Source organism: Aedes aegypti, unplaced genomic scaffold, assembly GCF_002204515.2.
Source record: "Aedes aegypti strain LVP_AGWG unplaced genomic scaffold, AaegL5.0 Primary Assembly AGWG_AaegL5_hic_scaff_1824_PBJ_arrow, whole genome shotgun sequence".
Lineage (NCBI taxonomy): Eukaryota > Metazoa > Arthropoda > Insecta > Diptera > Culicidae > Aedes > Aedes aegypti.
The window spans coordinates 143,397-210,219 of NW_018735295.1; the positions used below are offsets into that span (position 1 = coordinate 143,397).

The 66,823-nt window shown below is 38.4% G+C and overlaps 2 protein-coding genes and 1 long non-coding RNA gene across 6 annotated transcripts; all 3 read left to right on the plus strand.

Moving 5' to 3' along the window:
* Positions 1-3,972: 3,972 nt before the first annotated feature.
* Positions 3,973-5,116, plus strand: LOC5567134 (pre-mRNA-splicing factor Syf2). 3 transcript variants are annotated; one of them, XM_021856567.1, is made up of 3 exons: positions 3,973-4,070; positions 4,142-4,196; positions 4,304-5,116. In XM_021856567.1, exon 3 carries the CDS (start codon positions 4,306-4,308, stop codon positions 5,014-5,016), a length of 711 nt encoding a protein of 236 aa, XP_021712259.1. In that variant the 5' UTR covers positions 3,973-4,070; positions 4,142-4,196; positions 4,304-4,305; the 3' UTR covers positions 5,017-5,116. The 3 variants fall into 3 exon arrangements, with proteins under 3 accessions (XP_021712259.1, XP_021712257.1, XP_021712258.1); XM_021856565.1 differs by lacking the exon at positions 4,142-4,196 and having other exon boundaries at positions 4,014-4,070; XM_021856566.1 differs by lacking the exon at positions 3,973-4,070 and having other exon boundaries at positions 4,175-4,227.
* An 8,449-nt stretch (positions 5,117-13,565) lies between these two features.
* LOC5567135 (pair-rule protein odd-paired) lies at positions 13,566-52,852 on the plus strand. The gene is made up of 2 exons (XM_001651512.2): positions 13,566-14,522; positions 50,992-52,852. Exons 1-2 carry the CDS (start codon positions 14,045-14,047, stop codon positions 52,182-52,184), a joined length of 1,671 nt encoding a protein of 556 aa, XP_001651562.1. The 5' UTR covers positions 13,566-14,044; the 3' UTR covers positions 52,185-52,852.
* A 6,497-nt stretch (positions 52,853-59,349) lies between these two features.
* On the plus strand, positions 59,350-60,149 carry LOC110680781. Of its 2 annotated transcripts, XR_002502986.1 has the most exons (4): positions 59,350-59,509; positions 59,644-59,797; positions 59,858-59,970; positions 60,035-60,149. It is a non-coding gene; the product is annotated as an uncharacterized LOC110680781 (long non-coding RNA). The 2 variants fall into 2 exon arrangements; XR_002502985.1 differs by having other exon boundaries at positions 59,350-59,797.
* Positions 60,150-66,823: the final 6,674 nt, after the last annotated feature.

The window sequence follows — 66,823 nt, forward strand, 5'->3', positions numbered from 1 at the left end:
CATCTCAAGCGCCGGACCCTTCAGGCATTCTTGCAGCCACACCAAGTTCTCCACATCGGTGTAGCCGCAAGCTTCATTTGATGCTTGATATGTCCCGAAAAACAGTGGCCATTCCTCTGGTTTTCCGGAGAATGTGGGTAGCTTCTTACTAATACCGCTTCTGGCAGCCAATTGAAGCTTTGTCGGCCCGCATCGTGGCTGGCTCAGCCCTTGTTGACTTGAATTGTCGAAATTACGCTTGCTCTTGCCTTGTGCAGCCTTTTTTCCTATTTCGATCGTCGAACTATTGAATTCTTCGCCGGATCCACTGTTTTCGTCTTCGGAGTCAGTATCGGTATCGTTTTCTTCATCGTCGTCATCGTTTTCGGAGTCATCATCGGATCCACTGATTTGTGCAGTCTTCAATACCTTCACGTTTTGCTCTGTCAGTTTTCCGATCTCCGGATTACGCAGTGGTGTTCGATTCACTCCGAGTACAGTTTGCTCAGCGTCGCTACCTTTTTCCATTTTATGCTTCTCCGAAGAACTTTTTAGTTTGGCCATCTCATTATCAAGGCTCTTCATGCTTAATTCGAACATCTGTTGCCGGGCTCTCATCCGTTCCAATTGCAATTTTCGTTCTCGCAGAATCTCTTCTTGCAACAGCCTTTCTTCTTCTTCTTCCTCTTCACGCATCTGCTTCTCTAACATCATTCGTTTTCTTTCTACTGACCGCTTAATTTCATTTTCTTTCTTCTTCAAGATCATTTCCGCTTCCAGCTCCTGCTCCATTCGCTTTTGGCTCTCCTCCATCGCTTTGAGCTTTTGCTCTAGATTGAGCGCGTCGGATTTGACGCTGGAACGGTCCGACTCGTCACCATTCTTTTTGGCACGACTCGTCTTTTTCTTCTTCTTGGCTTGCTGACATTTGTCATCGGCGCAGAACCACTTTTTATCCAATTCAGCGTCGGAAGATATTCCAACGCATCGGATGTGGAACCACTGTTGACATCCATCACATCCGATCATCCGCTCGTTTTCAGTGGACACATCGTCGCAAGCTGCGCACGGGGTTTCGGTGAAGTCGAGATTTGCATTTGGATCGGTCATGGCGCTTCAAAGATTAATCCGAGCTTGGTTCAAATATTTTTGAGGTTGTTCGGATTAGAACCAATTCCTTGTAGCAAACACCTTTATTTAGTGGCAGCTCAAACTAAAAGTATAATTTTATTAGTTATTTCACCAAACTCTTTTCCAATCTTACTTACAATATTTGGTTTCTCCTTTACGCCCTAGACCACTTCCGTACAGCTTATCTTCACTTCCAACTTTCCAACTTCTTCGCCTACTTTCGCTCCTAATACATCAAATTCATGTTTAATATTTTCCTTAGTTCTATCTATAAGTTTACTTACGACTACCACAGAGTAATTTACTTCAATTTTCTTCCCTTCTAGGATACCGTCGATGCGAACTGGGTACTGGATACAACGATTTGGAAACCTTCAACGAATTGAAACAATGTTAATAAACTATACCTGTTTCATCTAGCTCATCAATTACTGTGTCCGAAACTACTTCAATTTACGAAATTCACTACCAAATATGCTTTAAATTTAATTAGCCGGAGCAACCAACTTCTACGGGTATTTCCCAATGGCCGTTTGTCCTACTCTTATTTACAATAGTCTTCAATCCATCTTTTTCTTATCACTACTATCTCTCCTTCCCCATTCAGCCTTAGAAGGCGAACGATGCAATTCGCTAATAACAGAAAGGTATGCCCAAATCGCGTTTCTGCTTTTTGTGGTATTGGTCAGCTACACTGGGCAACGCGCGGTGTTAACACTAGTGGCTTAACTCATTAAGATGATTATAGAACAAAGCCACACCCCGAATTTTCAAGAGCACAAGTCCTGAGAACCAAACAGCGCTATTTACAGCGAAAACTATTTTTGTTTTAAAATTTCGGTTTCATAGGGCAAATTTATGAATTTCAACCCGATTCCTTGTGGCGAATTTACATAAGGGGTTCCTATGTTTATCGATAGTCCATTTCAGGGACGAAAATACTCAATCTACCCTCGCCTACATTGATACTTGCTGGGTAGAATCTTCGTTGATTTTTATTTGTTTTTATCCTCGCCTTGACAACACAACAAAGATTGGCAAAGCGCTTGCCGCAAGATTGTCAGTTTCCTTTTACCCTGCTGATACTCAACCGCATTATGATCATCGGAAGCAAAAAATGATACTCATTCTGGACAGCTTGACTTTTTTACATTCCGGTTCGGGAAGTTGTAATTTTTGCACAAAGCACAGTAAAGACGCGTCAACATCATCGATTCCGTGCATCGGATCGTTCATTACCCGTAAAGCAGCATATTTTTTAATTAGTATGAACCTCAATGATAATCAATTTTCTAAAACTGACACTCTTCTGCTTCTGATAATCAAAAACACCAGCGACGTACGGGCATCGTTGTTTGTTTTATCATCTACTTATGTGCCATCTTCATTGGTGCAATCATATTGGTGGTGGTGCGGTTACTTTGATGGTGGCATAAATGTCAGTGAATTGAGTATAGTGAGCATGATTTTTTTCGTCCCTGGTCCATTTGCCTGAGTGCACTGGCGCGATCCGGTTTGGTGGCGGTGCGACAATATATTGTTTTTGAATTGTATATTCAAACAAGAATAATGTTGCTTTGCCATTCAATAGGGTCCTAAAGCCCTGTCCTAATTTTAGTGCTAAACGCTTAAGTTTAGGCCAAAAACACATGTTTACTCAATTTTTTTTTTTCGTTGCTTAAAGTCCGAAAAACATTTTTTTATGTTTCTTTAGATTTTTCACACCCCTTGGCTTAAACTCAAATTTTTGGGTATATTTTGTTTTCCGTGTCCCTTCCGAAATGTCAGATAGGAACAACCCCAGTGTTAAAACTAAAACCCCTGTGGTGTTTTTGTCGACTAAGCGAACGTCAAACATGATCAAAAGTGTCAAGGTTCATTCATCGACCCAATTTTTGAATTAAAGTTTAAACATGATATAGCCCTTATTTGAGCGGGAAAAATTGCTAAAGAGATTGCAGTAACATGCTCTTTCGTGTTATTAAATAAAAACAGGATTTCATTAAAAATTTTAGACCCAATTACAATACGCTGTATTGTATCCAACACGTTATATTCTCGCGTAATCTGGGATACCGCCCTAAAAACCATTGGTAACCACGTGTGTAGCTTGTTGTTTCTGAGCAAATGAACAAATAGGCAATCAAACCAACACCACCGGCAGGTAGATAATGATCCTTTCTTCACCATAACTTTGTTAAATAACGTGTAAATCCATCCAAATACTCAGAAACACCGAGCTACACACATGGTTACCAATGGCTTTTAGGGCGAGATCATAAGTTATGCGAGTATTGTAAATTAATAGAGGTCCCCAAGCCAACTGCCACGAATACCAACGCACAATCAATCTTACACAAGTCGATTTCCTCAGAATGAAAACGTATCGATGTTTGTTTGACGTCATTGAGCTTTCGGTCAACGGCAGTCCAACAAGGAAGTGGTTGTTTTGCAGCAATTCTGTTTATATTTGGATTCTCACAGCAAACAAAAGCAATGTTGTGACAGTTCTCACAGCAAACAAAGAAAATTTTGTCAACATTGCACTACTACGCAGGCAACTGGATTGGTCTATGGTTTATTACATTCACTGAATGGTACGTTTTTATCCGGGTTTGCGTGGGCGGGCTAAAATTGGCTCAAGAGCAACGTTTCTGAAAAAAGGCCCTTTCCTAATGTTTGTCCAGATTTGTTATACCCCGGTCAACCAGTCAGTGATTTCGATAGCGATCGATATAGATTCGTTTTGAACCGTTAGCGATCGCCATCATTGGTCAAAGATCTATAAAGAATTATGAAGACTGGTTGGTCGGGACGATTTTCCATTCATGTGACGTAATTTTTAAAAACTCCCCTATCTGAAGCTGGATCGCGTTCGCAGCATCGATTGTAAATGTCAGCAGTGGCAGTGCTTTGTTTTCTGTTTTGCTCGAATAAATCGACGACGGAAATTTTCATTGGTACTAAATTTTTCAGTTTCTTATTTATTTTACAAATTAACGATTAATGTCGAATTCGTTTTTGAACCTAGGTTGGAACTGGCGCAACCCGTTCTGAATCACAGTTTCAACCCCAACCCGATTCAGGTTCGACCGAACTACAATTTACTTGACATTGGTTTGTTTATGTGTTGATCACCGACCCAGTTCCTAAAAACGAAAACGACATAAAATAGTCTCGTTTAACCCGCCAGCAATGTCCGACGCAACGTCGCAACCCTCGTCATCAACGGCACCGAAAAGCTTTGCCGAAAAACATGCCGAGCGAATGGAGCGCTTGAAAAAACTTCACATGCAGCGGAACGAAGCCCGGAACTCGAACCATCAGGAAGTAATCGCGGAAGACGAAAGGAAAAAGCTGCCAGCCAACTGGGAGGCACGGAAGCGGCAGGCAGATTGGCTCATCGATGATAGCAAAGCAAAGGCAGAAGCGGAAGCCAAAGGTTTGGACTATAATCGGGTGAAATTGATGAAAGTATCTGCAGCAGAAGCGGAACGGTTCGATAAGCTGAGATCCAAGAAAAAGAATGCCGATCCCGGATTTTCGGATTATGAAGCCCAGACGGCCCGACAGTACAATCGGTTGGTTAAAAACATGGAACCGAGAGATCTGATCAAGTATGAAGAGCAAAAGGAAAGATATGGTGATGCGTTCTACGGGGGACCAAATGTGGTTCTGCAAGGACTTCACAAGGACACTCCGGTGGCGATCGACAAAATGGTCAAGGATCTCGAGCAGCAGATCGACAAACGGAAGAAGTTCTCGCGCAGGAGAACCCACAACGACGATGCGGACATTGACTACATCAACGAGAAGAATGCCCGGTTCAACAAGAAGCTGGAACGATTCTACGGGGAGCACACGGCCGAAATCAAGCAGAATCTGGAACGGGGAACGGCCATCTAATTGGCGGGGCTTGGGCTTTTAATGTTAGTTTTAAGGATTGTGAAGAAATAAACGCAGCATTACTTGTAAATTTAAAATAAAACATAAAAGAGAATAACAATCTCAAATCTACGTAGATATATATCACAGTGGTCCAGATTAAACAAAGAAACGCAAAAAAAAAACGCATTCCAATTGAGTAGTTTATTTAGTGATGAGAAATTGTAGACTTTTGTAGTTTGACTAAAAAAGCACATTTTTCTCAACAAAGCGCACATTTATTATACTTCAATGTAAGAAATTTGATATTATAAAAAAGGCGATTGTGTATAAGCCAAACGAATGTATATATATATATACACATTATCTAATAATGCTAAGACGAAAAAAATATATTTATATATCTCCCAATGGTTGTAGATTATTTATCAGTAAGATATGAAATATAAAACGTTGCATTGTAGAGGACTAGTAAATGTATCAGTCAGTCAGTCGGACAGAAATGTGGTATGAGGTTGCGATCAGAGCTATTCTGGATCAGTGGAAAATAGAGATGAGTGACTCGCTTAAGAATCGTTCAAAGGAATCGACTCTCCACGATGAGTAAATGAATCACGGTTCTTTTTAAAAGAGTCTCGATTCACTAGCACTGTAAGTTTTCGGATTTCAACTCGTACATTTCCCTGAAATAATAATTATGGTTTTTTTTGTCGACCAAATCTTCTGATATTCTGCAGTAAGATGCGCTTATATGGTGTAAATTTTGAGCGTAAAAGATTGCATAAACCCACTTAAGACGAGTAGGACAAAGCTGCCGAAAGTATAAGTCACCCTATTCACTTTTATGAGTGAGGAGTAGCCTATGATTCGTTCATAAAATTGGACCATTTTGCTCATCTTTAGTAGGAAATAAAACGTGTAAATAATTTGAATTAATTTTAATTTATAAAGTTATCTGAAATCCTTACTTATTCTCTACTCCATTCATTAGCTTAAAACAACATTTATGAATTCAACAATATTTTTTTCTTAACTTTCCAACCAACAGTTATATAGAAATTGTAGAACGTTTTCGATTTCTACTTCCTCCATTTTTTTTAATGTATTATAGAAAAAATAGCTGATTGGATGGATAAAATAACATATGCGTTTACAGGTGACAAAAGTAAGAAATTATTCAAAAAGTTTCCCCCGGTCAACTTTTGAATTTCAATCTTAAGCAAATGCACAGATTATTCGACCGCAATTGGGTCCTACAATTTTTAATGAATTCTCGCATAACTTGTGACCTCGCCCTAAAAGCCATTGGTAGCCGAGTGTGTAGCTCCTTGTTTATAAGCAAATGAATGACCCAGGATAAAATCTATCACCACTGGGAGATAGAGGAGGATCTTCTCTTCATCGTATCGTATCATTGTTGAATGACGTGTAAATCTATTCGTTTGCTCGGTAACAACAAGCTACACACTCGGTTACCAATGGCATTTAGGGCGAGATCACAGGTTATGCGAGAATTCTTGTTTTCATTCAATCATACGAAAGAGCATGTTCTTGCAACTACTTTAGCATTTTTTTTTTTCCAACTCAAATAACGGCTAGAACATATTTAAACTTTAATTTTGAAAATGGTTCCAATTATGAACCACAGACAAACAGACGTAACACATAGAACAAATCTCGAGTCACGAGGACATGTACGCCCAATGCTGAAATTAGTGTGTTTGGATGGCGGTAGTGTGTAAACGTCAAACGCGAACAAAAATGATTCGAGCGCTGCGGGTGGCGGATTGGCCATCTACCATATTTTTGAATCGACCGTTCAAAAGGGTGTAGTATCCGGACCTACTCAAATAATCACTTTCGGCCGATTCCGCCATCGGCCGAATAAACATGAGCTGGGTTTGAACCAGCACAACCATCCGCGACAAAATCGTTCATTAATCTAACTCCTCGAGTTCTCGACCACGCGATAACACTCCAATCGTTTTTTCGCGCTCATTCTCTTTTGAACTGTCAATCAAAAGCACGCTCAAAAGATATTCCTGTCAAATATATTGTACACTGACAACAAATCGTATACACTGAAATAAATACATGATACAATATTTTTTTCTTTACATACATAAATTCTTAACATATCAGCTCTAGCTACCACAAAGGGTTCATTCACATATTTCATGACGCTGAAAATGGCAATTTTTGACACCCACCCACCCCCTAGTAACGCTTTTAATATGAATATTCTACAAATTTTGTATGAGCCGTAACACCAGCAGAACACCCACCCACCCCCTTCAGCGTTATGAAATTTGTGAACAAGCCCAAAGGTGGTCGATGGACAATGATTAGAATGTGACGTCTGTTTGTCTGTGTATGAACCTTGACACTTGTCTTTTGATCATGTTCGACGTTCCCGTTGACGACAAAAATGCCACAGGGCTTATTGTTTTAACACTGGGGTTGTTCCTATCTGACATTTCAGAAAGGACACGGAAAACAAAATATACCCAAAATTTGAATTTAAACCAAAAAGTGTGAAAAAATCTCAAAAATCGTGGAAAAAATGTTTTTTGAAGTAAAATTAACGAAAACCATTTGAAAATTAAGTAAACTCGTGTTTTTGACCTAAACTTAAGCGTTTGGTACTAAAATTGGGACAGGGCTTCAGGACCCTATTGTTGAAATATTCAAGAATGCAAGTGGGAACACAAAATCACATTTTCCCAGCAGAGATAGTGTTGGAGGTTACGTCGACCATGCAAACGTGGGCAGTTTAGGACATTGCATGTGTTTCGTGCGACATGCACGAAAATACTCTATCCAGCTTTTTACGAGCGCTAATGGCTGCTGCAAATAGGCTCGAACCAGAAAGCGAGCCTGTTTACGGCAGCCATTAGCGTTTTACTCTGAGACGTTTTACTTTAATTCGACCCTGAGACGGGACTCGCGAAGACGGTCTTCTTTTTCTGTGATTGCTGAGTTTTTTTCTTATTCCACTTTGTGTTTATACGAATCACGCGCAAGCCGTTCAAATCCTCACATGAACCTCTCAGCAAAAAATGATTGACTTTGCATCACATCGAATCATAAATAGCCGTTTGAGTAAAATTTCATGCCAAAAAACGTAGCAGACATTAGAAATAAATAATCTTCTGCTTAGATTTATCAGCAACTTTGGAAAAAACTGCTCCGCTGACTGAAGTTTTTAATAACAATTTACTTTGAACACAATACTTTTCACTTTATCAGCCATAAAAACGGTGGGCTGCATTTGACGTTTCGTGAGAGGGGAATAGGCCTATTCAAATGACGTCTCAAATCAGCTGATCGGGAAGCACTTTGACATTTCTTCTATAAAAATGACAGGCCCGTGTTAGCACCGGTCCTCCACCGATGTAAACAAATGCATAGACGGATCTGTCACATGAAAAGGCCTATCTGGGCTGCATATGACGTTGATATTTCTAGCGTAACATTTGAAAAGGGCCTATCTGCAAAACGTAAACATTGAGAAATTCTCAATTGAAGATTCCGTACCATATTTAAAATTCCTATTTTAAACCCATTCGCATTTTTACTAGTTTCATACCTGTGTTCGACACCCATTAAAGTCTGTTGCGTGGCCCATTATGTTTCTAATCTCAAATAACACAACAACTCGTAAAAATTGTTGAATTCAAACATCATCGGCAGATAGGCCCTATTATGAATCTTCAAACCAGTTAGGCCCTTTCAGTTAGGCCCTTTGATTGAACATGGTTTCAGTTAGGCCCTTTAATAATTTGCTAATTTTATTGATTTTTGAATTGGTTTGCATAAATCTTGAACAAAATTTAGCGATTATGTGAATAAACACTATATAATAGCTAAATATTGGAAATTTTCGGTTGAAGATTCAGTACCATATTGATTATTCCTATTTCAAACCCATTCGATTTTTACTAGTTTCATACTTGGGGAAGATCCAAAAATGACGTCCATCGTTTTTCGGGATTTCTAGAACCCTTCTACCACCTCTGTCACGCTTTTTCTAATACCCAATCCATGCACTGTCACATTTTCGTACATCCCCCCATTGGGGGAGGCCCCAATTGATGGACGTCATTTTCTGATAACCCCTTGTGTTCGACACTTATAATGGTCTATTACGTGGCTCACAACGATTTGAATTTGAAATAGCACAACAACTTGTAAAAATAGTTCAATTCAAACATCATCCGCAGATAGGCCCCTTAACGAATTTTCAAACCAGTTAGGCCCTTCTTGAATTTGCTAATTTTATTGATTATTGAAGTGATTTGCATAATTCTTCGACAACATTTGATGATTATGTGAGGAAACAACACAATATCATACAAGCTAAATATTGGAAACTATTCTATACAAAATCAGCAACATATTGATTATTGATTTTTTAAACCCATTCTCGAAAACTTATTCATACAGACTCAAGTCAAAAAAGTATACAAACTTACTTTATCGATCCTACGTGTTAATCAGGCGGAATTCTACACGTACCGCTCTGTACCAACTCAACTTTTCACTTTTAGAACGTTTAATTTCCGGATTTACAAAACGACGAAAGTAAGATTTTCAACTTTCGCAACCTAACCACTACTTTCGCCGCCCCGCTGTATGGAGAGACAAAGTGACTTAACCACGAATCAAAACAAAACACTACTTGAGCCGATTTTACACTGGTAGAAAAACGTCGAAAGTAACTGAATGAAACGGCTTATCATTTTCTTATAATTATTTTTGTGGGAAATAATAGAAACTACCTAGTTTTTGAACGTGAGCTGGGTGTATGCAAAATTTGAGCGAAGTACACGGCAAAAAAAATGTTAAAAAGGTGATTCATTTTAAAACAGTTTTAGAAGATAGATTGTAATTTTTCCTTATTAATTTTCTCAAAACCGTATAAAAGTTACTTACGTCGATTTGAAAAAGTAATCGAGCATTAACTTTTTTACTAGTTTTATACTTGTGTTAGACACTCATTATGGTTTATTACGTGGCTCACAACGATTTGAATTTGAAATAGCACAACAACTTGTAAAAATAGTTCAATTCAAACATCATCCGCAGATAGGCCCCTTAACGAATTTTCAAACCAGTTAGGCCCTTTTTGAATTTGCTAATTTTATTGATTATTGAAGTGATTTGCATAATTCTTCGACAACATTTGATGATTATGTGAGGAAACAACACAATATCATACAAGCTAAATATTGGAAACTATTCTATACAAAATCAGCAACATATTGATTATTGATTTTTTAAACCCATTAACTTTTTTAACTACACGCAGAGAAAACAATTTTGATTTCAAATATATTCTGAATCATAACAACAAATTTTCTGTATTATTTGCCGGCTTATAATAGCCTTTCATTGTTTTAATTACTGCTGATGATTTAGTTCAAAAATATTTATTGTTGAATTTGACAGCTGAGTGTAACACGGTTCAACAAAATATTTTTTTTGATTCAATGTATTTTTCTTTTGAAACAACAATATTTTTGCATTAAAATAAAACTGTACTGTTTTAAAACAAAGTCTCGCTGTTTTTTGCTTTTATATTATTTTTATTTGAAATAATAACATCTTTTGTTAGTCCCAGGCTCCTCTTTCTTCATTTTGTTATTATTTTGAAATGAAAGAAAAATATGATTCGGAACGCTTAATTTATTTACATTATTCATTAACATCTTCTAGGTACCTGCGCCACTTTACAAATTATGAGATGAAATTAGCAGCTCAATTGCATTCTACTAAATTAGTATCCATGTTAATGTAATCTTGTGTGTAACTGCAATCAATAAAAATAGCTAATTAGAATCAACATTCTAGAAAAATTGGTCATAACTTACCAAGAATGGTTTTGATAGTTTTTTCAGATGTTCCAAAACGGTTGGCTTAACTTATCTTGATGAAATTTCCTCCATTTCGAGTGTTTCAATAGATATTTCTGCGTCGAAAATTTTCACTTTTACATCGTTCAGAGCAAAAAACAAAAATGGCGGGTCACTAGACACACAAACAATGGAGATAATTGAAACAAACAAACCTTACATTTGAAATGAAATGTGTTTTTGTTGTTTTAAAAATATTTCTGATTGAAAATGCTGTCCGTAAATTCAACAATATTTCCAATTTGTTTTAATAAAAATCATTGTTGTTTTAACGCAATTTATTTAATTACAACAAATTGAAAGTGCTTGTTGAAAATAACAATAATAATCATTGTTTTGAATTGATGTAAAGTCTCTGCGTGTAGTTTTATACTTGTGTTAGACGCTCATTATGGTTTATTACGTGGCCCAGAACGTTAGTAATCTCAAATAGCATAACGACTCGTGAAAATGGTTGCATTCAAATATCATCAGCAGTTAGGCCCTTCAATGAATCTTCAAACCAGTTAGGCCCTTTCAGTTAGGCCCTCCGATTGGACATGGTTTCAGTTAGGCCCCTCCAGTTAGGCCCTTTTATTAAACATAGTTCCAGTTAGGCCCTTTTGGAATTTGTTGATTTTATTGCTTATTGAAGTGATTTTCATAGTTTTTAAATAAAATAAAGCGAGAGAAAAACAATGTAATAGTTAAATGTTGGATATTCTCGGTTGAAGGTTCAGTACCTTATTGATTATATCTATTTCAAACCCATTCACTTTTTTACTTGTTTTATACTTGAGGGCCTTCCTTAGCCGAGCAGTTTAAGTCCGCGGCTACAAAGCAAAGCCATTCTGAAGGTATCTGAGTTCCATTCCCGGTCGGTCCAGGTTTTTTTCGTAATGGAAATTTCCTTTACTTTCCTAAATATAGAGTACCTTCGTACTTGTCACACGATATATGAATGCGAAAATGGCAACTTGTCAAAGAAAGCTCTCAGTTTATAACTTGGAAGTACTCATTGAACACAAAGCTTAGAAGCAGGCTCTGTCCCAGTGAGGACGTAATGCCAAGAAGAAGTATAAGAAGAATTCTTGCAGGGCTGTTACAAAAACAAACGAATTTGTTTTTGTGAAAATTGCGACTTTTGGAACTCGATCCTCAACTAGAGGCAACAAATAAAAATTAACAAATAAAAATTAACAAATAAAAATTAACAAATAAAAATTATTCAAAATTTTTAATGAAATTGATTTTTTTTTTCAGGATAAAAAATCAGTTTTTCAACTAACTTCGCATTAAGATTATGATAAAACTAGTAAAAAAGAGAATGGGCTTGAAATAGGAATCAATATAGTACTGAATCTTCAATAAAGAATTTTTAATAATCAATGTTGATTTTCTCACATACCTAATCGATTGATTTTGATCTAAAACTTTGAAAATCACTTCAATAATCAATAAAATTAATAAATTACAAAAGGGCCTAACTGGAACTAAGTTCAATAAAAAGGCCTAACTGGAGGGGCCTAACTGAAACCATGTTCAATCAAAGGGCCTAACTGAAAGGGCCTAACTGGTTTGCAGACTCGTAAAAGGGCCTATCTGCCGATGATGTTGGAATTCAACCATTTTCACGAGTTGTTTTGTTATTTAGGATTTAAAACGTTATGGGCCACCTAGTAGACTATCATGAGTGTCGAACACATGTATAAAACTAGTAAATAGGAGAAAGGGTTTGAAATATGAATAATCAATATAGTACTGAATCTTCAATAAAGAATTTTCAATATTCAATGTTGATTTTCTCACATAATCGATTGATTTTGTTCTAAAACTTTGAAAATCTATTCAATAATCAATAAAATTAACAAATTCCAAAAGGGCCTAACTGGAACTATGTTAAATAAAAGGGCCTAACTGGAGGGGCCTAACTGAAACCATGTTCAATTAAAGGACCTAATTGAAAGGGCCTAACTGGTTTGAAGACTCGTAAAAGGGCCTATCTGCCGGTGATGTTTGAATTCAACATTTTTTACTAGTTTTTATGTTATGTTAGATTTAAAACGTTACGTGGCCCAGTAATAGACTATGAGTGTCGAACAAAAGTTTGAAACTATTAGATAGCAATGAGTTTAAAATAGTAACAATTAATATGTTACAGAATCTTCAATCGAGCATTTCTCAATTTTCACGTTATGCTGATCACTATACAAGGGCTAAATATTGAAAAATATGAAGAAAAATTAAAAATGCACGAAAGGGCCAATCTGATTTTGATCGAAATTTTCAGTTAGGCCCTTTTATGACCAGTTAGGCCCTCTTAGTTTTATCATTTTCAGATAGGCCCTTTTAAATTTGAATAAAATTACCATTAATAATGCATTTTGCATGCCCGTAAGAGTATGTAGGAGTAATTTACGTAAAAAATGATACGAATAATGAATAATCAAGTTTGTTTACATTTTGCAGTTAGGCCCTTTTCAAATGTTACGCTAGAATTTTTCCTCTTCGCGAGTCTCTCTCAGATTCGACCAGGTCAGTGCCCGCACACTTGACGGTATGAACCGGAGTGCGTTCGCAAGTTCATTTCAAGCCAGCTTTCTTGACATCGACGTCAACCGATTTTGAGCGCGAAACGAATCAAAACATCTCACTCACACATTAGAAAAAACCCGAAGAAGCGAAACGATTCCCCTTCGTTCGCTTCGCGTTCATTCAAAATAATCACACAACAGAACGAAAAGAGAATCACGCAAAAATTCGTTTGTGTGTTGAGGGCTTGTTGCGCAGAGTTCAATCGCAAGCGGAGCAAAGCGGATCGCGTCTAGTACCGAAAAGTTAAGCTGTCGAGTGCCGGAGTTATGTGGTTTAAAAAAAATTAAATGGATGCCACCAGCAGCAAAAGCAGCGTCTTTTCAGTTTCAAATTTGGATTGTCGCTGCGCGTTTTGCCGCAATCCCGTGCAGAAAGGAAATTGATTGAGTGCTAATAACTGAACCGTGAAGCCGGGAGTGATTGTTAATAAAGTTTTGAAGTTAAAGTTCAGTGCGATTGAGGAGAGGATTTTCGTTTGTGTTTCGGAATTGGGTAGGGCAAAAGTTTTGGTGTTGAACAAAGAAGAATAGAGCCTGTGGATATAAGCAAAGTGCGCAAAAATGGATACACCGAAGCGAATCAAAACCATTTCCTCGCCTTACTTTGGAAGCCCTCCGCCGGCCACAAATCAAACGGTGCTGGGTCAGCTTTTCTCCCACGGAACACCGGGAGGAGACAATGGCAAACATCAGATGCAGCATCAGTGGGGCAGCGGCGGATGTTGGCCACCGTCTTCCCACGACTCGCTAACCAGTCCTCCGTCGACGTGTAGCTCGCCGGATGTGCTCGTGGCCAAGTCCCTAGCGGCCACTCCGACAACCCATGGAAGCGGCAGCTGGAAGCATCAGCAGCACAATTCCAGCAGTGGCTGCAGTTCGGCGGAAAAGTCCGAAAACAAACGGGGCCGGCCGAGATCCGAGGCGCTGACCACCCTGATGGTGGAGGGCTCGATTTCTCCGTCGGCCATCAAGTGCCGCTACTGCAATCGGGTTTTCCCGCGGGAGAAATCCCTCCAGGCGCACCTCCGGACGCACACAGGTAGGGGGAGAATAACTTCTTTTTTGGATATTGATTCATGATACAGTCAACTCTGCGTGACTCGATATTGAAGAAACCGTCGAATTAGGGAGATATCGAGTTATAGAACACAAAATCAGTGTAACTGCGGTTCAAGGGAGTTATTGAGGTAGCCACGAAAGCCAACACTCATCTACCCTGAGCGAAAATTTAAGTAGGGTGATTAGGGGCATAATGAACACACGGGAAGAAATGGACACCCCTTTATACTTTACCCCTTATAGAATGTGCATATTTCATTAAAATTTTATACACTTTATGAAATCTGTATTGTTTATGAACTGTTTGACGGTATAAAAGCTTATGGTTTACCTCAATTATCTTCTGAAATTTGATTTTTTTTTTCAACTTCATATTGGTTTATAAGCAAGACGATGGAAGAATCTCATTTTTGAGCAAAGTAACTAACCTTCTTCTTCATCTTGGCAAACGTCCTCACTGGAACAGAGCCTGCTTCTTAACTTAGTGTTGTTATGAGCATTTCCGCAGTTATTAACTGAGAGCTTTTCTTTGCCAATGTTGGCTTTGCTTTGTAGCCGCGGACTACAACCACACGGCTAAGGAAGGCCTTAAAAGTAACTAACCTAGAGGTGTTTTTCTTGCTAATGTGATAGAGGAGGATCCCTTTTACTTATCAGAATATTTGACATTCAATATTGAAAAAGTTTTTACAAAATTCCACGAATGTGTTATTTTGCCCCTATATCTCTTTACCTTTTATTGCCATTTTATGGGCTTAAAATGAGTAATTACTGAATGTGTACATCATGCTCCTAATCCCCCTACGAATTCAATAAGACAACGCTGATTACTTGATTTCTTGACGGTTTCTCTCTTTCATGAAATTAATTCTTATGAAACTCAAAACGTCCGATATTCACTAGAAATTCTTGTTATTATTAGGAATTTTAAGAATATCTTCATTTTCGCAAAATAAAAAAGGGATTCGCTAAAGAGTTTCATAATTGATATCAATGACTGTTTATTGGAGTATCTTATGACATTATATCAATTCATATTATGAACGCAATGATCGATGGAAGTTCAAAACATTTTCTTGTGAGTCCCAGCTTTTTCTTATGTCTTTGAGAAATTCCTATGTAATTCATGCGTGTTTTTTGAAACGCACTAAGCTTATTTTACCGGTATCTGTAAATTTCACCATAATCTCAACAACTGAACGGTTTGGTTACATAAAACACCGGAATTCCGTCGAAATTTTACAGATTCCGGTGAATTTTTACCGTAAAATTCACCGTACTCCGTCAATTTATTTTACCGAACTGTTCAGCTGTTGAGATTTCACATGAATCCGTAAAATAATTCAAGTGTGAAGGCAGCCAACTCATTTCACAAGTGTTTATTTATTTATTTATTTATTTATTTATCCTATTTTATAAAATTGTCTTATGAAATCCAATGAGTCAAAAAATGTCTAATTTTTGAAAAATTGTTCAATATTTCGTGAATTTCATAAGGCAACGGGAATCATGCAGATCTAGTGTATTAATCTAAGAATTGTAATTGTAATTTATTTATCATACGTGGGCCTATTAGTTTACTTTTACACAAGGTCAAGGAAAGAAAAACGTGATCAAAATTACATTGGAGAACAAATCGAATAACAATCAATATGCGTTATGAACTAATGAAACAGAATTGTTCGAAATCATGCAAAAATCCGAAGATTCCATTTTATTTTCAGCACTTTTATTAACTTTGCCAACTTTGGCCAAACTGACCCACTTTCCCATACTTAACAACGATTTGATGAAGAGAAGATCCACCTCTATCTCCCAGCGATGATAGTTTTTATCTTTGACCATTCATTTACTTAAAAAAAAACAGCTATCCACTCGGTTATCAAAGACTTTTGTGGATGAGAATTCTTGCTTTCAACCAAATTTTCCAGTCACACGTCTGACTTTAGAAACTTGGTCTCTATTTTAACGCAAGTCTCAAAAACATCATTCTTTTCCTCTTTCTCCTTCCATTGAATCCTAGTCATGATCCTGGTGTATAGTTCTAGAGGCTCCAGAAACACTTTCAGAGACTCCTCCGCAATTTCTCTCCAAGAATTTCTTTTCAAATTTCCCGAGCTTCTAGCTTCTTCTGGTGATTTCTTCTAGGTTACTCATGAATTCCTCTAGAGATCTCCCACAAACATTTTCTTAGGAATCCATCCAGAAATTCCTTCAGATTTTCTTTAAGACCCATGTTTGTTGGATTTCCTATTCACATGGGACATGGGACGTTTATGCGTTTATGAACAGTACTATTCTTACAGGAAAATCCTCAAGGTGAATTCTAGAATTTTTGAAGAAATTCGTAAAGGGATTTTTTTTTTTTTGAAACTCTACAAGAACTCCTATCGAGAAGTTCATACGCCGATTTTACCAAATTACTTCTTCCAAACATTTTTAAATGGACTCCTTCAAGTATTCATCAACGGTTCGGCTCAGAAATTGTTGCAGAATCCTTCCAGGGATTATTCCAAGAAATATGTAAAGGGCTCTCCCTAGAGTTCCTTGATTAACTCACCCAGGGGTTGTTCATTAAGTTCCGTCAAATTTTTGTCCTAGGAATTTCTCCACCATTTCCCTGGCCTGGATCATGGGGATTGACGGTGCCAAAGTGAAGGTGCACCGTAAAATAATATCCGTTTGTATAAAATATCACCTTCCCAATACTTTGGCACACCTCTAACGGATCATGATTTATCATGAAACGGCTGCTTGCAGGCTGAGGATCTGTTAATATGTTTCTGCATATTATCAGGAACTCTTCAAATGGAGGGACCGCCAGGGCTCAGTAGTTACTTATGCACCACTACTTGTAGTTGCAGTTTGTTAGATGAATTGTAGCATCCTTTGTACTAATCGGTAATGGTGGATAGGTTTCGAAGCTAACGCATGATCCAACTTTTTGTTATGTGACTTAAAAGTGAGTATTCGGTGAGTTTCTGTGTAACATTCGTCGTTATAAAATTAATGATTGTGAGGGTGATAATGATACTTGATGAATTGCATAGTGATGATGAACTGTTGAAATTGCATTTGAAGTGATTGTGAGGGTTACAGACATAATAATAACAGTATGCACTTATTTCTTTAAACAAAAACACTATTGCATAGTTCTTTACACTTTTACAATGACAGTGTTCATAATAACAGCGAGTGCAATAGAAGTGATCGAAGTATTTTTTTGTTACGGTCGTTGTGATAATTCGTAGTTCAATTAAATAGTAAAAAAATAAACATCCTTCAATTATTGGTAATAAAAAATTGGTATGAAAGTGGCGTGATGTAATATTGGTGAAACTTTCAGCTGTGATAGTGGAAAGTGATAACGAAAGTTCATACAAGATAATCTGATATAGAAGTGCTAGTGTCAAAAACAAAAGTGACGACAGCAAAAGTGAGGCAATTATGTGACAGTGAATAATAAAATAAAATGGGGAATGGGGACCTTTTAATAAAACTATTTCGTTCTTCACTTTAACCACTCTAGTAACATTTCAGGCCTTATCATAGTTTGATAGTAGTCTGAACTACTAGACTGCAAAACTACGGTAAGGGCTGATTGCTGCTAGGGTACACAGTGACCATTTGAGCAACATTGCTTAGGAACGTCTGTGTGATGAACGCAATAGAGGCTTATAAAAGCAAATGCTGGGAAGGAGCTTAGGGCAGATTAAAAGTGCCAGTACTACCCCTATCGCTACCGACAAAAAAAAAAAAAAAAAAAAAAAAAGGAATTTCTCCACCATTTCATCCATCGACGATTTTCTTTTGCAGTTTTTCCAACACTTTTTTTTGAATTTATGGACGAGATTGTTAGAATATGTTTTAGAAAAAATACCAATTGAATATTAACACTTCACTTCACTCTTGCAAAAAAAAAAAAAATACCAAAATCCCTAGTAAGGCGAGAAAATACTTTTTAACTCTAATAATGTTGCTTATCTTGACAGATAGGCCTATTAGTAATTTTTTTCTCAGTTCTTCCAAGCAAACACACATTCTACATGGATTCTTCCCAATTTCATTTAAGGTTTCACACCAACAAATATTACAGCTTTTATGCCGACCATGTTGTTTTATCCGGAATTTTCTAGAGATATTGGTGTAAATCAAATCCATGTGCGGGAAATTTCAGACGCTCTAATGAATTTGGACGCTTCAAAAGGTCCCGGCCCTGACACGATTTCACCAATATTTATGAAAAATTTAGCAAAAGAATTTACAGCGCCATTGTTTTGGCTTTTTAATAAATCCCTTGAATCCGGAATCTTCCCAAAAATATGGAAAAGCTCATTTTTAGTGCCTATCTTTAAATCTGGACGAAAATCTGACATACGTAATTATCGTGGTGTTGCCATTATCTCTTGTATTCCAAAAATTATCGAGTCAATTGTCAACGAAAAACTATTTCTTCAAATCAAAAATAGAATTACTGACACACAACATGGCTTCTTCAAAGGACGCTCGACCTCAACAAATTTACTTCAATTTGTTGACTATTCATTGAATGCAATGGACAATGGAAACCATGTAGAAGCTCTGTATACGGACTTTAGCAAGGCATTTGATCGCATAGACATACCAATGCTACTTTTCAAACTAAAAAAAAATGGTATCGAGCCAAGACTGCTGAAATGGCTTGAATCGTATTTAACTGACCGCCAACAAAATTCAAAGGAAACAAATCAAAACCAATTCAAGTCACTTCGGGTGTCCCTCAAGGCTCTCATTTGGGACCTTTTCTTTTTATTATGTATGTAAACGACATTTCCTTCATTTTCAATAAACTCAAAGTGTTAATTTATGCCGATGACATGAAGCTCTACCTGGAAATAAGAAATGAAGAAGACATCAATGTATTCCGCAATGAAATAAAAAAATTCTACATATGGTGCAAAAAAGCCTATTAGAACTGAATGAAAAAAATGCAACCTAATATCATTTAGCAGAAAAAGAACAACACCACGAATTTCAATTTCATTAGGAAATCAAAATGTGGAAAAATATGAAAGAGTAAGGGACTTAGGAGTAATCTTAGACTCTAAGCTTTCTTTCGTAGACCACTAAAATACAATAATTCACAGGGCTAATAAAATGCTAGGGTTCATAAAACGCTTCTGCTACAACTTTCATGATCCATACACAATTAAAACTCTATATATTGCATATGTAAGATCAATCATGGAATACTGCAGCATTGTATGGTCTCCTTTCTCAATGACACACAAAGAAATATTAGAATCTGTACAAAAACAATGTCTACTATATGCTCTTCGTAAATTAGGTTGGACATCATTTCCACTTCCACCCTACAAAGCACGCTGCATGCTTATTGACATACAAATTTTGAAAGAGCGGCGTGAAATCGCAAGAGTTTCATTTGTAAATGATATCGTTTCGCAACGTATTGATTCTACAGAAATCTTATCAAAATTAAATTTCTACGCTCCTTCTAGGCAACTACAAAATCGTAACTTATTCTTGACGAATCATCATCGAACAAATTATGCCAAAAACGGGCCTCTAAATCAAATGATGGGAATTTACAATCAACATTGCGAAACTATTGACTTTACCATGTCTCGGCAAAATCTAAAAACATTAGAAATCGCAACACATAAAATAAAACAAAATGAAATTAACATTACTTACACTACACTTTCTTTTTCAATATTTTTTATAAATTTCATAATTTTAGTATTAAGAAATAAAACAAAAATATGTATATGTAAAATGTACTAGTCTACGTCGGTTGACGAAAAATAAATAAATTGACATTTAAGACTCTAATCATACGTAAAATACAGGAGTAATCAGAATAGCACTTAAATGACAAATTATTCAAAACAATTTCGACTAGACACTATTAGTAATGACTACTACACTACTATTTCAAACAAATTCTGATGGAGCTGCTGATTTTCACAATGCTTCCTTTTCTCAAAAGCAAGGGAATATGGGTACTTTTCAAAAATTACCACGTCACAATAAGAATAAAAAAACAGTGTTCATGTGGGCACCATAGCCTAGTCCGTCTGAGTATTGGTCCTTGAGGAAATTTGGCAAAAGCCAGACCGAGGGTTCAGCCTTGACAAGTTAAGCTGTTAGGCAGCTTCAATTGAATGCCATACAAAAAAAAAGACAATCTACCATGACTTCTTCAGGAATTATGCAGTTCTTTCAGAGATGCTTCCAAGAGTTTATCAGGAATTTGTACTGAAGTTCCATCAAGGATAACAATAATTTGCTAAAAATTTCTAAAAATAGTCCCTGGCAATTCCCTGGAAAACATTCCTGAATAAATTCTTTGAATTAATTTCTGACAGATTTTTGAAGTGTCATGGAGAACAAATCCGGAGGAAATGTTAAAAAATCTGTGGAGCACTCTTAGACAGTGGCGATTGCCTAACCTCAAATCTACCTGCTCCACGATTAGAAGTTAGACAAAAAGTCAATGTAAAATTTGTTTCGGCCTAATTATGTTTTTGTTTATGCTTAATTTACTATCTTTTATCAAACACTATGTCATACGTTATGAATACGGTTAGAAATTTTCAAGAATACTGAACATGAATCTATCACAATTCTGGGTGAGATCCACAGAATTCTGAGCAGGATTCCACAAGAAAATTGGGCAGAATTATCACAAATGTAAGTACAGAATAACCTGAACATAATCTAGTATCATTTCAAACATTACATTCATTTCTTATATCTATGTGTTCTTTGTTAGGCAACACTAGTATCCTGATTGGGTAACTAAATTAAGCTATAATTACCGTTTTGTTACCTATAATTATAATTTTTGTTAACAACATATTAATTTGGCCAGACTAAGAAAAAAATGTTTTTGAAAAATGTATGGGAAACCTGCACTGCGTATACGTCAAATACAAACTTTCAATCCATATTATGTTGGAAAAAGAACTGAGCTGAAACCATTTTTTGTTATGTAAATCTCGTTGGTCAATAAAGGCCACCAGAATCAGTTTCGGCCAGAGGCTTAGCTTCGGTTCCTAAATTGACCAATCACATTTATTTCTAATGAGAGTGGCCAAATTAGGAGTATCCTGGCCAAATTAAGTGTATGCGAGTTAAAATTATAAGGAAAATACATTATTTTCCCCTTTTTTTAATCGATTCGGATACAATGTTTTGTCCAGATGTTTCATGGTGATTGGCTATGTAAAACGGTGTATAATCCACTATAGCTACGATAGGCGTATGGCCAAAATCGGTGCTTCTGCCCTAATATATTTATTTGACATTTGTTCCAATGTTTCACTTTGGATTATTCTAACAATGTGTGATGGAAAATTATCTTTTTTTACGAACACTGCAATCATGCTAAACACGGTCGAATGCTTTTTCTTTTTCTATTTTTTGAGAAAGAGCAAGACCAGTTGAAAAGCCGTCAGATTTGTTGGAACGGGTTCAAAATTGATGATTGAGATTTTTTCCGGGTTCAAAATTGGTACACCTTGGCATTTTTCTATTTGCCCGGAAAATATACCAACTGAAAACATTTGTTAAATTTATCAGCAAAGATAAGCTACTCTCTGGAAGTTCCTTGATTAGCATGTAAAAAATGTCACCATCGCCAGAGGCCTTCATATGTGTTAATAGCTCTCGCTTTTCCAAATTAATCTCCCAAGAATTGTCGAAAACGTTTTCTTGGTTGATAATGATTTCGAAATCCTTGAGTAACTTGGTTTTTGATTGGACTAATGAGTGCTTAATTAAATTGAGTTCCCTTTCAAATTGCATAGCAAGTGCAGTGCAATACCGAAAATGGCTGTTGTGTTTTTTTTGTGTTCAGTAGCTTAACCCTTTCTTTCCCACGACTTTAAAGACTTTTTCGTTTCTATAAAAACGTTTCATGAAACGTGCTTGAACAAACAATGATGATAATCAATAGTTGAAATAATTAGTTGACTATTGGATTAATGTGATCTGATGGCTAGATCTTGCTAAATTATCCAAAAAAACATCTAAACCAACTTGTCACCGAATCATTTTTATTTGATCAAAAGCGTAATTTTAAAAGGATAGATATGACCTCCTTGGTACTATATGCAGTTTGTCTTAATAAATTTCCGAATTAGCGAATAGTGTCCTATAAGCTTTCTTTCTTATTAAATGCACGGGACCGAGAGTAAAAATCTTCCCTACACTGGAACCATCTTCAGCAGGGCGGAGAACAAAAGGCCTTCTCTTTGCTGCTACGCAGCCGCAGCAGGTTTTAAACACCTGCTTCGGTGGAAAACAGAGGGGCCCCAATTTTTGGAATTATTCGCCTCTTTTCGACCTCTGCTTGGTCTTGGTAGTCTTTTCCGATGTCCATTCGTAAATATATGGTCGACGGTTTTCGGTTGGTTCCCTCTTTGTGGTTCCTCCTTCGTTCTCTGCTGCGGTCATCATCGGTTTGGCTCGTACGATTTTCATATACCTACCTACCTACCTAACCTCCGTTGCCTTGCATATGTAGCCAGTAGGAGTTTAAACTCAAGATAGAAGGTTTTTCATTCCTTGGGTTCATGGATGAATGGGTCTTCCTGTTGTTGCACAATGTTTTTTTTTCAAGCTAGTTGTTATGCAGAGTTGTAATTTACAGATCAATAGATAACTCAACCTGCTTTTTATTAACTTTTAAACACCATATTTTTATGAAACTTTAAATTACTTGGTCGGGTGTAGACTTGCTGCAAAAACTAGAATTAATTGAAATTGTATCGACGGTCAAGGGTTAACTAATAAGAAGACTAGGTACCGTTTTTGACGAGCATGACAAATTTCGAGCATGCCTCATATTCCAAACACTTGACTTTAAATAAGTAAATCACTCGAATTTCTTCATAGAATGGACAATTCTATTAGATTTTGATTTATTCATTTGTAAAACTCTGAAATTAATAAATTTTGACATAACAAACATACTTTTATATTTGGTAGTATAAGTTATCTTTCCTGTTCACTTGGAAAACGTCAGACTTATCCCTCGTATGGAACCCTCAAACCCTGGGGACATGGAACAAAGAGAGCCTCTCAGTATTAGATAGGTCATTTTGGAATGTTACGTGAGAAGGAGTTTTCGCACATCGTTAATCCGGTTCTCATTAACATTCGCACGTGTTTGAAATAAGAACCCATTCTTCCAATAACGATAGGAAATCCTCCTTCAAACTTTTTGTACCGCCACTCATATATACCCTCAATTTCAGCCTTGGTACATACGTCGACGCGCATAACTCGAGCCTCGTCCATGACCAGCGAGAAATTCACCTAGGCAAAATGGAAATCACACACGGATGCTTTCCGTAGAAATTATTACACCCGAAAAACAGCGAATCAAAAATACATGGAAAATAAACAATGAAATAGAGAAAAAAAAACGGCAACAACAACAATCACAATTGGACTCATCAGCAGAGGCAGAAAACTTATTTAAAAGCATCGACATGTGTAGATGATCATCTTTTTACGTCCATCCGTTCGTTCGTTCATTTTAATTCGCTCGCGTTTATATGTAGAGTTGGGGGGCTTTTCCGTGAGTTATTGCTAGTTTTTTTTTGTAACATAATTCGGCTAGCCGTAATAAGCTTTAATTGTCCGGTATTGTTTAGATGTTGACTTGCGCAGATTTTGATTACACTGCAATTTAGCAATCCCTGATTCGCTTTTGCGTTGCAGGGATTAAGGAATTGAAATAACCCTATGTACATAATTTTGTTTCATGTCGTTCATTCAAATGTCGTTTTCTTAAGAAGACTGTTACAATAAAGACAATTACACAAGTTCATTCCCACTAGTACTTGTGTGAGGAACGTCACTATTTGAGCCCTACAGGATGACGAGGTTTCGTATCAAATGTTTGGCTGCTCAAGTAATTACCGTAAATTCTTGTGTTTTACTAGGCAAATTGCTTGTAGTTGACAGTAGCACAGTTCATGTCTTCATGGCTGAGATTTGGTTTCGGATTCCGATTCCTAGCGGTCCCTTTTTCTGAACCAACTTGAAATTAACAACTCGGAAATCAATAAAATGCACACGCATTTGTTGGCACAAATCAATCAAATGTCACAAACCATGTGCTTCTTCAATGTGTATACATTTGTAAGGTTCCAGCCAATTGCCATAGGGAATTTAGCACATTTTTAAATGATTTAAGGAAATTATTGGAATTATTGGTTAAATTCTTGATGATGTTCTAAACGGGAATTTCGGAAGAAATCCAAAGGAAGTGAATTGAAGCATTATAGGATAAATTCTTGGAGAACTTTGGGTTTCTTGAGTAAATCATGGAAGCTTTTTTGAAGAAATTCTTGGTGGTAATTTCTGGTATGTAATTTCTGGACTAATCCATCTTGCAGGTATTTTGCGCGAAATTCTCGGAGGAATTCCTTAGGACGTCGGTAAAAGAATCACTAAACGAACTTCTGAAGAAATCTTTGGAGTAATATCTGAAGGAAAATTTGGATAAATAGCTGAATTATTCTCTGATCAAGTTCCTGAGAAAAATCATGAAAAAATCATATAGCAATACGATTTGTAATACTTGTCTTACAGTCACAAAAAAGTCTTGCAAATATTCTTCGATAAATTCCTGATCTAATTCGCTGAGGACTCAAATTCTTATCTCGTGGTTTCAGTTTCCTTTTTTCTTTTCTTGGTTTCTGTTTTTTTAGTTTATATTTGATCTCTTTTTGGATTCTTTTTTGTTGTTTTAGTTTCCTTTTTCATGCATTAGATCTCAAGTTCTTTTTTTAATACACTCAATCGCTTTCAGCCCTAACATCAAGATCAGCAGATGTTGACACGAAGAGAGATGAACTTTAAGCAGATTAAAAAGGCCCAAACCTTTGACATTGGATATCAACATATACCTAGAGAACATTGAAATGTGGAAAATCGTCTTCAATCAAACATTGCTCGGCAGGCCTTTCCTGCTCTGCGTTGGTTTCTGAAGCGGAAACTAACGTTCATCTCCAGTTCATATCAATTTTAGCTTCCTGTATGCTTCTTACGAGCTAACAGCTATTGATCTTTTCGAACAGCTGGTAGACTGTATTGGTGCAGTCCACTTGGCTAGACTAAAACAGCCGGGGAAAATTTTGCCCAGGAAAACATCGATCTCCTGAAGCACCCCAACAGCACATTGCTTCCTCTTTCTCATTGATTGGCCGACGACGGGGCCGGATCATCGAGAAATGGGGATTTTAAAACCACTTTGGCTTCGATGGTAAACCTGTGAGGTGGGCCAGCAGCGTATAAACTGCTTGACGTAAGAAAAGTGGCTTGCGAATGGACGCGAGAAGAAAATTATTCCATTTCGCGGGTCCATCATCATCATCATCATGCATAGGCCTTAAATTCAGCCCCAAAAACCTGCGCCATACAAACACACATACAACTCGCACAATACAGAGACAATTGGCCGATTGGATGAAGCACAAGCAAGAAGACAACGGCGATCGTGTGGATATTTGCTGATTTTTAATAGCTACCGGTGTTACGCCGTCCGTCGATCGATCCCCAATCGCTGTGCAGATGGAGAATATTGTGGAAGAGAATCCTAGCTCAACATGTGATATGGTCTTATATATAAAATGGCACCAAGGGTTCTGGTATCTTGTATTACCAATTTGAGTATTGAAGCATACTTTAAATCGTACGTTAGCAATTTGACGTGAGAAATCCTTAAATTTCGAGTTTCAAATCTTTTAGTTAGTACGTACCTGGGAACCATTTTCACATGTAACTCCATCACTACCGCTCTGAGGGATCCTCTTTCGCGGTTTTTCGTCAAATTTGAGCGGCCTTTGCGTTTTGATCAACGTTTGAATGTGTGTATATAGGAAAACCTCTAACATTACGAACCAGGGACAGCAATCATATGCTGATTAATGACGCGCCACGAATGTGCTGCGTTAGATGGTTTTGTACGCGTGTGAAGGATTGGATTGGAGCTTTTTAAATTAGAGGTGGTTTAAATTATTCTTTTTTGGCGTAGTTGGTGCGCAGCTGGTCGATGAAAGTTGGGTGATTCGCTTAGCTTGTGTATGAAAAAAGGGAACCGAGAAATTTCTTGTACCTCCATATCAAGATTGACCAAGTTGCGCATGTTTATCTCGATTTCTAGATTTATTTGTTTTGCTACCACAGCCTTGCTGTTTGTCACTGTACGAACAGGAATAGGTTTAATGAAGAGCGGCATCATCCTCAAACAATTACTGGAGAATCTTTGAAGAAATTCCCGAAAGAATTTGTTGATTATTTTTTAAAAATATACCTTGAAAAATTACTGGTTGAAAAATCCCCGAACAAAAATCAAGTCCTTGAAAAATCGATGAATTCTTGGAGTTATTTCTGTACACACTTAGATTAAATTACTGGGGTCGGTAAAATTTCACTGGGTTTTGGAACTACCGAAAAGGTCAGTAAAATGAAAACTGTCGCCACGCGTAATTGAAAAGAAAATTTCACCATGTTTTATTTTTTATCGATATATGATATAAAAAAAAAGCTCTCTGCAAAATTTCAGTATAAAATCTCTGTTTTTCGATTTCTGACATTATTTTTTAGTTTACTGACTTTTTCGGTAGTTCCAAAACCCAGTTATTTTTACCGAACAGATTGAGTGTGTAGGTAAGGGATAGTGGGGAGTAGCCGATTTCACTTATAATATGAGCCCACTTTACCAGTCAGACACATTGGCCTCAAACTAACGTTTGCAAAGAAAGTGTTCTTGTGATTGCTAGTGCAAACGATCACCGCATATTTTTCACTGTTTTGGATATTTGATTTTTGGAGTGTAGATTTACGTCCTATTTTAAAAACAGGTACTTGTAATGCAAAGTAGCTTAAAATGCAAAAATAAAATTTTGTATAAATGTTCATGTGTTTATTATAAAAGTTGTTTTGAACAACTATCATTAATATTTCTAATGTGAAGAGCTTCTAATCTCCATTATCGGAGAGTTGAGGCTATCTGTGACATTGGAATCCAACTTCAATATTGCATCAAAACTATAAAGGAACAGATCTTAGGAAAAAAGTAGCAAACAACAGTGTAATAATTTTTACATTTATGCACTAATAAAAAACTTAAACTAAAAAGAGCCGAAACGTGCCTTTCAAAACGTGTGTAGGCACAAGTCAGCCATTGTGACGGCCATCTTTGGATTCCGTGATGTTTCACCCTAAATAGTTGCTAAGGATTCTACATTCTCTCAGAGACACCACGGGCCATAGGCCGTTCCACAATAAAATTCTCTCTTTTTCGCTCTTCAATGTGATTTCTTGCTCGTTCAGTGATGATTCACTATTAGGCATTTCACGGTGAAATTCTCTCTCTTTCACTCTTCAACAAAACTTGAAAACAATGGTACCAGTACCTGTCAACTTTGACAGGTACTGGTACCGTTGTTTTCACATTTCCCGAAGGAGGGAAAGAATACTTGAAAATCCGAGTATGAAATTTGCGAATTCTAGTAAAATCCTGCAAATCCGATTGCAAAACATGAGAAACCGACTGGAATCCTTACGATCCCGCCTGGCATCCTTGACTAGAATTCTTGTGAATCAGACTGGGAAGGTGGGAAATCGGACTAGAATCCTAGCGAATCTGCCTGGATTCTCGCGAATCTGACGAATCTCGACTGGAATCCATGAAAATCCGACTAAAATTCTAGATATTCTGACTAGAATCCTTGTGAATCTGACTGGAAAACTTATGAATCCCACTGAAATCTCTGCAAATCCACCAAGAATGTGAAACTTATGAAAATCAATGCAAATCTGACTGGAATCTTTGCAAAACGCACTGAAGATTTTACGAACACGACTGTAATCCTTGGAAATCCAATAGGAACCCTTGCAAATCTGATTGAAATCGTTACTAATCCGACTGGACAGGTTAGGAATCCGACTGTAATCTTTGCACATCAAACTTAAATCCTTGCGAATCTGACTAAAATCTTCGCAATTCCGAACGGAATTCTTGAGATTCGAACCAGATAATTTGACGCAAGGATTCCACTTAAATTAGTAAGGAGGAATCCTTGCGAATCCTACAGGAAACCCTGCAAATTTCATTAAAATTCTCGCGAATACGGCTAGAATCCTTGAGATTCCGACAATACAAGAATCTCACTGCAAACCAGAATTCTACCAAAATCTCAGAATTCTCCGAAATCGCTAAATTCTTACGAGGAATCGAATATTACTTGAACTTCTATCAGTTTTCAATAATTACATAAGTTTCCGGATAAGTTGCTATAATTTGTGTAACTCGAATGTGGGCACTTGAGTTTGATATCTTCCACCATGAATATGAAACATGAAAAGTAGTGAAAGATAGCAAATCCAAGTGCCCACTGGGGCGAACCGAAAAATAGCTTTTCATATGACTTTTTCGCGTTATGCAAAACCTTCTTGACGAAAGAACAATAAAAAATCGAACCCTTGAAAAAGACCTCAATCGGGATGAAACGTCGGGAAATATTTCAAAACCTTGTTTTCAATTCCTACCAAGACTGCTAAGTCAATTTTTCCCAAAGATTAGATATGTTTTATTATTACACAACGTAACAGAAATGACAATTTTGCCTGTCTCGCGGATCAAATTATTTGTCTCTAGTAGATTTGGGGTTGCTGTATCTGATGCCGTTCTCAGAAATGTTCCAGCACGTCACAATTTTTAGTTACAGGTCGCCAAAGTTGTACAAAACAGTGCACTCGTTTCTTTGATGTTTACATAAAACTTGAAGTATGATTTATCGAACTTATTTTTGGTCTAATCCACCAAGCATGCGAGATATGAATTTAACTTTAATAGCGGTATTTTGGTGCTTGAGACTAAAACGTGTTCCGCAGTGTTGTTTTGACTTATTTTCCTTTTTTTTGCTTGATGTGATTTTGGTGCTAAAGTTCCTCTGAAGATTTTACACAAATCCTCCCAGAATTTTGTTCAGAAATTACTCCAGAGAACACTCAAGGGATGTTTATAGGAATTTGCTCCTGGGAATCCATCGCAACTACCTCCAGTAATTTTCACAGGGATTGCCCTGGAAAATAAATCCAGATACTATTCCAGGATTACCTCCAGAGATTTTTCCAACAATTGTTCCACCGATTTCACCAATATTTAATCTAACAGATCTTCCAAATATCCCTAAGGCATTCTTTCATAAAACCCTCAACGATTTAACAAGTTTTTGAAGAGATTCATTAGGAAATGTTCCAGGAAATCCGACAAGAATTCCTCAAAGTTCCTTCTCCATGGATTCTTCCATGAATTCATCCACGGTTTGTATCAGGTATTGCTCGAAAATTCATCCAGGGATTGTTCTAAGAAATCTATGAAGACCTAGGGATTCAAGAAGTTGTTGTTTTTAGAGATCCTTGTAGAAGTTTATCAGGAATTTCTACAGTTGTTTCGTTGAAGAATAATGAGGAATTTGTTTTAAAAATATTTCATAATTTCTTTAGATATCCCTTTACAAATTACTCGATACTGCTTAGGGAAGTTTAATAAAGAATGTCTGGAGGTCTTCCAGAAAGACTTTTAAGAGAAGTTCCTGTTAGGAGTCGTAAAAAAACCTACACGGCAATAATGGAGGAAATGCTGAGAAATCAGTGGAGGCAGAGGAGTTGATTTCCTCAAGCCATCTTGAACGAAATTGCTTAATTTGATTCTGAAAATGAAATTCTATAATAATCTTTGAAGTAATAACTGAAGGTAACTTTGGGCAAACACCTTAATAAGTTCGAAAAACTTTTTGAAAGATCTTGGAAAAATGCTTACTTTAATACGAAGAGTAACACTTGTTAAGTGAACAACTAGATAGATGAGTTCAAATTCACGTAAATAAAGCTTAAAAAACTAGTACATGTCGTATCGTTACGAATAATGTATTATCTTAAGGACATATAGGAAGGAATCCATGTCATGGCAGTAGACATGGCTTCCTAACACATACAAGCACATTTGTGTACCGTGACACAATTTATCTAAATTTATAGCCCTTACCTGTAATTAATCGTCGTCTAACTGCTAACCAAACATAACAGTTTATTCAGATTCCTGTTTTTACTTTTAAATTGATCACTTGCTCCCTGAATCTCCTAAACCAGTGCTTCCCAAACTTTTTCAACTTTCGCCCCCTTGGAGGCCAATATTAATCTGGAATCGCCCCCCTGATATGTGATTCAAATATTTTAATAAGGACAAAAAATGTCTCCGACTCTCATATTTAAAAAATCATATTAACATAACTATTATGTACATTTAAAAATATGTTCTTAGATATCGGTAACCTGGGCTGTAAATTATAATATCGATTTTAAACATATCTTGCGTACATTACAGGCTACTGATTTAGTCGGTAAAAGTCTGGTCCAGTTTCAACTTAACAAATGTAATGTATTCATAGACGCCTTGTGACGTAGTTGGGGGCAAAGTTCTCCAAAACTGAACCAAACGCAATGTTTTCCTTTTATTTTTGCATGCATATTTTATATTTGGGTGAACTGCAATGATTCTGTTCGCAATTATTCGTTTTTGAAAAATCTCATCCCGTGAAATGTGATTTATCTGCTATTTCTAAAATAACTGGAATAATTTTCAGAAATTGTGAGTAATAAATGCCTGACGTTTCTAACGCTTTTATTAATCCAATCCAAAAACCCTGGAAATTATATGAAAATTCAGAATGTTTTTCATCTCAATTATCAATTCAATTTATCAAAAGAGTGTTTTTCTAACACCAAGAAAAACTCAAATTTTTCGGACGTTCTGGAGGTATAAATCCAACGCATTTTCGCAATTACTTCAAATCTATTTATAAAAAGAGTTTTTTTTTTGTCATTGGCATCGTTGGAACGCAATTTTTGTAGGCTAAATTTTCCTTTTTTTAATAAAATGATCACAAATGGTACTGTAGATTTTTTTTTGTAAAAAGCTGGTTGCCAGAAATATTGACTTCCAAACCTTAAAGTTCACATACAAAAAAAAAGATCCTTATATATATTGGGCACCTGCAAAATCTCTTGAAAATTTCAAATGCTGACCATTCCATTATTTAAAAAGCTCAATGAATAACACAAATATTTTGTGTTTGACAATCATGTAATGTTGTCTATAATAATTTTAAAATGACCATGATTAGAGATATAACGATCTAAGGTAAAATAGTTCAGAAAATATTTATGTTTGGAATTGATTAACCTTCAGATATGTGTCCTCCAAAGGCTATGAGTAATTATTTTCAAATGCTCCCATGTTAGCTTTTTCGCCCCCTTTCTGGATTTTTCGCCCCCCAAATTCTGTTTTACAAATTTTCGCCCCCTTGAGGCTGAAAATCGCCCCCAGGGGGGCGAATTCGCCCACTTTGGGAATCACTGTCCTAAACCGTGCTTGTTTCTTACACGGAGGGCGGAGATTTCTGCGAATGTTTACATTTTCACCCGCGGGACACCTGTTGCTGTATGCTTATACTGTACAGTGTTGTCAGAATCGATAGATGGTGCGCATAGCTTATTTCTTATGTCGTTTTCATATATCTTGAATAAACAATAAAATGACTGGCAACCATGGCCTAATGATGTGTTTTTCACTAGCACATGTGCATGAAGGCACACATATACTTTAATACTAATATTTTTGGATTCAACGGAGTTTCACCTTAATTAGAAAGGTTTTCAGCCCTCGTTAGATGCACCTCGAATGAGTAATGTAAAAAAAATAGGTGTTCATAGATAAGGTACCGTGGGGTAAGGGGATACAGCAAAATCAATAGTCAAATTCATTGTTATGTATAGCTAACGTGAATAATGTAACTCAAACTTTTTTCTGTGGATAACAAATAAGGGACTATTATATTTCAAATCGTCATTTATTTCGAATTTTCTGGTTGTTTTGTATTGAGTATGAGAGACTTAAAAATTTGCGCCAAATGATCCACTTGCACCACCATGGTGGGGTAAGTGGATCACCATTAAAAAAAATCTGTTCTTGAAACAAATGCAGTGTGATTATGTTTAATAAGAATGGTATTACCCTCGTTCAAGTTATTACTGCTAGTAATGTTACATTTTAATACTTTAAAATTAAAAAGTATCTTTATTTAATCAAAATATAATAAAAAATATGTATATATTAGTTCATACTAATTTGAACAAAAAAAAAACATTGTAACTAGAAAAATTTGGAGAAAATTCATCCATTTATACGCATAAGTTATACAGAAGTATTGAAGGATTATTCCTAACGATGTTTTCGAAAAACACTTTTGATTTAAAAATGTTAGTTACATTTACTTCTAAATAACAAACTGAAATCCTTCTATTTTATTTATGAATATATGTTTATCATCTGTCTAGAGCAATTTATATGGTCAAATAAGGTACGATACTATGCTTTCGATTGGAAAATTAGTATATTTTGCTCTTTTACAACTCAGCTTAGATAAACCACGAAAAGCTTCGTGTGAATTTTGAAATTATTATTTTTTCTTATATTTTTTTATACCCAAAAGGTTAAAAAAAACTTGGTGGATTAATTCAAATTTTCTATGGTCAATTTGACAAATTCAAGCTGGGAATGGAACATAATAAAGAAAAACAACATTTGCGGATATTAAAGCTTTTTAAAATTCTCGTAAGCAGTCTGCCAATAAATGATAATTATGCTTGATCCACTTACCCCACCCCATTAAAAAGTAGGGGTAAGTGTACCATGTCCAATATATTTGTATTTATTTATAAAAATGACATATTTTTCATTGTGATTCATTCAATTAGAACTGATATGCTCACCATGTGTCGAAAAAAATAAAAGAATGCGATTTTAGACAGAGATACAATGGATTTTTGATTGATGGAAAACAATTTTCAAATTAATTACTTTTTGCAGCTAACAAGTTTGTTTGTGTTAGTGTACGTGTAGTACCAGTTTTGTAATAGTATCAGTGTGGGCGTAAGAATATAACCTAAAACGAAGCAATGGTGCGAAAACATTCAACATATTCAAGTATTTATGCTTTATATTGACAAATGATCCACTTACCCCACTGATACACTTCCCCCACTGTACCTTATATTTCTGGCTGGATTCCCTGAAAAAAATCTCATCTCCTGATTCCTGCCTAAGTTATTATTGTTTGTTGTATGGTATTATTTTGTTCACGCTTGGTCAATTTTTTCAAGCATGTGGTCTCTAAAGTTCTTATTCTTAAGACACTTAGTCGCTAGCACCTCTTAGGATCAAACTCATGTTCTTCGGCTTGGTAAGCCTGTATCAGAAACGGATGGTTGATCAAATTGTTGTTCATAAATGAGGGTTACGTGTTTTACTTCACTAGCATGATAAACAATCCTCGAACATCTGATAGCAATAGTTATCCCCTCGATATAATCAGAGCTGTAGCAGTAGACAATAAACAGACTCTCATGATGTGTAATTATCGTTAAAGAGAGTGATATGGGAGAGATTCTCTCAATTCTTTCAGAATTCAACTCTTGATTTTAATGCATTAATGAAGTGACTCAAAGTATCTAGAAGAAATTACTTGTATGGGGATTTTTTTCTAACATGATCAAACAGATAGGAGTCATTGGATAAGCAATCAGCTTTGTAACGTTCTGTTTCTTCTTAGGCATTTTCAGCATTAACAATTCAAATTTTTAAATCAAATATTGCTGTGCTTCTTAGTAGAATTAATCTGATCTCATCTACCTACTATGTAGTTACCATCTAGGTTCAGGCCCGGAGAAATCTTTTCCTCGGTCACCGTTTGCAGTTTTTGGCCAAGGCTTACGCGATCTGCGCTTTTTCGCGTTCCTTCCGTTACCCTGCTTCTCTTCGCTTTCTTTCGCTGTTGTAGCTTCTTCCATTTCACTCCAATCTCCATTTACATCCGCTCGGCTTTAATTTGCCAATGATGGGTTGCGAAATTTCGGTTTTCTTCATCTTGGCTTCCCCGGGCTTCTTAGCCTGTTGGTTGGTGGTATTTTCCACCGTGTCCAATCCAGATACGCGCATATATTTCTTGTTAGATTTGAAGTGGGTAAGAGAAAACGGGGACACGAAAGCAGTTAAATACCCGGTTGTTGTTTGGTGGTTGAATTTTTGTTACGTTATGTCGTGTTTTTTTTATCATAGGTGACCACGGTGAATACGGGAGATGTTATTCCAGCGGACAGGTTATTCGGGATCAACGGGCGGGAAGAGCTATTAAATTATTCATTAAATCACTTCTGTGCCATGATTGAGAGTTGTTAAGCTACCGGCTTCTGGTGCGTATCGAGCGAATCAACGTGTACTTATCAACAGTTCGCAATTCCGAAAGAAACCCATAATTTCTGCAACAATTCCTGGCCAATGGTCAGCCAACACGGCCAAGACAGTATGGGCATTTTCCTCGCTTCAGTTGAAAAAAAGAAACAAATCCACTTCGTGGCAGGAAAGGCGGCAAAAGGCATAGAACAAATATAAGAATAAATTCGCATAGTGAAAGAGCAAATTAAAACCTATGTGTTTAATAAGCCGAAAGAGCGGAAGAGCAAGAGCGTGGAAAGCTCAACAAAACCTATGGTCAGCAGCGAAACCGCACAGAACAAAATTACAAGCGCAGAAATTAACCCGAACATGCACGGGATCAGCCAAGCCGAAGAAATTCTACAGGGCTGGTAGCAGGTCTCTTTTTCAATGTAAGTCTCTAAAAAGTCTTTATTGGTAAAGGAAGATCTCTAAAGTCTCTTTTTAACGATTTTTTCCTGATTTGAATTAAGTAATCATGAATTTGTTCAGAGATTACTTTGAAATTTTCCAAAATGCTATACTACATATTTCTTAAGGAGTTCTTTCGTGAATTCATATACGGTTAATCTTAGGAATTGCTCCAAAATTCTTCGAGGTGTTATTCATGGAATTCCTCAATAAATCGATCAGTGATTCATCATTGAGTTCCCACAGAAATGTATGTTTTTTCTGAAAAATTCTTATATCTCGTATTGTTATATTCTATATATACCAACCCTAAATCCAAGATCCTAGCCCGAAGCCACGCCACGCCGCCGCCGGAAGGTTAAGACGAGCGGAAAATAGAGAACTCGTGTAGTACTTGGCAGCGTTGGTTACGGACCAAGGCAATATATGCGAGTGTGAGTAGAGGGCACAGAGGGAACCGGAGCCAGAAGAGAGCGATTTAAGCCATTTAATGAATCTGCTGCATTTACGCCTGACCTGGCTTGTGTGTATGAAGCTACGGACGAAAAAGAGTGGCAAAAGAACGACCGATTGAAGAATCGACGTAAACACATCCAGCGGCAACATCAGCCTGTTGCTTGCCTTCTTCGTCGCAGAGTGGTTTTCTTCGTCGCATGTTACGGTGCCACTCTTTATTGAACCCTCCTCTCTCTGGCCGGCCCGCTGGCGAGGTAAAGCTCGGCGCAAATCAAGGGGACCAAAATGGAATACCAATACATTGGGAATAATGCCGGCAGTCGAGAAAGAAGCACATACGTATATCGTATTGGAAACTTTGAATGTTGGATGGAGCGAGAGTTACCAGATGTGAATTTAGCAAATTAAATCAACCTTCCGGGGAAAATTATCTCATAAACAGCTGAAAAGCTTTTAAACTTCCGAAAGTGCCCTAGAAGTGCTCCAGCCAAACCATATGAAACCTTGGCTTAGTGGGGTATATATGTGCAGGTTGAAAGGCAAAATTTTGTGTGAGTGGTTTGTGGAACCTGCGCATAATGCGGTTTCACAGAATCCAGTCAATTTCTTTATTTCGCTGGGTATTACTGATGCAACTCGAATATGAAAGCTTTGTTTTCCATATGAAACTCTATGACATTTAAAAGCCTTAGGTCTTGTTTATGCAGTTAATTCTCAGCATTAGCATTAATGGAAACATCGCGGAGAGCAAAGATGGCCGTCACAATGGTGTGCCTAATTACGTTTTCGAAGGCACTGAACTAAAGAAACAGTAAGGTAACGTACCTGATCTCCTTTATTAAACTTTCTGCTAGTGCACAAAGCTAAAATAATGCCATGTTGCTTGTTGCTTGCTTCGTGAGACTTGGACCTTTAAGTTTCGGTGCAATATTGAAGTTGGATTTCAAGTTGTATAAGGTGAAACAGTCGCACAAGTTTGTAGGTGGCATAGTCCTAGATCATTGTATAAGAATTACCTTATCAACGCTCGGTGTCAAAGATATAGATTGCATTGCCTATTATACAAAAGTAAAGTACAATCGAGAGTTGTTTTGGCCATGTCCTTGCGAAAGGATTGTAAGTTGCACAGCTTGAATTGGATATCAATAGTAGGCCTAGTTTGGCCGCGCCAAACGAAGCCATCTTGAAGTTGTCTGGGTTCGATTCCCGGTCGGTCCAAGATCTTTTTTTTCTGGTAATAGATTGTCACGTATTCTTCCACGCGATATATGTTACGGTCACGCGAATCCGAGGTGGCCGTTCGGAATGAGAGTGATTAAACGCGACACGTAAACTAATAACACATTAAAAAGGATATATTAACGGTATAAAATAACAATGGTTGAAATGAGATGTTCGCGGTTCCTTGGCTTCTTTTTAACTGACTCAATAGTTGCGTGCTGTCACGGCGTCGACGAGATGACAGCTTCACTGCCATCCGTGAGCCCAGCTGGTGAAGTTGTTGATTAGGGTTGTCCAAGGTCCCAACATCTCCCCTCTAATATCGGAGGTACGGCTGGAATATCTGAGGCGCTCTTCGGGCACGCGAAGAGCGGCGAGGTACCGGGGCAGCTGATTCTTGTTGAGGTTCAATGGCAGATTGGAAGTCCGGTGTAGCGGAGTTTGCCCTGGACGCCGAGACTTGCACAGAGCTCGACGAGGAAGCGGATGATATTGCTGATAAAGACGATAGGAGTTCCGGTGACTGTACCGGCAGATGAACACTTGCGTTGGGAGTCGACGAAGGATGAATTGGTCCCACTGAAGGCGTTGGATTTGGTGGAATGGTTGGTGATCGTAAAATGGGTAGATTCCACGCATCGAGCAAGATGTTGATGGGCAGTTTAATAATGGGCAGTTTCCAAGTTGAGCCTTCATATGACGATCAGATTCATTTCGATCCTTCAATTGATTAACGTGGGACCGAACGAGCCTTCGATTGTCAACCCAAACATTGTACATTACGTTGCCAACTTTTTCCAGTACAATTCCTGGTGCCCAATGCCAGTTGTTGTTGATGTAGAGCTTCGCAAAGACTTTATCATCTCGATGGTAGCTTCGCTTCACTTTGTGGGCCTCGTTGTACGTCGATGAATGGTTGGCAGGCGGACAAAGTAGCTCCATACACGTCCGGATTGGACGACCGAACATGTTTTCTGCAGGCGACTTGCCATCGGGAGCAGATGGATTTGGTGTGCTTCTGTACGTAATTAGGAAAGTATTGAGTGCTTCACGTACTGTTCCTCTTCCCTTCTGAATTTTCTTGATGGATCTCTTAAACGTGTCCACAAATCTTTCGGCTTGGCCGTTAGATTGTGGATGGAAGGGCGCAGTGGTGAGATGATCTATGCCGTTTTCCGCGCAAAATGCTTGAAATGTTGCACTAGCAAACTGCGGTCCATTATCGCTCACCAACGTTGCAGGCATACCAAATCATGCGAAGACGTCCTTGAGAATTGACACCGTGGCTGCTGTGGTCGTACTGCGTGTCGAAATGATTTCTGACCATTTTGAGTACGAGTCCACAATGATGAGATAATATTCTCCGGTGATCGGCCCAGCATAATCTATGTGGACCCGATCCCATGGTTTGGTCGAACGGGGCCACGGTACCGGTGCTGATTTTGGTGGGGTCTTCGCTGCGCTGGCACAATGTCGGCAAGATTTGACGTAGTCGACGATGTCCTTGTCCAAAGATGGCCAGTACACGTACGATCGAGCAATCGCTTTCATACGTTGAATACCAGGGTGGCCATGATGAAGTTGTTCTAGGCCAGGGGGGGTATACGCAACGAGGTTCGCCTACCGTTCATGTTTTGTGGGTGTATTCGTTTGGCTCACAACGCTGCTAGGCATCCCGTTGTTTGAGTGTTGAAATGCATCAGAATTTGCTGCCTGGCATGGCCCGCGTTTCGACCTGTGCTGTTTGGGCCAGCTCGCGTGAGAGATGATGCTGTTTGGGACGGCCCGCCCGAGAGATGATTGTTAGGCGAGCTTTGTTTGTAGTTGACAGTCGTACACCCACCCTGTTCTAGGCAGCGCCGGCGGTACGTTGAAGGGATGACCAGACGATCGCCGAAAAGTATGCAACCTTGAACCGTGGTAAGTGAGTCCTGACGGTTGCAAAATTGCTTCAATTCCGGTTCGGCGGCTTGCTTCATCGTTGGCCAGCCTTCGTGCATGTAGCGATATACCTTCTTTGTGATTGGATCGGACTGAATGGCTTTCTGTACGATCCTGAAACTCAACGGAAGGGAATCAATAGTATCGGAAGCAACTGACCTGATATCCTCCTCAAGAGTGACCGAGGCGATAACGTAATCCTCATCCGGTCGAACGTGCTGACTGATGAGTCGTGAAAGCACGTCAGCGTTGCCGAATTTCGCTGTTGGGACATGCTCCATGGTGAAGTCGTACAGCAATAGGGTCAATGCCCAACGTTGCAGGCGATTTGACGTATATACTGGGATTCCCTTCTTAGAGCCGAATATCCGCAAAAGTGGGGCATGGTCAGTTTGCAGATGGAATCGGCGACCGAAGAGCATTCGGTGGAACTTCGTTACCGCAAATATGATCGCGAGGCCTTCGCGGTCGGGTTGACTATAGTTCCGCTCTGCTGGTGTTAGTGCTCGTGATGCATGCTGTACAACCTTTATGGAGCCATCCGGAAATTTATGGCTAATTGTGGCACCAACACCAACAGACGACGCATCTGCTGATACAACGATGGGAAGGCTCGGGTTGTAATGAGTAAGGAGCAAATCGGATGATAAAATCTCCTTGAACCTCGTGAATGCCTGCTGGCACTCTGGTGTCCAACGAAACTTTGCACCAGCCTTCAGAAGTTCGTCCAACGGATAACGAAGTGATCTCATTCCTGGGACAAACTTCCCATAATAATTTACAGCCCCAAGGAACGAGCGAACACTGGAGACGTCGGTTGGAGGTGCCATTTCGGTGATAGCTTGAATCTTTGCTGGATCTGGTCGAAGTCCCTGGCAGTCGAGCATGAAGCTGAGGTACTTGATTTGCAGTTGCGTGAAAGTACACTTTTCCGGACGGACCGTAAAGCCATACTCTTGAATTCGGGCCAAAACAGCTTGCAGATTCCGTGCATGCTCTGCCGCATCTTTTCCGCCTACAACCACGTCATCAAGGTAACCAGAAGTGCATGGAAGACCGGCAAGCATGGTATCAATTAATTGTTGGAATGCGCCCGGTGCTGTTTTCACTCCTGGCGGTAAGCGGTTATAGCGGTACAATCCCCGGTGAGTGTTAATCGTGAGTAGATCCCGACTGCCTTCATCAACCTCAACCTGAAGGAAGGCTTCAGACAGGTCGATTTGACTGAACACGGTGCAATTGGCCAACTTGGCGAAAATGTCTTCTGGTAAAGGCAGGGGATATTGGTGCGGCTGTAAGGCATCGTTGAGGCCGGTCGAATAATCTCCGCATATACGGATGGTGCCGTTGGCCTTGCGCACAACTACGATCGGGGCCGCCCAATTCGAAAAATGAACCGGTGAAATGATGTTGGCTCGTTCAAGCCTGTCAAGCTCTTCATCCACCGCATTGTAGGGGGGCTGGGGGCAAGAAGGACACCTTAAGATATATAGGTTCAAATCATGGTTGATTAGCACAGTTTTTAAATATTATTTCAGTGTAGGGGCAAGCTCAGCTCTTGTTCTAAATAATGTTATCGATAGATTTCAAAAATATAAGAAACACATGATGATTTGAGATTTTTGAAATTGTCCCTTCTTATGAGGTTTTTAAACGAGGCACGGGGCAAGAGTGCCACTCGTATGGGGCAAGAAGACCACCAGAGCAAAATGCCACAAATTTTGTATATTTTATTTACCCGCCTAAAGGAAAAATTGTAGAGTAAGTAAAGATAAAAACTGAGGGATAAAAGTTGACTTATAGTTAAAAAGTAATTTTACGAAATTAATTTAGTTTTCATCTTATTTGACTGTAACAATAATAGTAAAAATTTTCAGAAACCATTTTGAATGTCCAAGATGGTTTATTTTGATTTTATTTAGTAGGAAACATTGATTGAATGCAATATTAAACAAGAAAAATAAAAGTTCATTTGATTTTATATGAGAAAATTGCGGTGTCCCTCTTGCCCCATAAGACATACTGTTATTATATATGTAAAATTTAATGTCAAAAGGACTTTTTCGAAAAAAAATCCTCACAGCTATATTAAACAATTGAAAATCATCAATACTGTGCGAAAAATCAATATGTTTTGTATTTATTGAGAGTAAAACCTTGTTTTCCAGTCTTACATTCTTATAATATTTCGCATATTTTGCGTTGGTGAGTTGAAGACATTTTCCTAATTTTTTGTTCTAAACATTTTTAACTGTAATATTTACACAACCCTCAATTAGTACTCAATTTATACTTATCCTGCGTTAAACGTCAAAAAATTGATTTGAACTACGTGAAATCAGAGGTGGCACTCTTGCCCCGGGTGTCCTTCTTGCCCCATGTCCCCCTACATGGCGTATGCCACAGGACGTTTTGGGCGAAACACCGGAACCGCTCCTGGCTTGAGCTCCAGCTTTACCTTCGTTTTGTTGCACAGCCCTAATTCGTCTCTGAATACTGCTGGAAATGCAGCCTTGAGGGAATCTATGCAGGATGAGGGACTGGTGGTATTGTTGCAGTAGGTGTTGATGGGTACTGACCAGGGCAGGCAATCGTCAGATTCGTCACAGTGCGATGACGAAATAAAAAAAGACATCGTCATCCAGTATAATAACTCTGGCAGGTCGTCGTCTCGTCATCGACGAAAGAATGCACGACGAACGTCAATCCAAAATCGTCAACGAACCACTTTGTCTTCATTCCGTTCGCTCCCCTTTCTCAAACGAAGGAGGCGTTTATTGTATATTCGCTTGCTATGCACAAAACGGCGAATGCCATCCCAGAATTGCTTGTGTTGGCGATTCAACCCGCACTCCTCAAGCTTCAACAATAGCTCTCTTGGTAAGCGCGTAACGTTGACGATCCAGAGGTCGTTTGTTCAATTCCGGACACGTTTTGTTTTTTTTTGTTTTTGTTTTATTTTTTCAAAGAAGGCTCATAATCTATCGACGCCACGGTTAATATTTTTAGTCCACTCAGAGCTCCAGAATGAAGATTCGACCGTAACGAAGGAAGCTTCTTTGTTCGTCATGACGCTGAGCCTTTGTGGCGGATAACTGCAGCAAATCGTCATCCAACGCTGGTTGAGTGACGATGACGATTCTTTTTTTAGTTTCGTCGACGACTTTTTCCATTTGACGGTGACGATTACCTGCCCTGGTACTGACCACAACCCGAACGCATCCAGAATGTCGATTCCGGCCAGATGGAGAGATTTGTCTACCACGTAGAACTGGGCTTGCCGCTGCTCTCCGTTGATAGTAATGGCACTTTCAAACTTAAAAAGCAGCTCCAGTGGATCACCAGAAGCTGTTGCGGCTCGTTCCGTAGCTGGTAGTTTTGGCGGCTTGCCAATTTTCTCCCACGTTCGCTTTGCCACGATGCTGATATCGGACCCAGTGTCCAACTGAAGGCGCACATCCACTCCATTGATTTGGGCTTGAACGAAACGACGTTTTTCGTTAACGGTATTTACCAAGAGACTTACTGTTTTGGCTGAGAAGGCTCCATGTTGGTATTTCCGTTTGAATCCTGATGATTTTGGACTCTTCTTAGCACTCGAGCAATACCCTTCGCGATGGCCGGTGAGGCCACATTCGTTACATTTGTGCTGCTTGTACGAACAGTCCCGGTAGAAGTGCATTGCCCCACAGCACCAGCAAGGGGTTGCTGGTCCGTTTTTCGTCCGTTTCGCTTCTGCTCCGGTGGATCGGTCGCCTGGCTTCGGTGGATACTTGTTGAACTGCTTCTTCTTCTTCACGAATTGAACTGCTGTAGATAATGGTGCTTCGATCATTGCCGTATCGTGCTTCAGACACAGCAATCGCTGGCAATCTTCCGACAGCTGTTCGAGCGTGACGTCCACTCGCTCTTCTATTTTCGACAGCAATCTCGTTCGCACTTCTCCGTCTCCTTCCGACTTAAGACCGCAAACGAACATTAAGCATTTAAATTGCTCTTCAGACATTTTGCTCAGTTCGAACTCAACACAGTTCTTGTTGATTCGACAGGCAAATGAGATAAAATCTTCCGTCGGTTGTTTTGCGGTTTGCAAACACCGATATCGTTTGCTCACGACGGACTCTACAGCACCGAAAAGCGTTTTCAGTTTCTGAACGGTCTCGTCGAATGAAAAATCTTTCGGAACCTTGGGTAAGATAAAACTTACGCTTTAGTTGGATGCTTTCGACTGTTATGAGTTACACCGGGGATTTTCTTAGCGGCTTTCAGTCTCAACGGCAATCAGAACTAAAATATTTCTTCTACGCCCAACGTTTCGATTGTATTTTCAATCTTTTTCAAGGGTTAGAAAATTTTGTTCTTTGTCTGGTGGTTGTGTTTTATGGATATGGGTCAAGTATTTGGTCTTCATCAATTTCTATTTAACTGGTTTACAGACGGAAAAACTTGGACAACGGTTCACTACTCAGTTTGCTTCTCACTGTTTTATGTTATTTCAACCGTCATTTTTGAAACGTTGGGCGTAGAAGAAATATTTTAGTTCTGATTGCCGTTGAGACTGAAAGCCGCTAAGAAAATCCCCGGTGATAAAACTTACGTAGCGCTCATGTTCCACAGCTCCTAATTTGCGCATGAGCAACCGGACCTTTGCCTCACCGTCGAGACGAGCAGCGTCTTTCTCAAAGAGGTCATCATACCTGGCGTACCAAGCCGCGAACGTGACGTTCCCCTCCGGTTCGTACCGGAACTCTTTGATATTGTTCGCCAGCGAATCAAGAATGATCTCAGGATTGGGGGGTACCTGAACTCGAATCGATGACAATGCTTGGTGAAAGAGAGTTTGCTGCTGCTGCATGAATTCTTGCTGTTGCTTCATGAGTTGGTGTGCGAACACCTGCTGTTGCTGGAAGAGGTGGGCAAAAATCGCTTCGGTGGATGTCGGCTGCTGATTCGGAGCTGATGGTGGAGGAGGATGATGGACGACGTTTGGCTGCGGATGGTGATTTTGCTGTCCTCCGGGAAGTTGGAATGCTCCTGCAGGTGGTTGCTGACCACGTTGTCCGCTGACTCCTGCTGCATCATTCCCCGAATTGTGGTTATGTTCTTCATCCATACTGAGCCGTCGTCTTTTCCGCGTTGGTGGCACTTTCGATCGTTTTCTACTACAGAGAAAGCTTGGAAAGTTGCAACGCTTAGCCTGCATGGCCATAACAGGAGCAATGCACAGTACACCATCAAAAGCCTTGGAAGCAGCTCTTTATAAACTTCCGCTACATCAATATATACAGAAGGAAGCTGAAAAGAGTGCTCTAAGGCTGAAAAGAACTCATACATTTTTAGAAGGCAATCTTTTCGGGCATCTCAGTATACTGAAAGATTTTCCAATAAATCCATTGGTAGTAATGAACGAAGACTGGATGGAAAATAGGATGAACTTAGATATACCATATAACGTGGTTGAAACAAACCGCCAAGTATGGGAATCAGGGGGTCCGAATATCTCACCAGGATCGATAATTTTCTACACTGATGGCTCAAAAATGAATGATAAAACCGGGGCTGGAATTACAGGACCAGGTATTGATATTTCAATACCAATGGGAAGATGGACCACTGTTTTCCTTGCAGAAATTTATGCCATTCTAGAATGTGCATCTTTGTGTCTGAGAAGGAAATACAGGTATGCACGGATTTGCATATTTTCAGATAGCCAAGCGGCGCTGAAAGCTTTAAAATCATTCACAAGCCAATCAAAACTGGTATGGGAATGCATAACACTGCTAAAGCAATTGTCCGTTAAGAACCAGGTTAATTTATACTGGGTACCAGGCCATTGTGGAATTGAAGGTAATGAAAAAGCGGATTTACTTGCAAGGAGAGGGTCAAGTGTCCAGTTCATAGGACCAGAACCCTTCTGCGGTGTATCCAAATGTTTAATACAAATGGAATTGAAACAATGGGAGGATCAAATGATACAGTCAAACTGGATTGCAACAGAAACCTTAAGGCAATCAAAACTGTTCATAACTCCAAATAAAAACGTTACGGAAAAACTTTTAAGTTTAAACAAAAAATCTTTAAGCATACTTATTGGACTTCTCACAGGACATTGTCCGACAAGATATCATTTGAATAAAATCAATCGATGTCAAACTGGTGTCTGTCGGTTTTGTGACTGTGAAATAGAGACCTCACAACATTTGCTCTGTGACTGTCCAGCGTTATATGTACGTAGAAGACAATATTTCAATAAGGGCATTTTAAGCCCTTTTGAAATTTGGTTAGAAAATCCCAATCTGGTTATTGGTTTCATTCTAAGAATCATACCAGATTGGAGTACTTCGCATCATCAGTCAACGGCGTTTACCCCAAATGGTAATTCGTCGTCCTGAAAGAATGCAAATTAAATAGGGGTATACCACAATAGATCAAACTCATGGTCGCAGTGGTTTAAATCCCAACACCAAAAAAAAAAAAAAAAAGCTAGGCAAAATACAGGACGCTTCGATGCTTACTGACTTTAAAATGGCTTGCTCAATTTTCACCACCTAATTAAAAAAACAAAAAAAAAATCAATCGTTTCCATCATTTAATTCTATAGACTCCCTTTACCTTTGAGTCGCATGACCGATATAGCCATTAAACAATAATAATTTAAAACAATCACGGTCGAAACCTTCTCCTAAAAATTGATTTAAAAACACATTTAGGGATTATTCGAAAAAATCTATCAAAAACTTTTCCAGAAATTCTTCAATAAATTCGTCCCGGAATTCCTCATGAAGTTCGTCCAGAAATTTCTCTGGAAAATAATCTCAAGGATTGTTCATTGCAGTTCTTCCAAATATTTCTAGAGTAATTTCTCAAGCGTTGCCTCAATGGGTTCTTCTACATCAATTATTTTAGTAATTCATTCGAGCATTTTTACACAAATTCCTTCAGGGTTTCTGTCTAATGTTTTCAAGGAATTCCTCTTTCGACCTCCTCAGGAGAGCCCAGGAACTTTTTCAGACATCCTTTGGAACTTACAAAAGTTTCATCAGAGGTTATTTCAGGATTTTCTTTAGAATTCCCTTCTGATGTTTTCGAAAACTTTTGCAGTAATTTCATAAATATTTCCTCTACATTTCTCTTGAGACATTCCTGAAAAAAAAATGAAAACTTCCTTGGGAAATTTCTCAAAGAATCTCTGTTGTAATTCCTGACGGTATCCTTAAGAAGATTCCTGACTGAAACCTTAAAGAAGAATGTTCTTAACCGGATGAAGCCCTGGGGAGTCGATGCAAGAATCACTAAATAAATTCCTGAAGGACTTAAGACTTGAAAATCATGAAAAAACATCTCAAAGAATCTTTGAAGGAGTACTTGATGGGCTATCTGAAGTACTTTCTGTGGTTATCCTAAAAAATCGAGGTTGGATTTTGGCAACTACTTGTATCCTGCTGCCAAATTTTAGAGTTTCCAGAGCAGCTTTAAGAGACTATTACGTGACCATTCCACAGGCACTTTGGTAAATTCTTCTCTGATTTCTTGAGGATAGTTCCAATAATTCTGCTAAAAGTTTGTTTTAACAAACTTTCAGTGACTTCTCTAGAAATTTTTCCAGAAATTCCTCTAGTGACTCCCCCACCTTCTCACTCACAAATGCTTCCAGCGTTATTTCAAGGGAAGTTTGGAGAAATTCAGAATTTGCTCCAACGCTCCTACCTCTAGACATTTCCCAGATACTATTTTTGCCAAATATTGTTTTGTCTAATTCTTCTTCCGATTACCCCAGTTGTTATTCTAGGACAGTGTTTCTCAACCGGTGGTCCGCGGACCCCCAGGGGGCCGTGACGACTTTTCAGGGGGTCCGCGAAGCCATTGTAAATGTGTGCCGTGCTTTTTGATCGATGAGTAGATGTGAGGAGTCTCTAATTTAACTTAATTTACCAGAGTTCGTTATAACCGGATTGCAGGTTTTTGTGCGTCCTTCAACGCCATTGCAAGCCAGGCATTTCCTTACCTGCGTTGCTTAAATATTATATCAGTGTGAGCTTCAAAATAAAACTTAGATCTTTCTTGGAGGTATCTATGTAAGATATCGGGCATATTTTTTTTTGTTCTTTCTTGCAAGATTCGACCAAAAATCTTCATTACTAACTTCGTGATCAGAAATTATTCACTATTTCCACTCAAAACACTGGCGGAATCTTCAGCAGCCTTTTTTATTAGAATTTCCAATTGTTGTTGCAAAGTTTTGTAGTAGTTTCTGGTGGAATTTTAACTGTTAATAGTTTAATCATAAAAATGAGCTTCTTTCCTAAAATATGAATAGTATCTTGCGGAGCTGATTTTTGGGTCTACCTTATATTTTTTTAAATTTCTTGGCCTCCTTGGATTACTGTAAAAAAAAATATGACAATATCCGAATCGTTTTTATGGAAATATTCAAATCTTCTCGAAAATCTTCTAAAAAGATTCCTGAAGAACTCTTCAACAAGCTCCTTCGAACACCATTGATAAGTTGGTGGCGGGAAATATACGATTATTTTTATATTGGTAAATCTCTTCGGCAGCTCCAAATCAGTCGCATTTTGAGGCGTGTTCATTTGAATTGATGACACCTCCGGCGATATCGGTTGTTTAGTCTCGGAAATCTCGCCAGCGGGAAGCGGGCAGAACAAAGAATCATATGAATGTTTCCACTGATGTGTTTTGATAGAAAAATACTGTATATTTGGCGTTTAAAATTTGGTTGCCAATAATAGTCGAATGGTGCCGAAGCCGTAAGTCTCCCTACTAGAAGTAGTACTCATTCTGTGCCCGACTACTATGGTTTTTTCGTCCTGAATAACATGTTCATGTTTGCGAAAAGCCTGTTAAAGTTGTTGAAATACTTCCATTGTTGGTGTAGTTTTTGTCATAGAATGGTTACCCTAATAGTTGACTAATTTATTTGAACAAAACTAGCAAGTCATAACGAACGACAACAATGCAAAGGGAACAAGAATAAGACAAAGACAATGAATTGGGAAATAAAAAAAATATTCATGCTTCATTTACCGATGATCGAATGCAGAAAACTAAAAGAAGGAACAACAAAAATAGAGAGTCTTAAAAGATATCCTAATTGTAGTCTTCCAAAATAAGATTCGAAGCCTAACTGCGCCACTCGGAAGCTATTCCTATTTGAAAAGGCTGAAGATAAGGTTGAAACCCAAGAAACTAAGAAGATCCTTCCACCAAAACAGAACAACCGGTTGAATGTCTTGCACGCTCAAAGCAAAGGTATTCGAATCGAACTCCTCTCTTGTTGCATTCAGGTCACGTCCTGCCTTCGCAGGTATAAAAAAAATCACGCCAACGCAACGCCAATGGGACGCGTGTGGAGCGATTTAAATTTTTAAAAGCTTTCGTCCACGTCCGCATACCTTACGCCTCGATTGCTCTACGCTTTCGCGCCTTGCCAAAAACCAGTTCTCCTAAAAATTTGCCGCCCAAACATAAACAACCGTACAGTTATATAGATTGTTGTGTTTTATCATCATGTCTTTCCACATCGTAGCGAAATTAGTTATTGGCATCGATCTAACAGGATCGAACATGACGCATCAAAATCCGACGAAGAATGCTCCCGGTGTTTCACGTTGGAAATCTCGGAACCACGTTTTTGGCATTCTACGCTGTAGCAACACAAACTAGCTTTATTCTTTGATTGCTACCACCAAAACCAAGAAGAAGTAACAATATGGACATATCCTTGCACGTGTTCCGTGACGATGTTTTAAAAACAGGGTAAAAGGTGCATGCAACACCGGTAGTTTTCACCCTAAAAGGGATGTTAATTTTCCTTTCGGGTTTTTTTTGCAACCCCTGTTACTACTGTCGTATTTATGTGTAGGGAGATACCTTTTTAGAAATTGAAAGGACGGCTAGGGAGAACGAGAATAAGACCCTAGCGGCCGGATTCTGCACTCTGGACGTATAGAATACAATAGCCCCGGAAGATTGGACAGGTATGATCTTGATGAGTGAAGCCCTTCGGATTTAAGGTTTCTCCATATACTCTTTTAGGTTGGTTAGCAAATCGGCTTTCTTCGAACTGGAGATTTTCAATGAATGGAAGGGGAATAGTTATTCTTTGTTAGAATGAAGCGTTCATCGCTTTTGTAGCGTATGGGACCGGTCTTTCGCTCAAGCTCTACGCTTTATTCCTTTATTCAATTTTAACTAAGGGTTGTTTAAATTTAGCACGTAGTATCGTAAATATGGTAATTATTTTCTTTTGTGGGGTAATAAAAATGAACGGAAATTATGTTTTTTAAGTTTTACAAGTTAGGTTCCTAAGATGTGTTTTAATCCATTAAACACCCAATGAATGTAGTTTCAATGGATTTGGAATGAGTTGGAAGTCCAGAAAGATCTACAAGAATTCCTAAGCCACATTTTCTAGATATCCTTCCAACGCATGTTCATGTAAATCCCTTTGATTTGTTCCCTGGAATTGCTGATCAAAATTGTTCGGGGATTATTTGAGGAAATATATGCAATACTCTTCCAGAAATTACTCAATAAACACGACCTGGGATTCCTTTTCAAACTTCTCTAGGAATTTCTCCAGCGTATCCTGCAATTTTTCCAAATTATTTAACTTCGTCAAAGGTTTCGTTTAAGGTTTCACACCAGCTAATACTACAGTAATCATTTCAGTAATAATTTCGATCATTCCTACGTAAATCTGTTCAGGGATGTCGTTTGATAATTTTCAAGGAATTTCTGTAAGATATAATCCAGAGAGTTCAGGAGTTTTTTCAGAGAACCTCGTGGGAGTTCATCAAGGGTTACCTATTTTAAATGCTAAGCAAGTTTCATTAGATGTCAGTTTATAATTTTCCTCTGAAATACCTCGCGAATCAATAATGAAAATAAATAAGAAAAAATACCGGTTAAGTTCTTGAAATCTTGGAGGAGGTCCTAGAAAAAAACAGTAAGAAAACGATGGTAGAATCTCAGACAGACGTAACACTTAGAACAATTTTTTTTAAATTCCTCGCCTAGTTCATACTATCATCATCTGGTGGGCAACACACGAAATACTTTGTCAGTGGAGAATCATTGGATTAATTCTTGGAACATTTTTGGAGGAATTCCTGATGAAATCTCTGAGGTAACTTCTGTGGTTATCTTTAGCACAAATCCAGGTTGAATTCTTGAATGTATCTAAAACGAAGCCCCTAAGGAAGGAAGTCCGTAAAAATCATTTAATAAGCTCCTGAAAAAATAATTGAAACTGTGTCTGAAGCAAAATTTGGGCAACTCGGAATTAAGTGCTGATGAAAATAAGCAGTATTACTTGTCGTATTCTCATGAAGAATTCCTAAAACATATTATAGACATATTCTTAACATTGCTTTTAAGATTCTCTGAGGAATCAAACTCTTATCGCCTGATTTTTGTTAGATTTCTTTCTGTTTTCTTCGTTTCCGTTCGGTCTCTTCTTGATTCCTATTTGATCCCTTTTTCAGACAAGGGTTCATTCACATAACGCCGAAATGGACATTTTGAACACCCTTTCACCCCCTTTTTGTATAGATATTCTACCAGTTTTGTATGAGCCGTTTTGTATGACATTTCGGGGACATCCGCCCAGTCCCTTCAGCGTTATGATGATAGTCGCTACCAGCCCAGTGATCTACAAGAAGCAGAACTAAACTTTGAACTCTTTTTTTACACTGTGGGACTGATATGAGGTTACTTTGCTTGATGTGACAAATTTGATACATTTTTTGCAGAGTTTGTGTCCTGGAATTGGTTTTTTTTTCGTTGAATCTAGGATTTTGTAGTACTTATGTTTTCTTAACCTTCCAGTCGTCGCGTGGTTGACCACCGTCAGAATCACCACGCTGCTGTTGTGATCGAAAAGCGAGATTTTTTCACCAGTGTTGTACAAAATACAACAGCGCGACGACTGAAGTATTAATGAACTCATTTGGGTAGCACACATTGTAAAGCACAACAGAAAGCGTGTTGAGTTGCACTTTTACTAATAATCATTATTTGCTCTCCGTGTCATTTCCAGGTGAACGACCCTACCAATGTGACTACCCGGGCTGCACCAGGGCCTTCACCCAGAGCGGCCAACTGAAAACCCACCAGCGACTGCACACCGGAGAACGGCCTTTCATCTGCGCCGCGGCCAACTGCCAGATGCGGTTCACACATGCCAACCGTCACTGCCCGGATCATCCGTACGACACCCTGAAACGATGTGACGACTTTGTGATCCAAACCGTACCGGAGCAGAACGCCGAGGTGCTGAAGTGGCTGGAAAAATATCGACTAGAGCGCGAAGACCGTACTCCCACCCGTAAGACACCAAAGCGACCGAACCACAGTGCCCACAATGAAAACGAGAACCGGTCGCATTCGGCGACGAACAATGAAAACTACGTTGCCAACGGTGGTACCTTCCAGTCTCCGATAACGCCACGTTCGCCATTCAAGAGTCGCAAAGGTCTGATGTGCGAATTGGACATGAATGCAGGCTTGGGACTGACGGCCAGTCCCCTCACAGCTAAAACCAAACCAAATATTCCCAAGCTGATCCAATGGCAGGAACCAACTAGCCAAGAAGAAGACGAATCTGGGGATGAATCTAGCGGAATTCCAGCTCGTTCGACGTTCAACCCGAAAAAGAAGTGGCTGCGCGATGCTTGGCAGGAAGATTTGGCCAAACCACTAGAGCCAAGCATCATATCGCAACAGGTTTTGTCCAGCACTACCTCAACGGCCGCTCTAAAGCAACAACTCAACCAGGAAAGCAGCAACCCTAAAACACAAACGACGAACACAGCCCCAATTACCGTTAATCCCAACCAGATGCGTCCAACAGTGCTAATGGTAGCCAGCAAGGACTGCGCTCGGCCACTCAACGAACAACCCATCGTTCCCCATCTTCAGTCACATCACCGACCAGAAGAAACAAACCGAAAGCTTCAGGGAGCACTCGCTCTGATGCAACTAGCAACCGAAGATTCCGGAGCATTCCTCGGTCCGTACACAGCTGATGGGCTGACCACAAATACCAGTGAACCCTCGTCCACCATCACGTCTCCAGCATCGTCCTCTTGTTCGCCACCAGTGACTACGGCAGGATACCTAACGCGACAGCAGCACCCTCTCCGAATACCGATGATTTCCCACCTGCCAGGGGACATCGACCACAGTATCCCGTTTACCATTGCCGCCGAGGGCTACGTGAACTACCAGTAACCAGGAGGCCTTCTAGCCGTTGTAAAGTTACTCGTACTCCCACAAAAAGTTCGATCTCTTTAATCTCTTCTTTTCTAACCTTTTTATATTTTAAACCGTTACTAAAAATTACTACGCTGTAAGGTAATCCAAAGAAAATGTATAGGGGAAACGGGGGAAAGTATGTACCTACAAAACGTGCTCCGTGAATTTTGCCCTGTGATGAGTCTGTGTATCTTAATGTATAAGTTCCATTCGTCTAACATTTCGCTTTGATAGATTTTTAATTTTATTTTTCGATCGATCGATAGAATTGTCGTCCTCTCGCTGTTTAATTTTAACACGTTTCGCCTAGAAATGGTGAGGCTACCACTCGTGTGGATTTTGTAGACCTTTACCATAATTACCGATAACACTTATTTATGTATCCATACTTCGCTGTGTATTTCACTTAAGTTTAACAGTTTCATACGAGAAAAAGAGCTATTTATTGTTTTATGAGATTTTTTGACGAAGAGACAAAAGCTATGATGTGGACGCACGATCCACGAACAGAATCATTCTTACCAATGCGATTCTTCTGATTGTAAAAAAAAACATATCCCTTTACAAATGTACGACGTACCCATATATTTTATTAAAAAGCTCAGTGAGAATATGTTTCAAGAAAAATGTATAAAATAACTGCCCGCAATTGTTCTTGTGTTTTTGAAAGAAATTTCCTTGAATATTTTATTCTCAAATCTAAAACAAAATGCAATACAATATCAATTGTCGATATCACATTTTTGATCAGTAAACATATCAGCCACGTAACACAACATGCCAAATGACCATTATGCTCAACGGCGTTATGCCAAATCTCGATTACTTTTTCAAATCGACGTAAGTAACTTCCATACGGTCTTGAGAAAATTAATTCAGAAGAATCACAACCTTTCTTCTAAAACTGTTTTAAAATGAATCACCTTTTTAACATGTTTTCGACGTGTACATTGCATACAATGAGCTCGCGTTCAAAAACTATGGAGTTCCTATTATTTCACACAAGAATTTTTATGACAAAATGATAAGCCGTTTTATTCAGTTACTTGCGACGTTTTTCTACCAGTGTAAAATCGACTCAAGTAGTGTTTTGTTTTGATTCGTGGTTAAGTCACTTTGTCTCTCCATACAGCGGGGCGGCGAAAGTAGTGGTTAGGTTGCGAAAGTTGAAAATCCTACTTTCGTCGTTTTGTAAATCCAAAAATTAAACGTTCTAAAAGTGAAAAATCGAGTTGGTTCAGAGCGAAGCGTGTAGAATTTCGTCTGTGAAACACGTAGGATCGATAAAGTAAGTTTGTATACTTTTTTGACTTAAGTCTATATGAATAAGTTTTCGAGAAATGACCTCATGCCAAATGACCCAAAGCCATTTTTTCACTGGTTTTTTGTACCCCCTTCCCCCCTCGTAGCAATTAGTGACAATAACCCCCTTCTAAATTGTTTAGTTGTTTTCCTCAGCGATTGGACTAAAGCCACAGGCAAACAGACGTAACACCATCATCATCTGGTGAGCATGTGATCAACGAAATACCTTAATTTGGAATAGATCTTCGTAAATACGAATTTCAAAACGGCTATTAAGTGCTTGATTTTTGTGTACTGGTCAACGATAATTGCCTCATTTTTAATTTTTTTAACTAAAGGAAAATATTCTCCATAGGAACTTCAGGGTATTTCCTACTCCACAGTAACAGATAATCTTTGCGGATGCTTTCCGATGTTGAAAAAGAAGAAAAGAAAAAAATTTTAATATATATAGGCAAGGCAAACTGTCCAGAAGCTAACCTAGCAGTGGTCCAATAAAATTGCTTGGAATTTCTAAAAATAACTAAGAGGTTGACTGCCATGTTCAGCCCGCAAAGTTCTGTATTTTTGGTACATTTTTTCCCTTCACGGCTAAAGAATTGTAAGTTCGGTCAATCGTCAGAAAATGCTAGTTTTTGAATATAGAGGGTGTTTTAAATAATTCAAGATGCATTTGACTATTTTAAAGCTCTTTTCTCCACGTGGTAAGAAATTCCCCGTGACGCACATGTCTCGCGTAACAGTTCTAAAGGGCCAATGATCAAATTGTAAACAAATCGGGTTTTGATACCATAGAGGTCCCCAAGCAAATCGCCACGAACACCAACGCACAATCAATCTTACACAAGTCGATTTCCTCAGAATGAAAACGTATCGATGTTTGTTTGATGTTATTGAGCTTTCGGTCAACGGCAGGCCAACAAGGAAGTGGTTGTTTTGCAGCAATTCTGTTTATATTTGGATTCTCACAGCAAACAAAAGCAATGTTGTGACAATTCTCACAGCAAACAAAGAAAATTTTGTCAACATTGCACTACTACGCAGGCAACTGGATTGGTCTATTCGATAGCATCTCCCAACACCCACAAACTATGCAAACATTGTCAACATAATCATAAAACTTACCGTTATAAACTCGGTTTTCAAAACGGCCAATAACCGCTTTTTTCCAAATCATTCATTGGCCCCTACTCGAAAAGGCCAATGATTGGTTCTCGCTCCATCAAGAGGGCCTACAATCGGAAAATTTCGCAAACTGTCATTGGCCTTAGCATGGTGAGAGGCCAATGACTCTCTCTTGCTCATTCATTGACAACCGAAAAGGCCTAGCCTTGGGCCAAGCACGCTAATAAAATTCTATTTTGGCCAATAAAAAAGGCCCATGCCTTGATGAAAATCGAAAATGGGCCAAGCATTTAAACTTATCATTTTTTCCACATTTTTGTCAGTTTTCAGAATAAAATCAATTATTAGCGTGTAGTAATAGTAATTCGTCACTCAACTAGCAAGAAATCACATTGATTGAATTGAATACTGAAAAATAGGAATTGAAAATGTGGTGAATAATATTCAAATCGAATTTTCTCAGAGTCAACGATCTGAGGATTGGCCCTTTTGAATTGTTACGCGAGATGTCATTCTAAACAAACCTCTCCTTCAAACTCTTGTGCAACTGTTTTAAGTTTCCACTTTGTTTTAGTTCCAGGAACAGGTCTAAACATTTTAAATAATGATGTCTAATTGATAAGGCCAAACGCGATGGGAAAAAAATTTAATAAAATTATTGGAAATTAATATCACTATTACGATTTTTACATTTATTTATAATCATTTTTATCACTAAATTTAGAACTAGTGGAGATATAAACCTTGTTTCCTTTGGGCATATTATTCACATGATGAAGGATTCAGCTTGTATGGTTGTCTCCTGCACCGCAAATCCGAATCTCAAGGTTCATGAGCATTTCAATAGTGGTTTCTGCGCTCGTGTACATACACGTTACATGTCACCACCACTACTTAAAGATTGCTGGTTGAAAATATAAACAAAGATCAGCTGTTCCCAGCAAAATCAAATGGCAGTATTTTCAACCAGCAAGTATGCGCACGTGTTCGTAACACCGCTCGGCGAGAGCTCAATGGTAAGTTTCGGAATCTACTGTAATTAAACAAATGAATCTACTGTAATTAAACACACAATCACTGAAAACATAGAATACCTTACCAAAAATGTACAAATACCGTTAGAAAGTTCCTCAACTACAAAAACTACAATGAATCAATGATCCTTCATGTACTAATACTTCTTCAAATAAACCAACATCATCCCGTGTGTCCTGTCAAAGGCAATTTTGAACTACTTTTTTCAAGGTTAACTTGATTTATTGTAACAACACTCATCAGCAGTGCTAGGAACGGTAATGGACCGATGCACGAGTTCACTATCTGACGTTTGAGCGGTGCCGTGTTATTTACGTTACCATGACAACAAGTGAATTAGACACCGCTCAAACGTCAAATTATTGAACTCGTGCATTTGTCAATAGTAGTAGGCTTGAATTTCGCGAAAATCACGTGGCTTTCCCGTACAGTCAAAAACGTGAATCTCATCAAGTAGCCTATGTTGGGTGCATGAGTTTTCTAAATCGTTAGTGTCATTGAAGGCTCTAAATGCGGGAAATGCAGCGGGAAATAGAACATTTTTCTACAGTAATTTTGGGTTGCCCTTAGCAACGGGTGTTTTGCAATTTTCAAGGCTCTTTGCCTACAGCAGCAATAGACCGATGCACGAGATCACTATCTGACGTTTGAGCGGTGCCGTGTTATTTATGTGGTCATGGTAACGAGTGAATTTGGCACCGCACAAACGTCAAATTAGTGAACTCGTGCATCGGTCCATGGACGAGTTCACTATTAATTCAAATTTTGACATTTTAGCGGTGCCGTGTTATTTATGTGGCCATGGAAACCAATGAATTCGGCACCGCTCAAACGTCAAATTAGTGAACTCGTGCATCGGTCCATAAGCGTGAGTTTCACTGGCTTCGCTGACTGCGATTGGCTTTGTTTGGCTACTGTAGAATGAATTTCAGATTTTTTCCCAACCCTGCTCATCAGTCAAGGATTGAATCCTGGGATTTAATCCTCTCATGCAAGCCGCATGATTCAATGCATGCCTGGATTAGAATATAATGAGCACAGGCAATCGATCTTGATCTGTGGGTTTTAAATCATAGCAGCTCTTGGAGTGAGATTTTTTGAAGACTGAACTCAACTGCTAACTGCATAACAGTCACATTCGACAAAAGTAGGCATTGAGTAAATGGGATACCAAGTTTGCATTTTACTGCAGTATTGGAGGAAACTAAAATTTCAAAAAATCAACAAGAATTCAAAAGAGCTTATTTAAGGCTAAAATTTTATAAAACTCATATCGCATATTGGGTTAATAGTCAGAAAATAATTCTGATATAAATTTCGTTGCTACTACATTATGAGGCTCATGTATAATCTCAATGTGACTGTTATGCTTTACAATTGCCAATGTGACAAAATAACTTCGTATTTTTTTCGAATTTTCTAGAACATTCCCACAGATTTTAGTAAGTTGATCGAAAGTATTTATCATTTGATGACTCTCCATGGTATCAACTCCAATTTATCAAAAATGTCGAATGTGACTGTTATGCAGTTATGGGCAGTCAACAGTGTTGATCAGACTCATTTCCCCGAAAGTTGAATTGTGATGATATGAACTGTTATAACTGTGCGTTGTATTCCTGAGATGGAGGGGGAGGTGGTTGGGCTTGAGTGTTGCACATGGGATCCGACAGTTTCGATCTCGGTGGGCCGCAATTCGAGTTTCGGTGAAATGATTCGCACTCACTCACTCACTCATTTCATTTCACCGAAACTTGAATTGCGGCTCTCTGGGATCAAAATTGATCAATTTTGTGTATAGTACTCAAGCTTAACCATCTGCTTTTCTATCTTAGGAGGATAGAGCATGGTTTTAGTAGTTCGTGGCTTCGTAGTTCGGAAAATTTTATTTTCGGGGAAATGAGTCTGAACAACACTGGCAGTCAAAACGTCAAAAATGATTCAGTCACAAAACACGTCACAAACTCGTGAAAACCGAATGTTTTTTACGTTATAGGAAGGATTACTGCGTGAAAATGGGTTTTAAATTCATTTAATCGTCAATCTGGCAACACGGTCGGATATTGCACGCGCCTCATTTCGTTCACTTTTGCAACGTAAATTTCGTCGTGTTTTCGATAGTGTAAAGTCCCAGATACATTCGCGTTGGATTTCTTAGTCCCGCCCCCTACCCACTTGAATGTCCCCGGCAAGTCCGGGATACAAATAAGATGTGACTACAACAAGTCACATAGAATCGCAGCTAATTCTAATGACCACGAAGAATCTACCCCTGAGTGTCCGAAGCGTCAAAAAATGAGCCACCCTGAACTCACGACTTCCACTCAGTCAACCCACTGTAATATGAGTGCCGTCTGTCACAACAATATCTACAACAGACTGCCTAATGATGTCGGGGACACTTATGACAACACACCCCAAAACCAGCTTTTACCGCCGGGGCCCTCCGAACCCAAAAAGTTCAGATGCCCACCAATAACGGTCACTGGGAAAAGTACAAAGGAACTTCGCCAATTCTTCTCAACGGAGAATGTGCCTCAAGACAAGTACCAAATGAAGGTGATCAAAAACGGTGTTCAGCTCATTCTTGGAAGTAAACAATACTCCCACCAAACGATTTCTAGTCTGAAACAAAACGGAATGCAGTAATAACATTTCTCCAAAAGAAGTGATAGTGTTCTCTGTGAAGAAGAACGGTGTGGAAGACAATGTTCTGTACATGCTACATTTCGAGAAGGGTACAATGAAGTTGCAAGAACTAAGAAAAGTTAGATCGCTCTACATATTATTTTATTCTTTATTTGCAGGATATAAAAGTGGCGACGAGGATCATGGAAACGTGTGTTGGCGATTATCGTTTTTCTTTGAGGTGGCGAGTTTGCCAATTTTATTTATTTGAGTGTGGTAAAATTGCCAATTTTAGTTGAACTGAATTGTTCTTTAGAGCTGACGAAATTGTCGTATATTGTGAACATAGTTGTTCTTTTGTGAAGCGAGATATTATATTGAGATGAACGAAATTGTTCTTTAAGCTAAGTATGCTGTTTCGCTCAAGAAAAGTAAAGAAATTCCTTGACTGAAAGGGTCAAGAAATTTCCTACAGAGAGCCCCCTTTGAAGTGACATTTCTTCTCAACTGCGTACTGCGATCAGAAAAAAGTGATTTTCTTGACCATTTCTTGGGAGAAATTTTCCACGCATCGAGATAGGCGATTCCTTTTCTTGTCAGTAGCAAACCGGCCTTAAAGTTGTCAAATGTAGTGTTGAGCAATATGAATCCAATGATTTGAATGTTTTGTTGTAGTCATAAAATAAGTACTATGAACATACGATTGTAGATTTTTAGGTATATTTTCGATTGTTCGTTGTATGAGTTGTTATAACGTGAATGTGGTTTTCTCAAGAGTTATTAGAAAGTTTCTAAAGGGGAAAGGACTGTCATGTCTACCTATCTCAAGTGATATTCCTTATGGCTCTGGTACCGTTTACTTGTTCGTACCTACAGACTTTCTGAGCTATAAATACTGGCTCCCGTTAGCCCAGAAGGGTAGACTTCCCGGACTGTGGAATGATTAACATATTATTTTATTCTTTATTTGCAGGATATAAAAGTGACGTCGTTCAATGCCATCGTTGTCAACGATTCGGTCACGGAAAGACCAATGGACCTATGCATGTGTTCATTTTTTTACTTTTGAGCGGTGCCGTGTTATTTACGTGACCATGGTAACGGGTGAATTCGGCACCGCCCGCATAGAAATTTACCATTATCAAAACAGTTCAAACACCATCTTGGTCATTCAGGGTACAGTTACCGTAATCAACCGTACTTAAATGGTTAGTCGACTATGGTAAAACATTAACGAAATCTTACAAAAAAAAGTTAACATTCTGAATATTATTCTCATACAATTTTTTACGTTGCAAACATTTGCGAACCATTCGCCCTAATAATACCCTAACCATAATAGTAACAGTTACCATGTCGATTACCAGAGCGACTGTCGTTCGCGTGTTTTGTTTTTTCTGCCCGGGATAAATTCAACTTTTTTACTCAAGTGTTAGCGATTAAAAACGGCTTTGGAATTAAAATTTAATTCAACGGCGATCCAAGATCTCATAAACGTAAGTAGTTCGAAGTTTTTCAGACCTTTTTTGATAGATGATTATGTTATTTCTCGGCAGGAACAGGAGCAAGGCTGTGATGACGGAGAATGTCGCGAAAAAATGGATGATGCAACAAGGAAAAATCTATCGGCATCTGGGACAGAACTTCCGACGCGCAGCAGTAAATCAAGGTAAGTTTGTGTGCCAGCTTTGGCTGGAGGATCCATTTTCAACAATGTTTCTTGTTTTTTCAAGGAAGCATGACTTGGAGCAGTGAACCAGCAGGGAGCAGCAGGTACTTTAGCTTAGCTTAGACTGACTACACATATCAATGGTTGCTATTCCGTGATTGACCGAAGTCAGTGAAAATGCACAAAGAATCAACTAGAAGTTCGGCTGGGATTGGCCATAATCTTCTTCAGTGTGCATAATTCAGTGCCTCTATTTATACAGGGTCAATAACGGCGCCGGCCACGTCCTTGCAGTCAGGTGGGATTGGGGGAAGGAATGTTAGTGTGTAACCTTTGCTTTTTGGAGACCGTGTTTGCCTCTGCATCTCCACAAAGGTTACTGGGAGGGATGTTTGTTAATGGGGAGGATCGTTGGGTCATAGGATTCACTTTGATAAGCGATTAGACCATGATAAACAATTATTTGTGAGATATATACATGCTTATACGTAAATATAATATTTTCATTTGATATGAACAATTTCTATGTAGAGGAAAATTATGCCGAAACTTGAGGTGACGAACCATTCAAAGTTTGTTGAACAAATACCTAAATGTAACATTCCTACAGCTGTCAGGACGAAAGCATGTGTTATTATATTTTACTCATTTGAAAAGAAACAAAAAAACTCGATTGGTTGGGACATCATAGAACACTCTTATTCTTATGCCGACACTTACAGTGGCGAACCATCCAAAGTTTGTTGAATAAAGTGAACCTTTCGCAAGTCTACACTTGTAGTGTCGAACCATTCAAAGTTTTTTTAATTACAAAAATAAAGGTATATAAGAGGTGTTCTGAAAAAAAAAATGTTAAACATAAATAAATCATGAATCAGAGTTTGTGTCGACACTCACAGTGACGAACCATCCATAGTTTGTTGAAAAATCATATTTACATCCCACCATTGTAACGATTGAATGTGCAGTCATACATATTTTATAGATTAGAAATAGTAGCATGAAACGAGCTCACCAATTGATCCGTTATCCTTGACTGAGCAGCCACAATCCACTTTCGGCTTCACTCGTTTGCTCGACTATAAAAAAGCACTCAGGAAAAAATAAAATAAAATAAGCGCGCGACCCAAAAAGAATAAAAAAAAACTGTTCGGGCTTTCTTGACGCACTGCCCAGGAGCAAGCGTCAAGGTCGAAGGATCAAACAGAACCAACCGATCGCGGCACTTTTTCAGTTACTCCAACCGAACTCACCGATCACGCCACTTTTTCACTTACTAGAACAACGCGCGACATGTTTGATCCTGCCCTCGTCGCTCGCCCCGGCAAAAGCAAGTGTCAAGGTCGAAAGATCAACCAGAACTAACCGATCGCGGCACTTTTTCACTTTCTTCAACCGAACTCACCGATCACGCCACTTTTTCACTTACGAGACCGACGCGCGACATGTTTGATCCTGCCCTCGTCGCTCGCCCCGGCAAAAGCAAGTGTCAAGGTCGAAAGATCAAACAGAACTCTGAACCAGCAGGGAGCAGCAGGTACTCACTACAAAGTTTGTTCTTCAGTTCCTGTATTCCTGACCCATGCCAATGTTCATTATCATACCTGAATGTAGTAAATTGTGAACATAAACTGTATGATGTATTCTTAAGAAACTAAAATTTAATTAAATAAAATTTGGAATCATTATTATGCTACACAAACAGTACTTTTCAGTGCTAAAATTAAAAACGGTACTTTTCAGTGCTACTTAAACAGTACTTTTCAGTACTATTTTTTCTACTATTGATCCCTTTACGATCCTTGTTTGGACCCGTGCCTTCGATTTTTCGTTGGACCCGTTGGCGAAAGCTAGCGGTGGTAATCCTTCTTGGACACCGTCTAGGGAAAAAACCTCTCGAAGGTCACGTCTTTCTCGTTTATTAACTAAACATGGTATCAACAACTAACAAAAGGAAGGGTGAATCTCTGAATTCACTACTTCCTTCCAAAAAAGTGGGTTTTAAAACTGTCACTACACGTGGCAAGAATGGAAGAAAGGACGCTTCCCCGGAATGCGAAGTTTCTTCCAAGGGTGAAATGAATAATTGTATTGAAATGAGCAATCAGTTCGATGCTCTAGACAAATTTTCCGAACACCAAATCGAAGCAGCCTCTAGCCCAGGCTCTTTGATTCAAGTGAGGAAGCAAAGAGTGCCGCCTATCGTGGTCAGTTGTTCCGAATTTGGGGGATTTAGGCAGGAGATCTTGAACTCCATTAGGGGAATCAAGGTTTCCTTCCAAATCGCAAAGAAAGGAGACTGTCGCGTTTTGCCGGAAACTCTTAAAGATCGCGAACTTCTTCTCAGATATCTTGAAGAGAAGAAGCACACATTTTTTACTTATGACGCCAAAACTGAACGTTTGTTCAAAGTCGTCTTGAAAGGTCTCTCAAGTGACTATAAGTCACCTGAAGAGATCAAAAATGGAATAAATGATTTACTTGGATTTTCACCAGTCCAAGTAATCATTATGAAAAAGAGAACCCAATCTGGCATTGTTCGGAAAGGGCTTTCTCAAGAATATTATTTAGTTCACTTTAACAAAAAAGAACTAAATAATATTAAAGCTTTAGAAAAAGCTAAACTTATGTTCGATGTCCGTGTGACGTGGGAACATTTCCAGAAACCTGGAGGAAATTACCAGAACCCCACTCAGTGCCGTCGGTGCCAAAAGTGGGGTCATGGTACAAAAAATTGTCGCATGGATGCTAAATGCATGATTTGCGGAGGTTCTTCTCACGCTAAGGACGACTGTCCTGTGAAAGAAGATACCAGAAAATTTCAATGCGCCAATTGCAAGGGCCCTCACAAAGCTAACTTTTGGGAATGCATTTCACGCAAAAGAGTCGTTGAGGCTCGTGCCAAGCAGATGAAGGATAATATCCGTTACGATAACGGTCGTTTCCGGAATTTGCCTGGTAGAGTATCGAACAATGCTCATTTTTCAGTTAACGATCGCTTGATTAGGAATCATACCCACCAGGAAGATCATAATCATGCTCATTCACAAACAAATTTTAATCCGTCGGGTAGCCGTTCGAATCTTTCAATTTCGAATGTATCTACCCACGGTAAATCCTTTGCCGATATCGTAGCAGGTAATTTGAACTCTTCCCCTGTTCGTTCCATGAGTACCCATTCTACTTGTTTCAAATCAAATGGAAAAAACCCTACCGCCACAGGTAACTCCTACCCCGCTTCTTCGTCTACCGAAAATTCCAATGGGAAATCATCAGATGATATGTCTGCCTCTGATTTTAATTTTCTAACTGAACAATTGAATCTAATGATTGATGCAATGTTCAAAGCCACCACTATGACTGAAGCAGTCCAAGTAGGTGTAAAATTTACAAATAAAATTGTTATTGGATTACGTTTTTCTAATGGATCCAAATAATAATTTAAATATTTTAAATTGGAATGCTCGTTCTCTGAATGGTAAAGAGGACGAGCTGTTTAATTTTCTTACAGCTAATAAAGTGCATATAGCAGTTATTACGGAAACTTATTTAAAACCTGGATCCAAATTTAAAAAAGATCCCAACTTTTTTGTTTATCGTAATGATCGACTTGATGGGGCATGTGGGGGAGTTGCAATCATCATTCATAGGCGTATAAAACATCAACTGTTTTCGTCATTTGAAACTAAAGTTTTTGAAACTTTAGGTGTTTCTGTTGAAACACAGTTTGGTAAATATACTTTCATAGCTGCCTATTTGCCTTTTCAATGCTCTGGACAGCAAGTTAATTGGCTTCAAACTGACTTGCGAAAATTGACTCGCAATAAGTCAAAAATTTTTGTCATTGGTGACTTTAATGCCAAACATCGGTCATGGAATAATTCTCAAAGTAATTCCAACGGCAGAATTTTATTTGATGAGTGCTCTTCAGGATATTTCTCAATTCAATACCCTGATAGCCCTACATGTTTTTCCTCTTCTAGAAATCCATCTACGATTGACTTGGTCTTAACCGACTCTAGTCATCTTTGTAGCCAATTAGTTACTCATGCTGATTTTGATTCTGATCATGTCCCTGTTACATTTCAAATATCGCATGAAGCGATTCTCAATCCTATCAGCTCCACTTTCAATTATTTACGAGCCGACTGGAATATATATGAAACGTATGTTGACTCTAATCTTGATGTTAACATTTCTTTAGAAACTAAAATTGATATTGACAATGCTCTTGAAACTTTAACAAATTCCATTGTTGAAGCCAGGAACATTGCAATTCCAAAATGTGAAGTAAAATTTGAATCCGTGATTATAGATGATGATCTTAAACTCTTGGTCCGTCTTAAAAACGTGAGGAGAAGGCAATTTCAACGCACTCGTGATCCTGCTATGAAAATTATATGGCAGGATTTGCAGAAAGAAATCAAGAAACGTTTTGCAGATTTAAGAAACAAAAATTTTAAAAATAAAATTTCTCAATTGGACCCCGGCTCTAAGCCCTTTTGGAAATTATCTAAAATCTTGAAAAAACCTCAGAAGCCTATACCGGCATTGAAAGAGGAAAACAAATTATTACTAACTAATTGCGAAAAAGCTCAAAAACTTGCTATGCAGTTTGAAAGTGCTCACAATTTTAATTTAGGACTTACTAGTCCAATTGAAAATGAAGTTACTCAGGAGTTCGAAAATATTCTCAATCAAGAGAACGTTTTCGAAAATGCCTGGGAGACTGATTTGGAAGAAGTGAGAACTATTATTAAAAAAATCAAAAACATGGCGATGATGGAATTTTCTACATCCTCATCAAGAAACTTCCAGAAAGTAGCTTATCATTTTTAGTTGATATATTTAACAAATGTTTTCAATTAGCATATTTTCCTGACAAATGGAAAAATGCTAAGGTTGTTCCAATTTTAAAACCAGACAAAAATCCTGCAGAAGCTTCTAGCTATCGTCCAATCAGTTTGCTTTCCTCCATCAGTAAACTTTTTGAAAAGGTTATTTTGAACAGAATGATGGCCCACATCAACGAAAATTCAATTTTTGCCAATGAACAGTTCGGATTCCGCCATGGACATTCGACCACTCATCAACTTTTACGTGTAACAAATTTGATCCGTTCCAACAAATCTGAAGGCTACTCTACTGGTCTTGCTCTTCTAGACATAGAAAAAGCATTCGACAGTGTTTGGCATGAAGGTTTGATTGTAAAATTGAAAAATTTTAATTTTCCAACATACATTGTTAGAATAATTCAAAGTTATCTGTCAAATCGTACACTTCAGGTTAATTATCAGAACTCCAGATCTGAAAGACTTCCTGTAAGAGCTGGTGTTCCCCAAGGCAGCATCTTGGGACCAATATTATACAATATTTTCACATCTGACTTACCTGAGTTACCTCAGGGATGTCAAAAATCTTTGTTTGCGGATGACACAGGCCTCTCCGCCAGAGGACGAAGCCTGCGTGTCATCTGTAGTCGATTGCAAAAAAGTTTGGATATTTTTTCTTCATACTTGCAAAAATGGAAGATTTCTCCTAATGCTTCCAAAACTCAACTAATAATATTCCCACATAAACCAAAAGCTCTTTATTTGAAACCTTCAAGTAGACATGTTGTCACGATGAGAGGGGTTCCAATAAATTGGTCAGATGAAGTTAAGTATCTAGGACTCATGCTAGATAAGAATTTAACTTTCAAAAATCACATTGAGGGCATTCAAGCCAAATGTAACAAATATGTAAAATGTCTCTATCCCCTTATTAATAGAAAATCAAAACTTTGTCTTAAGAACAAGCTTTTGATATTCAAACAAATTTTCAGGCCAGCCATGTTGTATGCTGTACCAATATGGACTAGCTGTTGTAATACCAGGAAGAAAGCTCTGCAGAGAATTCAAAATAAAATTTTGAAAATGATTCTGAGGCTTCCTCCCTGGTATAGTACGAATGAGTTACATAGGATATCCAATGTTGAAACATTGGAACAAATGTCAAATAAAATAATCAATAATTTCAGGCAAAAATCGTTACAATCTTCTATTGCCACGATTAATGCGTTATATGATTAGGTTAAGTTAGGTTAAGTATATTAAAAACATTTTTTTTTTCTCTTATAAGCAGGTGAAATCAACTCACCTGTAAAAAATCTGAACTGCTACGGCAAATGAAATGTAATATGTTGTTAACAAAATGTTAATAAAATCTTAGATTTGTTTTACCAAATTAGGATGATAGTGTTGTCTAATAACACAGAACACCTAGATATAAGAAATAATGAATGTAATGTTTGGAATGATACTAATAAAGAAATTAAAAAAAAAAAAAAAAAAAAAAAAAAAAAAAAAAAAAAAAAAAAAAAAAAAAAAAAAAAAAAAACGACATCACATCTGTAGATGGCGCAGTCGAGTTCTTCAGCAATACTATTCTTCATGCGGAATGTCTTTCCGTTCCCAAGCTACCTATTCGGCCATACGATGTTCCAGAAATATCGCAGCATACCAGAAACTTAATTCGCCTTCGATATCGGCACCGGCGGCAGTGGATACGGTCGAAAGATCCGTTCTACAAGGTAATCGTGGATGCGCTCAACAAACGAATTCGTGAAGAATGTGCCCAGTCCCGCTTTCATAAGCAATGTGAACTTCGGTGAAGTTAAAATGTGGAAAATCTCCAGAGCACTACGTAAAAACACCTAATACACTCCTCCACTGCGACATGGTGATCTCCTAGTTGCTTCATCCCAAGGAAAAGCAGAACTACTAGCTGAAAGCTTTGCTGCAGCACACAACAATACTGCAGTTAGTGATAATGCCACGGTAACAGCAGTAGCGGAATCAATCCGCGAGATCAA

Bases quoted from the DNA above. Each gene is read 5' to 3' on its own strand.
- LOC5567134 (XM_021856567.1), top strand. From the start codon at position 4,306: ATGTCCGACGCAACGTCGCAACCCTCGTCATCAACGGCACCGAAAAGC.
- LOC5567135 (XM_001651512.2), top strand. From the start codon at position 14,045: ATGGATACACCGAAGCGAATCAAAACCATTTCCTCGCCTTACTTTGGA. The intron at 14,523-50,991 runs GTAGGGGGAGAA...TGTCATTTCCAG, and splicing joins GCACCTCCGGACGCACACAG to GTGAACGACCCTACCAATGT.